General features: G+C 48.4%; 1 protein-coding gene across 2 annotated transcripts; it reads left to right on the top strand.

Moving 5' to 3' along the window:
* Positions 1 to 32,045: 32,045 nt before the first annotated feature.
* LOC142902761 (complexin-2-like) lies at positions 32,046 to 69,469 on the top strand. Of its 2 annotated transcripts, none has more exons than XM_076048179.1 (4): positions 32,046 to 32,306; positions 33,525 to 33,634; positions 66,821 to 66,996; positions 69,162 to 69,469. In XM_076048179.1, the coding sequence occupies exons 2-4, from the start codon at positions 33,604 to 33,606 to the stop codon at positions 69,354 to 69,356; spliced, it is 402 nt and encodes a 133-aa protein (XP_075904294.1). In that variant the 5' UTR covers positions 32,046 to 32,306; positions 33,525 to 33,603; the 3' UTR covers positions 69,357 to 69,469. The 2 variants fall into 2 exon arrangements, with proteins under 2 accessions (XP_075904294.1, XP_075904296.1); XM_076048181.1 differs by lacking the exon at positions 32,046 to 32,306 and adding an exon at positions 32,455 to 32,696.
* Positions 69,470 to 71,428: the final 1,959 nt, after the last annotated feature.

Here is a 71,428-nt window from a genome sequence, read left to right as displayed (position 1 = left end):
TCGCAACGCTGTCGCCATTCGTGCAAATGCCAACAGTGAGGTAGAAGCTGTGAATTATTGATCGCCACCAGTGTGGATGCAGCCACGCCATCTCGGCGTCTTCTCACTTCTTCTGTCGTGTTGCGCAGTGCAGCTTCGTGTTCGACGCCTCTGTTGCATCACGATCGCAAAAAAAAAAAAAAAAAAAACTACTAAGAAATAGATTTCGAAAATAAGCCGCTACCTCCGTGTCGCGCTCACCCGACACGCTGTGTGCAATGTTTCACAAAACCATCCCACTTTTATTGTACTACTGCACTCTAATTATGTTACTACTTTTATAATTATTATGTATCATTATTATTATTATTGTTATTATTTTAGTGATTTTATTATTGTTTTATTACTATTACGGTTCATATTTTGCATTCCATTGTTTGTAACTAATGACGTCATATTGCATTGTATAGTATTGCAGGACTTGTAGCATCTGAAACATCCTGTGCTACTGTATGTTAAAAGCCTTTGTATAGGGAAACAGGAAGAAGGTGCAGTACATTGAAATGAAGAAGTCTGCTGCGGGGCTTCTGTCCCTCAGGCGAAGCAGATGGGTCGACTTCATAGAGTTACTCCCCCTATTGCTAAGTGGGCACGCCAATATTAAGGGAGTTCCATATACTATATGATATTTTTAATATTTCCCATTCATGGGAAATATGTGAATAACTCCATTCACTCGGTGCCTCATCCACGCAAGACTTCTTCTGGAATAAACTTCCTCCTCCTTCATCATCGACACATCACTATCACCGCTGCCTGAAAAAAGCAGCGCAACTTCCGAAACGCTCGTCCCCTGGGATTTATTTCACGCGTCCGTCCGGGAGAGAGCGAGCGAGCGAGCGGAGAAACAAGAGAACAGGGGGGAGGCGTTAAAACACGGATGGGATGAAGCTGCACCGAGGTCAGTTTGTCGCGTTTCACCAAAGACTCGCAACATTCCAGCGCGAGAGGAAACAACTGCGACGCGCAAGACGGCCCGGCCCACGGGGGGACGAATAACGGCGAGGGCTTTATTGCAGAAGTGCCAGAAAACATAATTCAAACGGGATTTCATCGGCCGCCCGGAGCGGAGGAAGAAAAACGAGGAAAATGAATTCAGGAAACAGAATAATTTGAATCATATATTAGATGCAACTCTTGACACTTTAATCTGTGGATTTTCCTGATAGAGAATTGCCTCTTTTTTTTTATGATTGGACATTAATAGACAAAATTGATCCTGTCTCTCGTCCCAGTCCATCGGGGAGAGTAACGAGAAGGAACGGAAGCCCGTGTGGGTCCAACGCTGTCTGCTGATGAAGAAATAAAAGCTGTCAGACGGAGGTCAGAGTTGTCTGAGTGCGTCGTAAATTCACCGTCGCCTGATAAAACGCTGCGTGGAAGCTTATTAAAACTGTATGAGGGGATGTCGGCAGAGGAGGATATTTTTTTTATGTGTTTCAATATGAGACGGAACTTGAACTGAAAAGCTCTTGCCAGGACAGAAAGAAACATTATTTGAGGCTTTTGAAGATGATTCCTCTGGTTTTTGTTTATTTCTTTGTTCTTTACTGATCCGGCAAATTGAGCATTTTCCTGCGCCGTGCTCAGTGCGACCAACCTGGCCTGGACCAGCCTGGAAAAATGAACCCCCAGAAAAGGTCAAGTTGGGGATCGCGCTCAGGCATCATTTTCAGCTTTTCTACTGATTAACGTGGCCTCAGGAATAAAGCCGCTCACCTCTTGACCCGGCGCACAGGAAGACGGAGACGAGTTGCGATGCAGCGACAAAACACGACAAAATCTTCTCCAACCGCTCCTCCGTTTTGCCTGTTTGCTCATTCCCACTAGAAAACAAACACTTCCTGTGTGTGTGTGTGTGTGAGCGTCTGCGTGTGAGGACAAACAAGGCTTTTTAACAACAATTTGTCGGCATGCTGTCTCCCCGCCGCCGACCTAGCAGCGTCTCACCCGGAGTCTTAATTAGGCTTCATTATTGAGCCGACGAGTGGACTGGCGAGCCGCGATGACGAGCTCTGACATGAAAAGCTCGCCCGCCGAGTTCTGAAGCTCGTTACGCTTCCCTCAGACGCCTCCTCGCCCGGCGGAGGCTTTGAATTAAAAACAGTCTGGCTGTTTGTTGGGGGATCCTCGTCAGCCTCCAGGCAGCCGAAGGTCCGTCATCATCACGCCGTCCGCCGAGGCGTGGAGGCCGCGTGTTTGTGACTGGACCTCGTACGGTGAGCCGGGCGAGGAGGAGGAGGAGGAGGAGGAGGATGAAGAAGCAGCACGCTGCTTGAAAGCAGAGCGCCTGCTGAGGTCCGGTGCCTGATGGCTCCTCCGACTGTGGAGCCGCTGTCAAAAAATACTGCTTTTTTTTCTGTTCCTTCAGTCGAGCTCAACGGGAAAGTGCGTGTGTGCAATGGGGGAAGAAAATGCGATACACAAGCTTCCGAAAGGGACACAACTCAGCAACCAGCCAAAAGTTTCCACCCCAAACTTCTTCTCGAGTGCACGACGCTGAAGTTTTGGTGCAGATTGTGCTTTTTTTCCCCCTACGTTGAGAAGAAGAAACTCAACGTGCCGGCGTGTCGGCTGAGGTCTTTTGATTTTGCTTCTAAATGTCCTTCCAGCGCTTTTTAATTGATGCTTGGACAGGACTTCTTTTTTTTTTTGCAGCCGCAGCCGAGACGCCGACGATTGCGACGTGTCCCAGCGGGACAGTTGACGCACAGCCAGACTGTCGACTCCCGCTAAATATCACCCATCTCCCTAAAAAGGACACACCAATTATTTCTAATGTCTCCCTCACAAACAAAGCGTGACTCAAATGTCAGGGCGCAAGGCTCAAATTAAAACGTGATGCCGTTTTTCCGTGCAGATGCCACAGCGCGTCACAGGGTGTATGCGGTAAAGAAATGTGACGGTAAAAGAGTAAAAAAAAAAAAAAGACAACTTCCTTTAAAAAAACCCACATTGCCTCTAACACAGCAGGTAACTGTCAGTGTAACACAGTGAGGAGCGAAGATGAGCTTGCGTCGGATGTCCTGTTGCTTTTGGAGGCCGCCGTGTGCGTGTGTGAGTGCATGTGTGTGTGTGTGTGTGTGTGTGTGTGTGTGCATTTAATGGTCCCACATTGGGTGACCTTTCAGTATCCGCAGGACTCCGGCGTGTCTGCGCCGAGCAGGGGAAATGAGGGAGAAAATGAGAGGAGACAAGAAAAAGGGCAAAGGATGGGAGAGGAGGGAGCGATGATGGAAAAAGGAGAAGAGACTCGGTGGGCAGGGGGAGGGAAAAAAAGCAAAGAGAGGAAGCAGGACGAGAGACAGGAAGAGGAAATGAAGACGAGACGAGGAGGAAGAGGAAATGGATTCTGTAAAAGGGAGGGATGACAGGACTCCAGGTCGACGTGACTCGCATCAGATCTGTGAGCCAATGCGTCCTCCCATGCATGAAAAATGACTAAAATGTTGCAGATTTTTTTTTCCTTGCAGGAAATGAAGGCAAGGCAGTGATTTCCAGTCCCATAATATGTCAGTACCCCACAATAAAGTGCACAGCAATTTGCCCTGTATTGCACTTAACAATGTTCTGACCCCATTTCAAAGCAACAGGCCAAGAAGTGCTAGAACCCATTCACCCAAATAGTCAAAGGCAGGTAGGAGTCATCTTGGTCCCCCTGCTAGCAGTTCCCTTGCACTCGCTACTGGAGCTTGGATGGCTGGAGTTTGTTGGAGGTGACCGCCTGAAGACGCTCCACCCTGGTCACCAAAGGACAGATCTGCTCAGCAGCAACACTCTAGGAGGCCACAGAGTCCAAACGGCACTATGTTGTTGGTGGTGAGGAGCAGCCTCCCTCAAGGCGGAGTTCAACTCAGCCGACCTCCTATTAGTCGAAACGTGTCACCAAATGATGGAGATTACCGGTTGATTCAGTCCCAAGTCAATCCTCTCATTCCCTGCTGGTGCTCAGTCCCCTGCTGCTAACCAACCCAGTTTAAAGAGCTCCAGTTGTGGCCCCCGCGTGTCTGCTGACCCGCTGATGACTCTGGCCAATTAGCACCAGTTAATGTTGTGACAGGAGGCGGGTAGGTGTTCCCAGCGCACACCACAGCGAGGGGTAAAGGCGAACATATGATTCTTCACTCCCGCCCAGTCGATGACCTTTCAGACGACTGGCCCTGATTAGGCGGCGCATTAGCCGCGAACGCACGGGAGAGCAGCTCAGTCAGTCGGTCGGTCGGCCGTGAAATCGGCCCTGAAGGAGCAAAATGCTGAAAGAAACGACAGGTTTTATTCTTCAGAGTGTTTCTGCGGGTTCCATCCCAAATGTTGCCAATAAATTCAAATTTATTGGCAACATTAAATTTGAGCATGGAGGAAATTTACCACCATGCTCGTGGTGGTGAGCATGGAGGAGTGGATGGGGGGTGGGAGGGTGTTTGGGGTGTCGCCAATGGGGAGGAGGGGTTAACGAGAGGTTGACTGTTAAATGTTCATGTTCATGTGTTATCCTACCATAAGCACCTGAGAATGTAACTGCGAAGTCAATTTGACCTTGTGGGGGAGTGTGAAAAAGAGTGGAAAATATCGTATATTGAGCTCACAAATGTTGTTTTGTCTGTTTTGAAATAAAAAATTGATAAAAAAAAAAAAGCAATGACGTCGACTCAGGCTTCCATCAAATAAAAGGTAAAATTTTTTTCCTGAAACTTATAATGATCTTTATCTTGGGGCTGAAGGATTCTGAACACTCGACGTGTTCCAGCCTGCATTCCTCCATCCAAGGTCTGCGGAAAGACACTGAACGAATCCAATGCAAAATAAACCGGATCGTCTTCTTCACCGCGGAGCGTGTGGCCACCCAGGAAATATTCAAGCTGTGAATATTCTTTGGCGCCTGCGTCCACTTCAGGTAATTGTGGCGTCGCAGCGAGGGAGTTGCAGTTGGAGAGCGGCTCGGCCCCCCCGGTGAGTCTCCAGCACCTTTTCCACTCCAGTTCCCTTTTCCCCACCTCTCTGCTGGATCCCAAAAAGAGGCTCCTGCCCCCCCCCCCCCCGCGGCGCCCTTGCGTTATTCGCAGCGGCCTTTGAAGTGGTTAAAATTAAAACGACAGGATCACAGGCGCGCGGCTGCGGGGAAAAAAAAAAAAAAGACCCAGGGACATTTTGTCCGGAGGCGCCGGCGCCGATTTGGGAGCCCAAGAGTCGTGAATTATCTTCAAGACAGACGCTTTCGAAGACGCTCTGCGGAGACACGGGGGTGACATCACGGGGAAAGTTTCCGACAATGTTCTCAGCGCACAGCTGTCCTGTCGGCTGTAATTACAGCATCCTTCACGCCGAGCGGAGGCGGCGGAAACGCGGTGGTTTCAACCAGCGCGTTAATTAGCTGCTGCCAGTCTCCGCAGACACCCCGTGCCGACCTCACACGCACACACACACACACACACACACACACGCAAACAAACACACACATTGTTTTGCAGGTGCAAAATCGCTCTGGTTGTACCAAACCTCTGCAAAAAGTCCAGTCAACTGTCTGTAACCGGCGTTTCTATTACAGTTAAAAGCAATATTTCTAAAATTCCAGCAAAGCACCATTGCGATTTGCCGGTGTTTCCATTGAATGGTGTGAAGCCGTAATTCTCGTCAAATCTTGTCCCACGAGACCCCACTGTGAGGAGGATGTAGGTACAAAATTGAACTGACATTACAGGGAGTGAAGTGAAAAAAGACTGATGAGGAACTCATACAAAGTCCTGGAGTTTGGAGTTAGACGTTGGGGTGGAGGTGGAGCGGAAAAAACAGGTGCAGTGCTGATGGAGGGCAACATGAACAGGAAGGGGGGGGAGGGAGTCGCGGGATCGGGCAGTTTGAATCCGCCACCAAATTAAGAGGCAGCATTTGATAGGGTGGTTGTGGAGAGTGGAGTCATGTCACGTGACTTTGAAAAACAATCAAACAAACTGTAAAAAAAATGCACTTTGTCTTGTTTCTGCTTCTGCCAAAAGCTCACAAATCCACTTCCGTCACGCGCATTTAAACGCCACGGGTACAATAAAAAAAAAACACAATAAAAAAGAACATCACAGACCCTCCGCGTCTCTCGTCTCCCGTGCCAGATTAGTCTCGGGCGACTTCTCCGCTCTTTGTTCCTCTCATAATCTCCCTGTGATGTGTTGCGGATAAATCAGAAAAATCCTCCTCCGCTTGTTGTCCCCACCGCAGACTGAACAGCGCTAAGCCGGCGAGGCTCGCACAAAGGCGTCCGTTGCTGGCGCTGGAGAGCTGCCGCAGCCGAGCGCTGGAGAGGCCCCACTCTGTGCTCACTGGGAATTTCAAAGACCTCTCGGCGGCAGTTGGTTCTGAGAAGCGTCCTTGTCTCAGGGCTTCTCCTCAAAGGAAGGACGGCTTTTTCTCCAACCAATTACCTCCTGTGTGGAGAGGTGAAAGTAATGAAAAGGGAAAGATATTTATCTATATATTTATACTGCTGAACCAAAGTTTGGGGTCACTGACTCAGTTATTAGTTATAGAGTTTGTTCTTTAAAACAGCATGTTTAGTGTGTTCACACAGACGTTTGCACACTTTTAAATTGTCTCATTTACTTTTAATTAGACCACGGAAATGGTTTTCATTATACACTAAGATGTTGCCAGACTTGTTAAACACATCTTGACTGATTTCCTCATAATGACCGTAAAGCATTCAAGATCACTATTTCATGAAACTCATTAGAATGGAGTTCAGTGCAGAAATGAGTCAGTGACCCCAAACTCTTCGACGGTAGCGAATATACAGTATATCTAGACACTGTTGTCGGGTCGCAACCACTAAACTGGAGCTTGACAAAATGGAACGTGGTGGAAAAAAAGAGTTTCATTGGGGTTTTATGAGTTTACTTTAGGGAGGACCTCAAATTCACGGCTCTAAAATGTATGTGGCTCCTTGTTTTGTTGCAGCCCAATTCACACAAAGGCTACACTGGCCTTCCTCTGAGTCTTCCTGGAGAAGAGCAAGCGTGGAAACTCATTCTGCAGCATTAAATGATAAGTGAAAGGCTTCTAGGCATCTGTAACACCTTGTAAATTTTCTCTCTTTTTTTTTTTTCCAAAGGCAGCCGACCAGATCGCAGCGACTCAGGTGCGGAGACGAGATGGGAAGGAAACGTGTCGACCGCAAATCTCTGAAGATTTGCGCTTCCTGTTGTAGTCGGTCTTACTGGGCTTGAAAAAAAAAAAAGAAAGAAAGAAAAGGAAATCCTTTTAAATCGTCCCCAATGTGCAAATCGCGTGCGTGCGTGTGCTAAACTGGCCGTAACCATGGAAACAACGGAAGCGCCGCACAAACTCCTGGTGCAACAGCTTTAGTTTGGGACGCCACAGGACAAACTGACCCTCTGATGGTCGGCTTGACTCTGGCTTCGCTCTCAGTCTTCAGGTCAGACACACACGCTCACGAACACACACACGCTCGCGCACACACACACACAAGCCGATTTGTCTCGTTCACATTCACATTTATTTTTAGCCGCCGTCATTAAAAATGAAAGAGATCAAAAAGTGGTGTAGGGGTGTGGAGCTGGGGATGAGAGCCCATCACCAGCAACCCAGACGGTGGAGCCATTTATAAAAAGGCTCATTTTACATTTTGTGTCAGCGCAGGAGGTGATTCATTAGCAAGAGCGGCTCAGGAATCAATACTTCATCATCATCATCATCATCATCATCATCATCAGCAGCAGCAGCGAGTCGCTGGTTCGTGCCAACCTGGTGCGTCTGATCACCTCCAAACAGCAGAGGCATCCACCGACGACCCATTTTAATTAAAGTCACGCTTAAAATAAAACTGGAAGTAAAATTGTGCTTCTTCTGCTCCCTCACCGCCCCCCAGAGCTCGATTCTCTGCCGCAATATCCAACAATAAAAACGTTTGAAGTCGGAGAAACACGGCAAGCATGAACTCGGAGAACATGGGGAATAATATGGGGAACATGGGCAAGCTTTGATTGCTTTATTTTGGAAACCGACGAGCGTCTGTGTTAGGTAGAGTGGAGCTCTACTGGAGCCTCACACCACCAGGAACTGGTATATTTGGTATATGGTATATTTTCCCAAAGTTGAATTTGCCATTGATATAGACAAGAACAGAAATATCTTTTAGTATCGTCAACGATTGAAAATATTAAATTTCAAGTCAACTAAAGTCACATCAGAACAATGAGAAACTCCTGGATCAAATAAATCAGCACATCAGCACATTGTAGCTTGTGACTGACACTGATGTGGTTTCAACAGACACATGGCAAGGCATTTGTTTGGAACCAAGGCAAATTTGGGCCGCCCTTTTTTAAGAGGCGTTCCAGGAAGTGGGCGTTGTCCCACTGAGACTGGTGCTGTGGATTTGAAGGAGCAGTGTCCCCTTCTGGAAAGGAGGGGATGTGCAGGGAATGAAGGGATTTCTAACAGTCTATTCGGGGAAAAAAAAAAACTGTCTTCATGTCTTCATTCAGACACCATGGAGGCAACAAACGAGGTGGCTTCCTGTCAGTCGGGGAGAAGTTGCTCTTCAAAAGGCTTCAGTGTCTTGAGAACTTCTGAATATTCCCTCTCACCGAGTGCAGTGTTTGCCGCCTGAGCCGACGACTCTGCCGGATTGTGTTTACCTTTGATGTGAAAGTGATGCAACTGTTGCCAGAGTTCATCTGCTACGCACAAAGTTAGAGAACCTCGGGTGCCTGAAGGTTGCGAGTCACAGAACCACCGTGCCAGGCGACGAGCATTGCGACACTCGTGCATCTTCAGCTGGGGGTCCCAAAAAACAGATTTTTATTTTTCTTGTTGCCAACATTTTAATGAGGGTACTGAGCTTCTGCCAGAAATAAATAAATAAATAAATAAATAAAAGTAAATGCATAAACAATCTGCATCATGCGGCAAACGCATGTGTGGTTGTATAACAGGTTGAAGCTGCGAAACAGCAGGACATGGTGAAGAAAATCTAAAAATAAAATAATTTAAAATTAGATTTCCTTTTTTAAAAAGGAAATCTAATTTTTTTCTGTGTCATACATGGTTAAACAAACAAAAACCAACATGAATTGTCCAAAAACAAACAATCTTATTGATTGTTTTGGTTTCCAATATAAAGCCAGAATCAGGATCGTGTTGACCTCTCACAGGGAGGCGGCAAGGCAGACAAAATCTGACAGATCAAGCTGATGACCTGACAAAACCAAAGCGAGACAAGGACTATTTATACTAGAGGGCAGAGGAACACAGGTGAAAGCAATCAAGAGCAGCAGGACGGACAACGAGACGCAGGTGAAACTCAGGGGACAAAAAAAAAAAAAAGAGAGAAAAGGGGCGGGGAAAACATGAAGAGGACGTGAATGACAGGAAATACGAGAGTAGATAGCCAAAGTAAATAGTCATGAAAATGAAAGAAAAAGCATCAAATCAAAAGTATGTGACTGTTACTGCACAGACACATTCCAAATTCTGAAAAATCCTCAACACTCAACGGCACCGATGTCAGTCGACTCCCCACCGAGGACGTCACAAGACAAACGTGTGAGTTTGCTCCGACCTTTCCGACCGTGCCGGGGATTATGACGAATGATCGGTCAATACATCGACCCGCCGCGGCCCCGAACGGCAGGGGAGTCGCTGCTGAACAAGCGCCGCCATTCAATACAGATTATGCCGACGCGTCCCTGAAGGCATCGCGCCGCGCCGTGCCGGCTGTATTGTTACCCTGCCGATAGTTTTCCCATTATCGGCCCCGACCTGACGGGTTTCTCGCTCATTGTTCCGGCCTCTTACACCGGCAGCTCTAATTACGCGAGAATATTACCGCTTCTTTAACAGAGCGGCTGTCAGACTTAATGTTTTCTTCTTCGCCGCGGATGACGGACGGCCGCGCTGTGCTGCAACGTGGCAAATGGTTGTTTTTTTTTTTTACCCACCTGAACACCGGATTGGACCGGATTCTCACAGAGGAAGAGCAGCACCCGAAGCACCTTTTCCGCTTGGCCTCCTGAGATTTGTGTCAGTGGGACTGAAAGAGATGAAGAAATTGAGCCCTTTTCCAACTGTGAAGATTCCTCCAGAGCGATCGAACGCTCAGGCTCCAGTAGTTTCATGGAATAGATTTTACACTCGCGAGAAAAAAAAAAAAAGTGCGTTTACAGGAAGACGTCTTCAAAAATGTTCCCGTTTACACTGAGACACCGGAAACGACTAAAAACGATGTAGTACCTATGCCAGGCCTGGTGTGGCGCCGCGAGTTTACTCCCTGAAGGCAGAAGAAGGAGAAGAAGAGCTGAAGCAGGAGCTCGCTAACGACATTAGCGCCACAGAGGAAAGAAAGAAAGGTCGCTGGTGAAAAGACGGTGTGGATGAACGACAGAGTTGAACTTCCGCTTCCAGTTACTTTAGAACACAAAGCCTTGAAATCTCCATGTGAAGGTGATTCATTAAAGTGTTTTTTACCGCCGGGATGAAATTGAATTCAAACCACACAGCGACATTCCCCCTCTCATTGTTTTGTAATCTACATATGTAAAGGGACATTCTCCATGAATGTCGGCTAAGTCATTTGGGGGAAAAAACAGTCTGAAGCCGCTCACCTGCAACAAGAAAATTTGCCCTCGAAGAAAATAAAAAGTGATTGGAATTTTTTTTTCAAAATGTATTTTGACCTTTTGAGTGAGCGCGACTCAATTATCGGCTGCTGGCTGCAAATGAATGCTAATGAGGAGGTCTCAGAGTGACGAGACACACACAAAGCCAGTAAAACGATGGATAAAGGGACATGACAGCATTTCTGCAACAGTCTTTGGAGAGGGTGGAAAACTGATCACCTGGAAACAGCTCAAATAAACACAAAGCGTCTCCACGATGATGTTGCCGAATGCACTGTAATCCATTGCAGTCAGAAGACTGGGTGACATAAATCCCGTCCGCTGTTATCGCCATGACAACGGGGCTTTAAGCGCTGAGAAACGTCTCATCTCGTTTTCCTCCCTGCTGCAGGACGACCGAAACTAAAAAGAGACAATGGTCAACGAATCCTGTTAATGTTTGGGGGGAAGAACATGAACATATGTAAGTTTTTCGGTTAAAAAACAAAAAAAAACAAAAAAAAAAAGAAAATTGGGAGGACAAGTAAAGACGAGAACGAGAGAAACTGAAGCCAGTATTTCACCGAAAACTTCTTTCAAGTCCAGATGAGACAAATGTTTGCCTCTCCGTTCGACTGCGAAGAAGTGTCTGAACTCTTGTTCACCTTTGCTTTTTGAATGAGATCACAGAAGATGGCAAAACCGTGCACGATAAAGATCAGGAGGCAAAAGGATGGAACTATTTCCATCTTTTTTGTGCGTGTCGCTGCCGCTGTCGGGCTGCGACAGTGTTTCGCTCCCCGCACGCCAGCGAGCTCCGACCCTTTGAAAGTTCTCGGTCGACTGCGGTTGTTGAACAAAGCGTTGAACCGGGAGCCAGAAGGCAGCGAGCGTTTCCATTCAGTCGACTGAGAGGAAACCATGCGACGGCGGCGACCTTGTGGGGAAAGCGGCGATTCACTCGGCACTTAGAAATACATTGCATTTAAAAAAATAATAAAAAATCCCATATGAACAGAGCTCAAGGTGAGGGGGAAGTGCGTCCGATGCAGGAAATTAGAACGTTAGCGTCGAGCTTTCCGCAGCGTAGCGGCTTTTCTCGGCTCAGAGGATGTAAACCCTTTTGAAATCCACTTTTAAAGAAGTCAAGAACAAAGGTAGAGTTGCTGAAACGCCCCCCTGGGTACTGGGTAGGTTAAAAAAAAAAAAAAAAGCTTAAGAAAAAAAATAAAGAAAGTTAAAAAAAAAAAAAAAAACTACAAAATTCCAGAGCTTCACACGTGGTTGGATGTATTTCAGGGGTTTGCATCAGTTTCAACAAGCTGAGGGACCCACAAGCCTTATTTTACATTTATATTTGTCTTAATCTCACATCAAAATAATGAAAATACAAATGCAGTTCAAACTGGTAACTATTGAATCACCACTGACAGATTCTATTCTATTAGCTGAAGGATTTTATAGGGACGGTGGACAAGTGCTGCCATGAAGCTGCGGCTGACACAGGAAGCAGCGAGACAGACTGGCTCGCCAGGAGTGGTGAATTATAACTCAAAGTTGGGTTTCAAAAAAGTATATGGTCTGAACTGCTTCGTTACCAATAGACAGAATTGTATTGAAATCTTTTTTTTTTTTCAAACAATCAACAATCAATAAAGTGCAGGATGGATGTTTTTTTTTTGTTTTTTTTTTACAAAAAGGAATTAAATAAATAAAGCTGAAAAGAACAAGCGATCCTGCAGCACGCAGCTGTTGTGAATGGGTTACGCAATGACATTGCCTACAGCTCGGTAGAATATGGTTCTGGTCATGTGTTCATTCAGCTCCCTCTCTGCCTTTATTTCTAAGCTGCTGAATCAGTGAAGGGGAATCTCACTGAGAAAACGCTCTGCGGCTCCCTGCTGGCTCGGTCATCGCTCCAAACAGCAGCAGCCCCGGCAGGAGATTTTAGTATTCCGTCTGCGCTCCCCCGACTGAAGCTGCTTTCCGCCCCGTGTGCGAGCGCAATATTTAGTTATGTATTGATGCCGGGAATGCAGGATGCAACGACTTGAAACAGCTGCATTACAGGGAGGGCCATGAATGAAGCCGTACGGAGGGAATTTGAATGAGGCCACAGCAGACAACAAGCGGGACGAATTTCAAAAAAAGGAAAACAGGTTGTGATGAGATTCGGTTGAGAGACAGATCCTGACAGGATCCTGTTTGACATCCACCCCCTCCTCCTCCACCGCCTCCCTCAAACCCCCCCACTCCTCCTCCACCGCCGTCTCCCCAGATCCCAGCCGGAGATCAGGCTCAGGCCGGGTTCAGGGAGCCTCTGACACTCGGATCAAGACGCCGGGGATCGTGGAAGTGACAGGCGGCGACTTTGGCTCGCTGCCTGCAGACATCGCAGGGACGGCGCTTTGCTTTGCCAGCAGCCGTGCGGAGATTTTAAAACAGGCTGGAGCTGTTGCCCCTCAGGTTTGTAGTTGGAACCTCATCGAACGTTGTGCATTCTGCCCAGGTTTTCTCGCGTTGAAGTTGTTGCTGTGGGACGCTCGGAAAGTTTGTAATGCTTTATTCTTCTCAACGGGCACGATATTTATATTCCGTGTGAAATCCCATCCAGTTCCCCGCCTGGAGGCTCGTCCACCTGTGGTTTTTATTCGCTGTAACTTCATCACAAGCACACCGCAGTTGAAAGAGTCAGAAAAATAAAGGTGATTTGCGCCCGGCTGCGCGTTTGGTCCGCCGAGAGCGCAGCAACGGGTCTGTAACAAACAATCAGACTTCCTCTGCAAGAGCAGCTCCGACTGCTGGAGGAATATTTCAAGAGCCGAGTGAGTTCCACAGTTTGGAGATTGCTTCAAAAAGCAAGACGGAAATAACTTCTGTTTTTTGCAGAAATTTTTGATCTTTACTTTTAATTTGGAGGAAAATATATTTCCTCCAGTTTTACGAGTTCAAAAGCAATCACAATGTGTTGCAAAAATGAAAAGACCAGCTGAGCCCATAAGCAAAGGGCCGGAGGAAACGACCATCAATCAAGTGGCCGTCGTTCACTGCATCATCTGCATGCAAAGCACGCAGCCCGCGGGGGAAACGCTGCAGCCGTCGTCATTTCCCGTGACACCGGCTTTCTAATGGATTCTTCCGTCTTTGTGTGCGCACTCGTGTGATGTGTTTCCATCGGCGCCACACGGGGCTGATGGGCCGGCCGCTGCTGTGCAAACATCACGTTATTTCCTGCCGGCAACAATCACACTGCCTCTCTCTCTCTCTCTCTCTCTCTCTCTCTCTCTCTCTCTCTCTCTCTCTCTCTCTCTCTCTCTCTCTCTCTCTCTCTCTCTCTCTCTCTCTCTCTCTCTCTCTCTCTCTCTCTCTCTCTCTCTCTCTCTCTCTCTCTCTCTCTCTCTCTGCTTCCACTTCCTGCTGGTGGCACTCTGCTGGCCAGAGGGTTGAATATACGTTCGAGGTTATTTTTTTTCTACAGCAGTGTGAACGAATGTGCATCACTTCATGGCTAATGCCAAAGGTAAAAAAAAAAAAAAAAACAGTTGAAAAGACCTGATCTTATCTGCTGCAGCGGATGCACAGATTGAGAATACTCTCAAATTCTCATCTGTACTGTTTATTGCTACATTAACTACACTGACGCCAAATGCATCAGCGTATCAAATGCAGACGCCTCACAATTTCCATTTGGATCTCCCTCGGATCGGTTCTGAAAAGCTCCAACCGGAACCAGTTTCTTTCTAAAGGCACCGAAGGAGCTCCACAGGTGAACAAGTCCATGTGAAATATTCAGCCCCGGCGTGTCAGGTTAAATGAATCCTGTCCCGGCAGTGTGTGGACCGATGTGTCAGATCTTGAAAGCGGCGACCGCTTCAAACACAAAGTCCAGAAGATTAAAAAGGGAATTTCCCGAGAGTTCCTGTTCCTTTGGCAGACGAGCCTCCGTCCAAAACGCCATCTCTGACGAGCGTCGCTCTCCAGAAACTCCTTCCAGCACGGGAGGCGGTCAAATATTCTGCTTCATCGCCTGGCACTTTATGCATTTTTAATGGTGAAAAAATGTCAGTGAACAGTTTGTTTGCTCTTTCAGTCTGGATGGAAAATGTCTGAAATGTCACAGTAAAGCAAATGTAGAGCGACATACAGATAAAACATGAAGTTGCCTATAATACACACACACACACAGACATTCAGACAAACTCTAAATAATGCATTTAAAGGAAGATCATACAATTTTTCATTCTATTTATGTGATGGTTCCAATCATGGGGAAAAGAAAAAAAGAAATCCAACTAGAACTTATTTTTTGAATAGATATGGAATAACAGAAGTAAAACAATAATAATAAACATCAAAAAAACAAAAGAGATCTCCGACTAAGAGCTCTGCGAGCTGCGATATAAGGCCTTTCAACCACTGGCTGCTATTCACCTCCTGCTCTGAGAGCTGCCGGTCGATCTGATCTCTGCCGAAGCCGCATTCACGGGCTCTAAAGTCAGTTTCTTCCAGGCGGGGGGAAGGCGCTCGGGGCCAAAGGGAGATAAGGAGGAACACATTCTGATTCGCCCGCTCTGATGAAAGCATAATTGAGGCCGTCGGAGGCTTTTAGGGCACTCCGATACGACCACAATGGCTGCAGACGACTGTAATATTACATTAGCCGCAGTGCTGGGAGAGCAGCCGCCGCTTGGGCCGCGGGCCAGGTGAAGCACTATTAGCATACTAATAACACTCGGCTTTTGTTGACCTGCGCTGAGGACTGAAGTGTGTGCAGCTTTTTTCCTTCCCTTGACTCAAGCTCCGGTTCGTAGAATTGCAAATAGCCGGCTGTGCGCTAAAATGTTTCCTGCGGTTATTTGATCACTCGACAATCTTTTTTGGTGGGAAATTACAGTATGTTTTTTATTTTATTTTCTGAAGCCAGATACCAGCGTATGTTGGATTTTAAAACTACAAGAAAATAACATTAAAGCGGTAAACTGCAACTGGCAAAATAAAATAAAATAAAATAAAAAAAAAAAAAAAAAAAAAGCCTTCTTCACCACCATTTCATCTTTCCACTAGGAGGAGCTGTGGTGAGAAGTCAGCGTAGTTGAAGTGAGCGAGGTCACTCGGAACGACCACATACATCAGTGGCAAAGCTTCATCCTCAAGCATGAATCTACAGTAAGACCTGGATACCAGATGTCCAATATAGCGGCGTTGCAATTTCTTCCAGTGGCCGCTCAAGGTACTGCAACCAAAACTCCCATGCAAAGCATTAAAAAGTCCAAATTAATAATGAAAAAAAAAAAAGAAACTTATTACAGCAATATTACATCTTTTTGTTTAGCCCACTTCCTGTCTGAGGAAAACACACTTCCTGTTTCCACTGCATGTGGGCCGTAGGCAGGAACTCGAGTCAATATTCATTTTATGAATAGAAATTACAGCGGGGTCACCAACAACTGGTCTAAAAATAGCACAACTTGGTGAGCTGCGTCTAAACTGTAATTACAACCAACCTTGTGAAGTCGCCATTGATAATTATTGTGAGAACTCATTAACATGATAACTGAAGGCTAACTGAGAAAATGTGTTATGTTCTGTGAATATGTTATTTCAGAAGGGTGCAGCAAACTAGTTGCCCTTCGTATGACTCAGTAGCCATGAAGTAGCTCTCACATTCAAAAAGGTTGGCGAACCCAAGGAGTGAAGACTCGACACTGCACTGGCAACGTCAGCTTTACATTATAATGTTGGCATAAAAGCTGTTGCTATGGCAACATTTTAAACATGGATACGGAAAATGGAAATGTGCGTTAAACGGATTTAAAATTGAAATGAGTTTGACAGCATTCACTGTCGCTCATGTTTTATCAACAGAACTCATTGTTCACTGATTTGTCTTATTTTTGTAGCAAATTTGCCCCCATTTTCAGCCTTAACTTGCATCCAAGGACACCGTCTCTGTGGTTCTCTTGCGTAACTTTATTTTTTCACAGTAAAGGTGAAAATCCATTTCAGCTCCTCTCTGTATGCGTAGCCCTCTGTCCTGTTTCCCAGGATCCATTTTTTAATGTTTCATCTCTCCGTCTTTGTTTCAACACTAATGGCATACATTAAGCACCCCGGCACAGCCGGGCTCTTCACCGCTCTCTGATCTGAGTGGACATTTAAAAGCTGTTCAGAAAGCCTGCTCACCACTCAGAGTGCATCAGTGGAAGATGGGGAAAAAAATACTTCAAGGTTGCAAGAAAATAGCTTGGGAATAAATCAATTCCACCCGAAAAAATGACTGAAACCGAGGCTGCTGTGGTGCAGCGGGGCCTACGACGGAATATTAAAGGATCCACGTTCTGCAAAATTCACTTTACAAATGTTTTCTGCTGTTAATCTGCATCCATCGATTTCTTCTTATTGCTCCCTTCTTAGAAGATGCTTCCTTAAACACACAAGCTTCTGGTGGTTGGCTCTCCGTGACGTCACAAAGGGTGGCAGGTGCAGCGAACCACTAGTTTTAACTGGAGGCTGCAAACAGAGGGCTAAATGTGCTGCGTTTCCATGACCAGCTAGAATTGTGCTAAACCTAAATATCGCAATAAAAATAAACTGATCATGGAGACACCTGAACTTGGAAAAACCTCTGGAATATCACTAAAAGGTTTCTACGCTGTCATGAGGTATCGAGGTATATCGCAAGTGTCACGGAAAGGCTTTTTTTACATTCACACATCACCGGACCTGACATACGTGGGTCACACGACCAGTTCACTTCAAGTAAAAATGGCGCGTTATGTTTGGACGGAGGAGGAGATGGAATATTTTTTTTTACAAGTAAACAAAGAGAAAAACACAACAGCCCTTCAGCAAACAAAATTGAAAGGCAGATTTTTACAAGAGATGAGAAAGGCAAATGAGGGCGAAGGCCTTCGAAAAGTCGCGGCTTTCATAGTTTTGAAGAATCGGAGGTGAAATTCTAACCTTTTTCTGTCACACCTGCTTTAAAGAAGACGGATGCTGCTAATTCCAGCACGACGGCGCGTCCTGCTCACTCACACTGACAACCCATTCCTCTTACTTAGTTGCCTGCGCGCTCCGGCAACAGCGGCGGCCTTCACGACGCTTTGCCGCCTTGGTTCGTCCTCATTGGCCGGGCCGGCCGGCCCGCCGATCACACACTGGGCCGGAAAAGCGTCCTCGCCTTCCCTCAACTCGGCCCTGCGCCTCCGAAGACTCTGGGACGGCGGGGGAAACAAAATGTCAGCGGGCGCCAGGCGCCAGACAGAGGCTCCGAGCGGTGGGCGCAGTCTTCTGATGGTTAGGAGCTGTAACAAGGTTTCACCCTTCCGCCCGCATCACCGCATCAAGCGGGGGGGCGGGGGGGCGGCGTGACGATCAGCCGGGTGACCTCCGGGCTGCTAATGAATCCGTCAGGACAGGATGGGCCGCACGGCTCGCACCACGCTGACAGTCGGGAGGAGGAAGCACCACCGCCGTCTTATTATTCTGCTCTGTACGACACACACACACACCTACACACACACCTACACACACACATACACCTACACACAGCCGTGTAGATTGACCTAAACTCGTCACACTGACCTTGCAAGGCCACCTGTCAACACTGATAGATAATCAATGGAAGTCCACATTTTTGTCAGACCTGATTCACACCACCGATCAAAAGTTTGGAGTTACTGCCTCCTTTCTGCATTGACTTAATTTTATTCTTCATTTTCGGAGCAACTTCAGGGTGAATGGGAAATACAAACGAGACAGCGACAGAGCGGCGGAGGAATATATGCAATCATCTATCAAGTTGTGGTTGTATCTATATTGACTACTGCAGTTGTAATTCATCTAAATTCCAGACTCCTCATCACACTGAGGGCTTGCAGCAGCTCTCCTCCCATTTGGAAACACAACTGGATCGTCTTTGGGGATACACCCCGGGTGAATTATTTTACCGGTGGCAAGCGGCGAGGAGCTCACGTCAACAACATTTCATCCCGAGAGAGGCAGAAGCGCCTCAGTCAGCAGCGGCGGCGGCTCCAGCCGCGGCGCAGCAGAGGTGGGCGGTGCATAACTGTCTGTTGAGTCAGGTGAGCCGGTACATCATCACCTGCAGCCGTGACATTTCAGAGTTCACCGTGTGTCTGATGAAGAGGGCAACGCTCGCAGCATCACTGGGACGCTCGCTACCTTTCCTCCTCATTACGTTCGACCCGTCGAGGCGGGTTCACGGCGCCGGGCGTCCGCCTGACACAATGAAAGACTGCGACAGCAGCAGCAGCGGCGGCGGTGGAGCCAGAGCGTGCCAACAGAGTTCTGAGCGGAATCAGCGCGGCGGCGCCGAGAGAGAGGGGAAGAGCTTCTGCGCGAGGAGCCACTGAACGAGGACGGAGGGGATTTAAAAGTCTTGAGGGGAAAAAAAAACGACCTCGTCCCGGGATTGTGAGCCAGTGATCCGCCAGTTATTAAAGCTGCCGGAACGCCATGTGAGTCGCGCCGGGGCTCCGTTTAGCCCCGGTTTTAAATCGATCCAATCGCAAGAGCACAACAAGAGTACGAGGCAGAGGGAAAGACCCACTCAGTGATAAACTGTAACATTATTGTGAAACATTAAAAAGAAGCAGAATAATAGAATAATATAGCAATAGAGAGGAGACATTTGACTGGTTTTAGTCAGACAGACTAAAACCAGACTAAACCAGACAGACTCTGATTGGCCTGCTCTCAATCCGGAGCACCCGGATGGAGTGAAGCCACGCCCCCACCGAGCAATCCTTTCCAACTGCACCAAACGGTGAAGTGGAAGAAATCCTGTGATTTACGAAACTGTCCGTCTACTTTGCCCGGGTTTACCGTCACGACACATCATCTCGCAACAAACCAAGACGAAGGCAGCGCGGAGGGAGACGCTGAACACCCCCCCCACCACCACCACCACCGGCTCAGAATAAACTCTCCCACACCTGAGCGCCACACCGTCCCTCCAGGAGCCCACACAGCCTGGCGCTGAAATATTAATCATGTCGGTTAATGTCGTACGTGGGCATGGCTCGGGAGAAAAAAAAAAAAAAAAAAGATCCAGGCAGAAATAAACGGCCGCCGCCACGGTCCAGATTGATTGTCTTAATTAAAGCAGCTCGGGGACGACGGCGCATTAATGCATCATGTTGTGGCTGCTGATTGGTTAGCGCACTGAAGCACGCGGAGTTTGTGGAAAAGCCTGAGACTTAAAGTGACTCATTATCAGCGTTTCGGTTCTTTACACTCATATTGTTCACATGATTGGATTCCAAGGCGGTGAAAGGTTTTGCGACTTTTGGCCTTTTTCGCTCAGACAATCTCCGTCTCTCTCCGTCTCTCTCTGTCTCTCACTCTCTCTCTCTCGTCAGGAAAATGGTCCAAAAGGACTCAGCCCTGATCAAAAGCTCTATTTTTACCCTCAGTGGCCCCGTGTCGACAGTCGTGCCGCCACTCTGGGCCTCACGCTGGGCGGACGCGAGCGGCAGAGTGGAGAAGTTCAGTGGGAACCAGGTCCAGACAGCCTCCGCCTCGCACTCACGCTCTGATTGGCCCATTTGGCATTCTGATGCAGCTGCTGAAACCCGCAGCCTGCCCGTCCACGCCCGTCTGACCGGAGCTTTTCCGACAAATCAGCGGCGAAAAAAGCTGCTCAGGAACGGACAGTGTTTTCTTCTGAGTCTTTTAATCTTCACGAGCACAAAGAAACGGGTGAGTCATGAGTCATTACTGAAGACGCAGGTTTTTTTTTGTTGTTGTTTGTTTGTTGTTGAAAGCTCTTTGAGAGACACCGCACTGCACTGAAAAAGTGGATTTTGGACTCGGGGCCACTTTTGAAAAAAATATTTTTCTCATCTCAAAGACTCGACTCAAAGGAAATAATTGGTCTGCAAACAGAACGTTAAAGGGTCCATCATAAAGGTTATCATCACTGTGTGGAAGCTCTGCAGAGGTCTCTGTAGAGTTTTGTTTGCGTGGAGGGAATCAGCGAGGACGAGGAGAAAGAAGCACAGCAGTTTGTATTTGCTCCGTCTGCTCTGCCCGCCGACAGTTTGGGTTTCTGATGTTTTCGCCCTCCGAAGATCAGACGCCTGATCCTCGGAGCCGCAGCCTCGCCGGCGCCGTGAACCTGCTGTCTGAGACGTCGCAGTGCGCAAGATATGAAACTCTCTCTCGCCGCTAAAATATTCATGGTAACAGCGAGGGGCGTTCGTCGTCGAGCAGAAGCGCAATCTTCAGGTCATTAAAACGTTGTTAGAAACGAAGGAAGGCGATCAGCGGTCGGATTCATGTGCATTGTTTTGCACGATCGCTACCAAGCTTTCCACAGGGCCACGGTTTTATTTTAATCAACCGCACCGACGTAATGTCAGGAAACATCTTGCGAATTGAAAGATTTTGCATGGTGATACCACGCGGCACCTCCGGGGGCACCGTAGGAGCCTCGACACCGCCGACGCGCCAGCGTTTTCTCAATGTTTTATGCTAATTTATTTCTAATGATGTTGACAGGGAGCGAAATAATTCATGTCAGGAACAGAAACGTTCAGAGGCGCAACTGAACGTCAGAGAGTGTTCCCCATCACTGTGAGGTATTTAATGAATTAATGAGGCAACGCAGGAAGCGGCGGCGGAGGCGGCGCCAGCAGCAGCAGCAGCAGCAGCAGCAGCAGTGAGGGCTTGAGGGGACAAATGTCATCATTAGCTCAGAGTCAAAAGACGGAAGACGCATTATTTAGCCATTAAAATGCACTAAATGGCAAATTTGTCCCAACCTAAACCTTTAACTAGATAACAGCACGCTGAAGGCGACGGGTTCAGCTGGGCTGTCTTGAGAGAACTGAGCACTGCACTGTGTTATTATGCACTATTTGCAAAAGTCTGGCGTTTAGATCGATAGATATAGATGTATATATAGATAGATAGATAGATAGATAGATAGATAGATAGATGGTCAGTCAGTTAAGAATCGCAAGAACCAGTCCAGTTCCAACTTAACGCTTCTAATCACCATCGGTTACCCAGCTACCACGTTACCATCATTTCTGTGTCTATCTTGCTGTGTAAAGCAGCAGTTCAGGAAATCTAGCAACACAAAATATTTTGCTCCAATTAATTTGAAGTTTGTCTCCCAATGTCTCATTCCCTGCTCCGCCAGTCTTGCAGTCGGCTGGGTTTCGCTTCTTTCCCGTCGTGGCGGCCTGCGAGCTCCCAGGCGTCCCTGCTGATTCGTCCTGCTGCCCACAATAACTGATGAGTCGTCACCGCGCCAACAAAAGGGTCTATTCAAAAACTCCCACCAGAGCATTAGATTTTACCCAACCCTCTCCTTCAGTCGGCGACAAGGAGCCAATTACGCTTCTCATGAACATCAGCCGGGACTCCAGCAGCCGGCCAAGAACGCCTTGTTTACCCAATGCCTCTCCAGCGTTCTGATGTTTTGAGGCTGCGGGAGAGGAGGAGGAGGAGGAGGAAGAAGAGGAGGGGGAGGGAGAGAAGGAAGAGAAGGGGGAGGAGGTAGGGGAGTAGGACGACAACAAGGAAGAGTAGGAGGAGTATAAGAGGAAGAGGAGGGCGAAGTGGAAGAAGAGGAATGAAGGAGGAAAGGAAGAGTAGGAGGAAGTTGAGGAAGAAGGGAGGAAGAGAAGGATGGAGAGGAGGGTGATGATGAGGAGGGCAAAGAGGAGGAAGAGGAGTGAAGGAAGAGTAGGAGGAAAGTGAGCAAGAAGGGAGGAGGTGAAGGAGAAGGAAAGGAAGAGGAACCTGATGGAGAGGTGGAGGAGGTAGTGGAGGAGGAAGAGTCTAGTATTGGAAGAGGGGAGGAAGAGGAGTTTCCTCCACGTCCTTCGTGTCTTCTTGTCTTTGACTTGAATTTCTGGGAGGAAAGTTTGTGAATATGAGCACAATGGCTTAAAAATAACTGTGAGGCAGAAACCATTAATAAAAAGCGGCTGGGGAGGAAAAGTGCGGACTGGATTTAAAAAAAGAAAGGCAAAGCGTGACAGCAGTGTGAAAAGCACATTTTTGGGACGTAATGACTGCAGGCTGCACGGGGGATTAGCGCTGAAACGGCAGCGATGCTGTTTTTAACCTCCGAAAACGCTCCACAAGAAATTAATATGCATAAATATATATATATGTATATATATATATATTTCTTCTCCATCTCACAGTGTCTAATGTCACCAAATGTGCGAGGCTAAATTTAGGGGGATCCTCAGAGCTGCGAAACAACACAGAGTGTTTGGAGAAGGAGCCAGAGAGAGACACAGAGCAGCGTTGGAGTGATGGAGAGGAGCGACTTCCTTCTTCCTGCTTAAAACCACCTCGAAGAGAAAAAGGCTGATTCTGCTTCTCAAGAATGTTCTGTACTAAATATCTTGCCATCAATCATTCAATTCCACCCCGGTTGATTTTTTATCCAAATGGATTAATGAATTAGAGATGAATAACAGTCATTTACCTGAAATAGTTCAACAAAGGGTGTCAGTCCTACAAAATAAGGGCGGCGGAGATGCTGTCGGACGGGTGGTTCTTTCGGAGTAACTGACAAACCGGCAGCGGCTGGGTGGTCAGACCAGGTTTCAACACAGGTGTAGGTGAGCGGAAGGCAATCAGGTGGCTCAGTGAGCAGGTGAGTGGTGGAAGCAGGTGTCGCCGGTGATGCTGGTGATGCCTCCCATGGCCAGCTGCCAGACAGGGGAGACAGAGGACAGCAAACAGGAAGTGAGATGGGGGAATCAGAGGAAAACTCAACTGCAGATCCCAACAAGCAGCAAAGCCACCGAAGCGTCTTATGAATTTCTGTGTTGCATCTCTTTTCTTTACTAAAAATCAAGATCTCACTATGAAAGTTCTGGCAGCAAACTCTGTCTTGTTAGTTCCCCCCCCCCACACACGCAGCTTCAAGGACCATTACATCGTTTCCCTCCCGAGGACTTCATTATCTTCTGCCTGCCATCTCCTCATCAGCAGCAATAGAAAGGTGATATAAATCTAATAAATATGCGACTAATCTGACAGATGAATGAGACTCAAGTCTGCCCACATATCCTGCCGCTGTGCGTCTGCGGTGTGGCTGTGCGGCTTCTCCGGTGTCACCCAGCAGCAGCAGCAGTCATGTGCGAACTTCACTGTGCGGCGCCATAACCACGATTCATTAGAGCGGCCTGTCGTTCAGCACGCGTCATTAGGATCGTCCAATGATCCTTTTCCTCATCATCAGCAGCCGAAGCTGCTGCAGGGGGAAAAAAAAAAAAAATGTGACTTCAATGGGAAACTAAGTGTCATGAAGATCAGGGTGTGTGTTTTTTCTGACTCGGGACTCCAAAACCTGGCTTCTACCAACACCTTGCGCTGTGCTGAGCTCAGGTGAGCCGAAATGAGCCGTGTTACATGTTACATGTCTCAGTACGAGATCCCGTAAGTTTGCTTTTATGTCCGCTGTTGAAACAGGAATAACTGCTTGAGACACAAACAACTGATTTTCTCCCTTCAAGCCTCCTCAGCGGAATTATTATTCCATAAATGTACATTTTGATGCCGCATTTGTTTTCCTTTCTTACTTTCTTTTCAATCAACATTTCACACAAACAAACTTCCGGTCACATATATCTCCTCGTTACAGTAAAACACACTTTCATACTTATAGTTTGTCCAACTCTGTGTTATACAGACAAATTAATTGGCTACTGGCTCAATATGTGTACAAAATACAGACTGGGGGGGGCAAAACTATTTTCCCTGTGCAGATCGCTTAACAAGGGTTCTGTAAAAAGCAAAAAAAAGAAAGTAACATTCTTCAACAACACCTTATAATTATTCCCTTTACACCCACAGGATAAATTATCTGGAGCCTAAGAGGTACGTTTCTTTCTTTTTGTTCCGTGAGCAACACCAACAGGACGAGTTCGCCATTTTACAAAACACAGGAAAAACCCGGAAATGTTTTTTTTTTTTTTTAAATGGTCACAAACCCTATAAATGCCTAGCTAGCATCTCGGAGCTAAATCGTAGTTATACAGAAAAGAATGAATCATCGGTACATGTCGTTTGTTACACTTACCACACAGCTGTTGAAAGATGAACAACCGCTGGTTTCCTCTCTCCGAGCCTCCTCAGCGGAATGAGGAAGTGGCTTCAGTCCGTCAGTCAGTTGACCGAGAGATATCGCTGCACTGCCGCCTAGTGACCATCCAAGGGATGTTCCACTAATTATTATACGAGAGGTTAAACACAAAACAAATGTTTTACATGAATTGGAGTTTCCTGAAAAAATAAATAAATAAATAAATGGCATTCCAAAATTCCGTGAAAAAAAAAAAAAAAAAAATCACAAATGTGACAGAAAATTTCATTCCAGGCTGCGTCCGTGTTGAACAAAACGTGTTTTATGTGCTTCCTTTCTCCTCGTGTCTTCCTGATACTATTTGTGCCACTTACTCACACGATTCGAAGCTCCTGATCCTCCCACCCTGGACCCCTCAGAGGAAGTGGACCTACGAGTCCACTGACGTAAGAAGACCCGGCTGAGCCGTTGGACTTTATTATGAAGGTTTAGCAAATACTGATAATAATAATAAAGGAATCCTCTCACGGCCGGCGCACCATTAAATAAAGACGACTCAGCCACTGTGAGAGCGTATTAATAAACTTCAGCTCCAGCAGGTTTGGACACAGTAAAAGAAAAATAATAAAAAAGCAAACAACAACAACAGCACCAAAGGGAGCGACACAGTGGGTGTTGTTTGTCGGTAATTATCTTTGTGCTAAAGTGTCCACTCCTGCGTGCTGACCACCAACGGACCAACAAAGCTGCAGCTAAGCCTCACTGATGAGCGAGCAAAGCTGCGGGTCGAAATGATCACCGCCATCATTTCACGAATCCATTTTGCGAAGCCTACAAAGTGAAAGGGAATCCTGCTGCGAAGACAATCAAGACCACAGACTCACAACCGTCTAACGGATGAAAACACCGGACACGTCTTTGCCTCTCAACATTAGCCATTAGCTAGACATTAGCTGGAGTAACGCCAAACCCGTCCACTGTCGTGTAAATGCGAATAAAGTTTTTTCATGACACTTTTGCGATGTACCTCTATATGGATACGTCTGAAAACACCACCTCATGAGAGAGTCACGTCTTTTAGCCATATTTGGGAGGTTTGCATAACCATGTTTTTTATTGCGACAGTTAGGTGTTGTGCAAGCTACTGGCAGCCGTTGATGTTTTTCCGCAAAAGACGGTTTACACTGCGAAGGCTTGACTGTACTCTGACGGTTGCTTCCTCCTGTCGCTCTCTGTTTCTGCCGCTCTTTGTTGAGTCAAAAATAAAACGCGGGGCTGGACAACAAAGGCGAGCAGCCCAATGTTTTTTTTTTTGTCTTTTACAGAAATTTGGAAACAGCACCAGATATGATTGGGATTGGTCGGCGTTCCGCCTTATGCGGCAGTTTCGAAAAAAGAAACGGTCTGGTTAAAAAAAGAAACAGGAAGTCTTGAGCTGGAGCAGAAACAGTTTGGCCTCCAACTGCTTGTATTGACTCTTCGCCAGATGGGCGCCAGAGATGAATGCAAAAAGTTTAGGGAGCTTCCCATCTTGCTTGCCAGACTTAGTACTTCAAAATGTTTTATTTCTTTGTCGTAAATAAAGAGACAGAAAAGAAAACTAACTCACCTTTTCACACAGATACCATCATGTATCTGCGTAAAAAATTATCTCATTTCCGGGTTATTTTTCTCCGTGGTCGTCCAGCAGCCTCGGGCCAGAGGTCTCCTCTGGAGGGAAGAAGGAGAAGAAGGAGAAGAAGAAAAAGAAGTAGAAGGGAAGGAAGAAGAAAATGTGGGCGGAGCCCAGATCAGGAGTGGGCGGGAAGGGACTCAAACACCAGCGCAGCCTCGTGATTTACAGACCACCTCGACCGTTAAAAGGCGCAGCTCAGCTGTGGCAAGTCGCCGGGGACTCTGTCGTCAGTCAGCCGGTCGCTGCAGGGCTGCTGCTGCTGCTGCCGCTGCCGCTGCTGCCGCTGCCGCCGCTGCTGCCACCGCTGCTGCTGCCGCTGCCGCTGCCACCGCTGCTGGTGCTGCTGGTGCTGCCGCTGCCGCTGCTGCTGGTGCTGCTGCTGCTGCTGCCGCTGCTGCTAGCGACACAACGTGTGTGTGTGTGTAAGCAGAGCACACACAGAGACACACACACTGAAGTGAGGAGAATATAGTACATTAAAGTGGACTTGAGCTGCATTAACAAGATATCAGGGGAGTAGCCAATGTGTGTGTGTGTGTGTGTGTGTGTGTGTGTGTGTGTGTGATGGGAGGGCAGTGTCTGACGGTGTTTGTGCGAGGGTGTTTTCTCTGCCCCTGGAGGAGGAGACGTTTTCATTTTGGCGGCTCCAACCTTCCGGGGAGCGTTGCGTCAGACTCGTCAGGTCAAACTGAGGTCAAAGGTCGGCCGCAACGGTTCGGGAGCGAGCGAGCAAGTCTCGCCGAGCTGCTGAATTGGCCTCGGGCAGATTGTTCCTTTCAGCTGCTCTGGGATGTGACATCCGAGCCCGTTTGACCCGTCGCACCATCAACATTCTGCTCTGCTCTGCCAACCCATGACGTTATTTGCCTCCTGGGGGCCCATCAACATGTATACAAGCATATTAGGCCGCATGAATAACTGATGAAGTTTGACGACGCAAAGTTTTTCTGTGTTTTTGTTTTTTCCTGTTTGCTGTAAAACAGCAGCCAGCAGAGTTTGAGTGACACTGAAAAGGCTGACAAGGTTCGGCCGGCAAACAGGACCACAGGGAAACATAGAGGCAAGGCCAGAAATTTCCCATTAAAAGTTCAATAAAGGTTTAAATTCCTCCTGCCGGAATCTCTCAGCTCTCCCAGCGACCTGTGTCTCCACCCGAACCTCTCAAAAGTCCATCACTCCACTTTTCATGTGTCTGAGTCCGAGCCAGACTAGTTCCTGTTGCTGCTGGAACATCGTCACCCTTTTTCTCTTGCCGTCTCTTGACAAATGTTATTCCTCAGCTGAAGTACCCTCCGTTTCCTCTTTTCACTTTCTTTTTCCACTAAAATCCAAATTGCTTATCGGCCAAGTAAGCTAGCGCCGCTAATTGCTAGTGAGTGAGCGTCACCTGTCAGGCGCAACGACTTCTGATTCAGTGGCAGCATCTCCGACGTCCAGTTTAACCACTCGTGGCCGGTTGATGGGAACTGGCTGGACTAGTCGATTCTCTCTTCGCTCGTCGACGACTGGGAGTTGCCAGACTGCCGCCGACATTCTTCCTGAATCGTTTCCTAACTGGGTCTCTCCATTAAAAACACTGTTTTCTTTTTGAGTTTAAACTCAGCAGGCTCCTCTGCTGCCACCCTCCCGGGGGCCTTGATGGGTCGCTGATCAATGCCATTGATCAGTTGCGCAAATCAAACCGGTCCAGCCTGTGATCGACGGCCCTTTACTGCTTTGACAGTAATAGCGTAAAAAAAAAATCACTTGATGTGAGTTACGATTGATCACTGGCCGACTTGATCAATAGTCATCTGAGAGGCTGATGGAGGGGACGTGGAGGGCCCTGTGGGCGGGCTCCACTGACCTCTGCTAAGGCCAGTGGGCAGGCTGGAGCTGACAGCTTAGGATAATGGAAATGAATGGAAGGCGTCCCCCACCTCCACCCCTGAACCCAACCCCCACCTGTTTTTCTAAAGACGTTTACTCCAAACCTCCGTGGACGTCGTCTGCTTTGGCCAAAAACTCTCTTCTCAGCATCCGCTTTTATTTCCCAGGTCCCCCAGTTTTCAAGTATATTTATTGTCTGTTCTTGTGTTTGTAAGTGCAACGGCCCTGGGGAGGGCGTCTACCCCTGCCAAGGACCAGCAGCAGCAGCAGCCGCCTGCCAGCCATGTGTTCTTCTGGCGCTGCGGGAAGGGAAGTGGTACCTCTGAGTCCAACAATTTGATTATAAACACAGTAAGAAATGTTTCACTGAGCCGTTTGCTGGCACAAGGACACTGTTGGTTTAGTCAGGTAGATGCAGTTTGTTTTTGTTCTTTCACTGCATGCATGCTCACATTGCTTTTATACTTTTACTTGTGCTGGCGGGGGGTTAGTGCTCCGCTTTTAAATGCCTCATAGTTGTTGGTGGTGGTGGTGGTGGGGGGGGACCACACGCACCCCATGTTGGGAGAATTTGAAGAAGACTAATTACCCGAGTTTGACAAGCTGCTTAACCTCTTCGCAGCTCGGCCGCCTCAGCCGAAGCGAACAGGTGCGATAAAGTGAGAGAGCGGATTAAAATCCTCGACGTGCAGCCGAAATCACGAGAACGCATCGAGAACCAGCGAAAACAGGGTTTTTTTCCCCTTTCTTTTTCATTTTTTTTCTTTTTCCCTGCATACAAATCATGCAAATTGAAGAGCAGGGCTGCGATCGAGTGGAACCAAGGCTAAATGCCGCTCGATGAGAAATTACAGTGTCACAGCTTTACATAAATTTTGCAGTGTACGTCATCTGTCGGGATGGAACTCGGCACGAGGGATGTTGCATTGGAGCGGAGAAGATCCAACTGGAAGTCTGAAAGCAGTGGCGGAGCCAGAAATTAGGATGAGATATTAAAACAGGATGAGCTCACGACTCACACAGGGATTGCAATAAGTGGACACCTGGAATGACGACATGACTTCACCAATGTCAACATCATTACTAAACCAATCACAGCTTGTGCCTACTGTCCTTGGGTCAGGGTTAGTGTTGCATTAAGTTTCGTCTTCCAATCATCAAGTCAGAAATACAGTACATGAAACAGATTAAATACAGACATACATTAATACATATTAAAAAGATACAGTACATCAATCAATAAAGATATGATTTGAGATTGAGTATTGTGGAAGTGGAAGCGACCTCCCCGCTGTGCTGGTGCTCGTGGTCATGAAGTTCCGTCACAGACCCCCCGATAGATATTGTTGAAAAAAAAATAAAATGAAAATGGAACAAGCCAAACTGGCAAGAAAACTGCAGCACTTCAGACAAGGCGCCGTGTTTTGCACCCCATGTTGCGATCGCAGCGACGTTTGAGCGGGTGCGAGTTGCAGCGCTACCGGCAACCAGGGCGGAGAGATGAAGGAGACGAGGAGGTGCAGCGTGTAGTACTTACAGTATTTATGAATCTGGTCTGAGCGTGAGCTCTCGTAGGAGGGCCGCATGCCATCCGGGGGAGTCTGGGCTCATTCCAGCTCAGTTCGAGGAAGACGCTTTAAATCTTTTAAATCAGCGCCGTTAGTGGAGACAAAATCTTTCTGCCTCCCCCAAGGCCACTGGGAAAGTTTAGTCTGCGGGAACTACTGTTGTAGTACTCGAGGTCGCGGCCTCAAGACCGCTTCCGTCTTTCGACCGTCGTCTTGAACCCCAAAGGTCTTGGTCTTGTCTTGGTCTTGATGCTCTCTAGTCTTTAGGTCTTGGTCTTGGTTGGTGGTGCGGTCTTGACTACAACACTAGCAGAAACTGATGCAACTGCAGCCGAGATGCCTTAGTGTCTAGGTGAGCCGGCTGTTTTGTCTAGTTGATTAGTATTGATAATTAATTATTGATACATAGCACTTTGCGACCCTCCTAATTAAGACGCCTCCACATTTTTCCTTCATCAAGCCCTTTTTTGTGCCCATTTCTACGTAAAGGAACAATGGAACTCCAATCCAATGGAATGTCATATGAAGCCACATGATTTGGATGTTTAAAATATTGAAGATTCTCAGTAAACATGCCACAGTCAGACTGCAGATGCTCACACTGCATGACCGAATGCGTTGCTGTGCTGCGTGTTGACCGTCAAATAAATGCAGCGAGATTCTTCTCGAGGGTGAGATTTGTTGAGATCTTTGCTCCCTCGCTGCTCCACACGGGGACATCTGCTCATCCCTGCAAAACACTTCTTGCACGATGACCTTTGGAACTGCTTATAAATGTTTTGCTATTTCGCAGTAGTTATTCAGTGCGCCTGTTTCCACATTTCAATTTTTATGGTCCAATGTCTACGTTTTGCTGTCGTATGTGTCTATATGAGAAGTGTATGGATGCAAGAAAAACGTCAGACCTGTTTAATAATAAAGGAATATCCATCAATCATTCAATCAATAAATCACTGAGGAGAATCTCTTTGCAATTTGAGCTAAAAATGTTCCTTATGTTCCCACAGCCCAAACTCACTGAAAAGGCAGTGGGATGCGTTAATAGTTTTGAACGGATACTAAATACGTAAAACCATGTATTTTATGCTATTCAGCCACTAAACAATCTCTACTATCATGGCCAATTTTTGCTGTAATAGGAAAAGAAAGAGAGGCCATGTATAAATGATGAGCAGCCTGATTTGTATTTCACCCCCTTTATGCTCTCTTCACACCACTGATGTATCTGTGATGCAATGAACAATTTTTTTTTTTCAGTTTAGAACGTCAGAATTCTCCATTGACGATCCTCACATGAAGATCCATCCGTGCATCCATCTACATCTTATTCACTCAGAAACTCGACGGTGTTGCTGTGCCAAGACCTACAGCACACAGTGCACAGAAGACTGGGAGGGGGGATGGAACAGCAAGCCACCATCAGCAATCACTTATTTCTCACAATAACACTAAAAAGTAACACATTTTACGATTAAAAATCGACATGTTTATTAATACCTTGCACAGTTGAGTGCTACAGTGCTGCAGATTAGCACACCCCCCAAATTAGGAATTTCCTGCCGTAACCAACCTCCCCCTAGCACCCCCCCCCCCCCATTAAAAAAAAGACTGTTTAAATGCTCTTTTCTGTTGCTTCAGAGGATGAAGCGATGAAGGTCGGTGTACACGGGATGAGCTGGTCTCACTTTGCCCCCAGCATCTTCACACCTCTAATGTGGCCAATGTACACCGCCAGCCTGATGCACTGATGCACACACAATACACCAAAAAATTCTGGGGTTGCAAAAAAAGAAGAAAAAAAAAAAAGAAAAATCGGGATTCCCCTCGGGAAGAAGCTTCACAGGATCATCATGGACCCGTGATTCATCCATCTACATCTTATTTACCTCCGAACCTCCCTCGCAATGCTGCCTTCTCCCCCCTCGGTGAAGGGAATTTTGCGGGCGGTAGGACGGAGCAGCAGCCACCGCCATGCAAGAGCTCAATTATTGATCCGCTCTCCGTCGGTCAGGAGGACGTTAGCGGGACGTTTCTCCTCCCTCCATCCCTCCCTCCCTCCCGTCCTATCGCTGCTTCACCCTCCTCCTCCTTTCTCTCTCTCTGGCTCTCCCTCTCTCTCTCTCTCTCTCTCTCTCTCTCTCTCTCTCTCTCTCTCTCTGTGTACGTGTGTAAAAGAGCGTGCGTGTGTACGTTTGTGTGTGCGTGCGTGTGTGTGTGCATGTGTGTGTGAGGGAAGACGAGGCAGGCAGGCAGGCAGGCAGGCAGGCAGGAGGAGGCACCAAGGACGTCCTTCTTTCGCAGCCGTAGGGATCCGGAGATGCGAGGGACGAGCACTTAGATCAGCCCGCGCTGCCCGCCTGCTGCTGCACAGGGAACTTGGCTCCGGAGGTTCGGAACGCTGCTCCACTCACACTCTGATCCGGAACGAGGATTTATTTCTTTTCCCACCGCCAGCCGGTTTGCAGGTAAACATTAAAACACAAACCGACGATCGACGCCGCCGAGAATGAAAGAGAGAGATAGAAATAGGAAGAAATTATAACGTGAGCCACCCCCGATTTTTTTTTTTTTTTTTTTTTTGGGGGGGGGGGGGGGGGGGGGGGGAGCTGTCCGCGGAGCGGTGGTGCTGAAATCAGGCTCCGATCAGCAACAAGGAAGCGCATGCGGGTCCCCACGGCTTTTGTTATATTTTCCTGCGTTTTGTCTTTTACACACAACCTTCCTTCCCTCCTCCGTGCAGTCGTGTTGCTCGTTCCAACGCATTTCGGCGGAACACAAACACGCACGGATCCGTCCGCGTTCCAGGGCGATCGTTTCTCCTTCTTCTCCTTTTTCTTCTTCTTCCGTTTAAACGTGTGAGTAGGAAGCCCGCGCTCCACCAATGGAAGGATGGAAAGTTTTACCACATGATCAACGGGGGGTTAATATATATATATATTTATATATATAAAAACAAAAAAAAAATCCTGCCTGCACGGCCACTTTTCGACAAACTCGCGCGGCTTCTCGGGGCGCGTGGAGGTGACCGGCGCACGCCCTCAACGTGCAGCGTTCAGTGATTCCGGAGAAAAGCGATTCCGGTTTGTATTGTTTTAACGCGATTCGCGGCAATTGGGTGTGTTTAACGAGCTGTGCGCGTGAAGCGCCCTGACCCTGTCGTCCTTCAGTCGCGGTGCGCAGATGCAGACGTGCTTCGAGACACGTATTCGCCGCCGAGGCGAGGGTCCCGTCCCATCCAAACTTCGTCCCATCCGTATCTCGAGATTCCCATCCTTCAACTTCCCGTTGCCTGCTTCCACTTTCCAGAAAGTGCAGGCAAAATAAGAAAATCAGTCCTTTGTGACGTCGCAAAGGGTTCTCATACCCCCCCCCCCCCCAACACACAGGTTGGTGCCAAGACGCCCTGCCAGGCGTTGGCTCCGCCCTCTTGCTTTTGTCCCTTTCAAGAATCCAACGGCCAGGAAGGCTGTAAACACGGGGCTAAATAGACTGTTTTCATGAAATATCTTTTTTTGTCATAAGAAACAACGCTGTTGTACTTGCGTCTGGTGGTGGGGGAAAAACAAACAAAACATCTGGAGCATGATATAGCATCTTTGAAGTCACTGTTAAAAACCCTCTTGTTGTTGCCCAGGCGAGGATTTTTAAAGTAACATTGAGTTGTTTTTTTGTTGCGCCCCCAGGCCGGACTTCTACTCTTCACCCACAAGTGAATGTAACATTGCTTGGATAAAGAAGGCGGGGAGATAAAAAGCCATCACCATGAATTTCGTCATGAAACAAGCGTTGGGAGGTAAGATCAGTTTTTCTTTCATCCACCCCGCCCTCACACACACAGGCGCCACTTGTCTTCCCTATCGGATTGTAATGTGTCACTTATTCACTTGATTTTATTTGGACAGAATCGCTTTATTCTGTCAGCCCCCTTTTCATTCCTCTCCACCTTTTCCTGCTTTTACTCCGGCTTCCTCCCTTCACTCGCTGCTGCTCCGTCGCGCACTCTTGCCCTCGGGGAGGCAAAGCGAGCGCTGTTGACTCTGAGCAGTCGGCCGTTTGTGCCGTTTGTGCCGTACAGTCAGCCGGTGTGGGTCCCGAAAGGGCAAATTTATGTTCCGGTGAGTGCTGTTTGCTTACCAGCAGCTGTTGGGGCAGGTCTTTCTGCTGCGCATTAATCAGCCTGAGCTGCTGCCTTCTTATCTTGACATGCTGAGTGCACATTTTCCCACCCCGAGGGGGACAGAAGGCGTAAAAAAAGAAAAAAAAAACAACACACACACACACACAAAAAAAAAAGAGAAAAACTGAGCAATCAAGGCAAAAATCTAATCTGTGAAAATTTCATTTTTCACAAGCGTGTGGGTGATTTTGTAATTGCGCACGTTGCAGCGACGTCTCCCTGAACATGAAATTATCATAGCGGCCTGATGAATTTCGAAGGAAGGTGACCTCATTATCATGTGTGCATATGCAACGAGTGTGGAGGGAGGTGAGAGAGCACGGCTGAGACGTTGCGTGTGTGTGTGTGTGTGTGTGTGTGTGTGTGTGTGTGTGTGTGTGCATGTCCCCGGCAGGAGGTGATCAGACTCTGACTGTGATCCTCAAACAATCCCCCAGTGGTGCATTATTGATGCTCAACTCAAATTTAGTGGCACCTAGTGGTGAGGTTGCAGACCAACCCCCCCCCTACACACCCCCGTACAGTCAAAGTTGCTAACGACAAATAAGAAAGAAACACAGTTTCACTTCCTGTCCCATCTTGTAGAATTCCCAGCTGCTTTCTTGTTTTTCCAGTTGCCTAAATATCGATGTTGTAATCAATTAAGGAGCAAATGTACGCAGGATATGTACACACGCTGCGTAATCGTAGCCTTCGCACATTTTGAACAGCATGTATTGCTGCTATTGCTGTTATTGTTTGTGGGCCACAGTTCAGTCACGACGCTTGGTCAGAACACAAGACCAGGAGCTCTCGGCCCCGGTGACGTAATTAGCTTTTGACTCCAGCTGAGGACGTCTCCGTGTTTCGGCTGGTGGGGGAAACAGTGGAGTGGGTGGTGCCTGCTGGAGGAGGCTGAAAGTGCGTCAGTGACGGGAAGAGCAAATATAAAGGCCGGGCCTGTAGGACCTGCGGCGACAGAGCCTTCTTTATAGCTGCTCCCAACCTCTGGAACTCCCTGCACAAACACATTAGTGAGTGCACTGACCGACCCACCTTCAAATCCCATCACAAAACCCCCCCATAATTGTCTTTTGTTACCTGCCCTGCCATGTTTTACACTTCACCATCTTCAATTTCTTTTCAATTTATTTGATTTCTTGTAATTTTATACGTACCTCCACCTTTTGCTTTGTATGGTGCTAATTTATTTATTTTAACACTATTGATGTAAAATGTATTGTTATTATTATCATTAGAAAATGAAGGAATGTTGGACAAACAGGTCGGGAACTGAAGTGGTCCATTGTTGAGAAATTCATGCAGTGAATCACTGCGGTCGCTGTGTGTGTCTGTGCCAGTCTGTGTGTGTGCGTGGTTGACTGTCGGCTGTGTGTTAGCGGCAGACCCCAAACAGCCGGAGCGCCTCGTCAATGAAGACGAGTAAATCCGCCGAGCCGTGCGTGGAAAGAGATTTCACACACGAGGGTGAGGTCTTCACCTGAGGCAGAATAATTCCTTCCGCCCGGGGGGAGCGACATTTTCCCTCTCCCTCCCACTTTTTTTCCGCCCTTGTTCATTTTCTTCTTAAGGAGTAATGAGTTTTCAGTGCGCAGTGGATTAGCCCTGGGCCATTATCTCACTCCTCTCGCCGTGCGCTCCGAGGAGAAAGTCACACTCCATCTGCTCCCGTCGACGACGTGATTTGTATTCTGTCTGTTTTTGTTCGGCGGGGAACAAGGTCGCCCCGCCCGCCGCCGAGGGAGCCACTCGCCTCCCCCTCCTCCCCGCTGACCGACCGCCCTCTGGGGATTTTCAAAATTCAGGTCGGGTGTCTGTCGAAGTTTGGGCTTCGTGAGAGGGAGTCGCAGCGAGCAGGACGCGTCGTCGGTCCTGCAGAAGGAACGATTCACAAATGATCAAATCCTGCTCAAGCCAAGTTCCATATTTCAGACAACTGGCTCATATTAAACCTTACAAATACTTACAGGTATCAGCATTTCGTCGTTTATCGTATTTCCTAGGAGGTCTTGGACAACAGTGGCAGGTCGTGGGCTGCATACCACTGAAATAAAACCAGGAAGTCAGCGTGGAAACAGTACAATCTCATTTTTGGCTCATGTTTTTAGGGATTAATTTAGATCCTTCTTGGAGCTGCTGTCTAATGATGAGACACTGTCCTCAAGCAAGGAATGACTTCCTTTAAGATGTTGATTCCTGCTATTTCTTAATTGTCTGGCAATTAACGGCAATGGACAAGCAGAAAAGAAAAACAAACACACGAAACCTGTTTGCTTCTTTTGCTGGAACAATTAGCGGGACAGCCTAAGTCCCTGAACCACAGCTTGAGAACCGCTGGCTGGGCCTGTGTATCAGTGGGTGAGGAGGAAAACAGATGCGCAAACAATTTGGCCTGCCAACTGTGTGTGTGTGTGTGTGTGTGTGTGTGTGTGGTGCAGCAGAGGTCTGGCTGGCTGGCTGGCTGGCTGGCTGGGTGGGTGGGCTGAGCAGAGGGAGGATTCAAAGTGTGTGACGTCATCAAAGGTCCTGGCAAACAGAAGGTTCCCGACCTCGTCGGCTCTGCGGAGCCGCTGCTCCCTCTCGCTACCTCTGCGGCACAGGGAAGAACAACGTGTGGAGGACGAGGAGGAGACAAAACACAGCAAACTGATCTTTCACATTTCAAGTTACATCATCAGCAACTGGGTGGTGTAGGTCGCAAAGTTTTGGCTGCTCTGTTGTGTCCTCAGATCTCACTTCTCAGCTCTCTGGTTGCAACGTCTGCAGAACAGACGAAGGCAAGGAAACCCCATCCTCCCCATCCTCTGTGTGTGTGTGTTTGTGTATGTGTGTGTGTGTGTGTGCGTGTTTGTGGGTGTGTTCACCCACGTCAGACGGACAGACAGGTGATGCTGACACAACAAAAAGGAGCCAACACATCAGCACCAACAAACACCCTCCGGCCAAAAAAAACACCAAACCTACCTGATTGACAAACAGCATCCTGGAAACACACACACACACACACACACACACACACACACACACACACACACACACACGCACACACACACACACCTATTCTCTGTTATTTAGTGCTTTTTGTCACCGTTATTCTCTTTATTGTTTTAATTATTAGTATATTATAATTATTTAATTATACCATCCGGTTTTTAACACAAGTTTGTCGTCACTGACTCGCTGGAGCGACTGGCTGCTGCTAAACGTCGGGTGGGAAGCGGGTGGAAAGCGCTCATCATTATTAGACTATTAGGTCCGCTGCTTGTTTTAATTAAACCAATGAGCTGATGGCTCTCTGAACCTCTTGCGCTGCTTCAAAATTAATCCCCGTGACGCAGTGGAAGCGGTGGGCGCACAACTCTGTCGCTCTACAAAACCCATCAAAGCAAGACGCACAGCGGCTTGTTCGTCCTAACGGATAAACAGCGTCACCTGACAGAGTGAGAGAGAGAGAGAGAGAGAGAGAGGGAGAGAGAGAGAGAGAGAGAGAGAGAGAGAGAAGTTGCGTTTCCATCACAGATTTTCACAAAATAAAAGAGATATTTCTAAAATTTTGACAAAGTATAATTGCGATTTGCAGGTGTTTCCATTGATTGCTTTTGTTTGGTCCAATCATAATGCGGCAGTTTCTCCTGAAGTGAACCCATATGTCACGTCCAGTGACGTGTAAAAGGGGGGGGGGGGTGTTTCCATGACACTTTTGCGATACTGAAAAACCACCTCATGAGAGAGTCACAACCTTTTAGCCATATTTGAGAGGTTTTTCCAAGTTCATCTGTTTCCATGACCAGTTTTTTATTGCGATATTTAGGTTTTGTGCAATTCTAGGGGACATGGAAAAGCAGCTAGAGAGAGTGAGAGAGAGAGAGAGAGAGAGAGAGAGAGAGAGAGAGAGAGAGAGAGACCACTGGGTCCTGACGCAGACATGTCAGGACAGGAAAAAAGACAAAAAAAGAGAGATGCACCACTCTAGTGTGCAGGCAGTTGGCTGAGGTTGCTGCAGGACATGTGAGATAAAACACAATTATCCTGAAGGATTAATTAGGATCAGCTGAAGAACCCTGGAGGATATAAAAGCAGCACTCCTTGGGGGGGGTGGTTATCCCCCAGGAGTGATGCCTGTTTCTTGTTTACTAGTGTGGAGGGTGAGAGGGAGAGAGAGGGAGAGAGACAGAGAGAGAGAGGGAGAGAGACAGAGAGAGAGAGGGAGAGAGTCCCCGTGCACACTCTGCACTCTGCAAGCTTTATTACATTTTCATTTTTTTCTTTGCCTCCTTGCCACTTAGTCCTCCCCTTGTGTCAACTCCCTGCTCACCTTCGAACAATAGCCCTGAGTCCCAAGTCCATTACGTTAGTGGCAAAGGACCAAGAGAAACACGTGCAAAGCTGACCAATCAGCAGTCGCTTCAGCCCGTTGATGACAGATCTTGGCCTCCTATTGGTGGGAGCTTTGTAAGATGGATGTGCAACATTCCAGACCTGGGCCCCCAGTGACCCAGTGGCTGCAGTGCCTGGTTGCCTGAAACAAAACCAGTGATGATGATTCATAGAGCTTGTCTCACCAAAATCATTGTGGGCTAAAAAAACAACTTCTTCATTATTTTTTTTCCCCCCCTAAATCACACATCCGGCTTTGAATTTGAACAAAAGGGAACTCGGCCGTCCTGAATGCCGCAGTGTGATTTTTTTTTTTTGGGGGGGCAGCTGCAGCCCTTGTCAGTGTTGCCTCGTCGGTATTACTGCATGTTACTGACGCCTTTCAGTCCGGCCCACACACATCTGAATGTTTTCAGATAATAGTCTGCACCATCCGATTCTGTCAGGCTACTAAAACACACTCGGCAACTGCCGCGCAACAGTCGGCCTATTTAAGCTGCGGCTTAGATAACCTGACATGTAATTTCTACAACACAGCTCCCTCCTGCCCGATTCCATATAGCAGCTTTTTGCGCATGGGTGGGCATATTTCTGGGAGCAATTCAAATGAGTTTCTTCACACTTAACTGGCTTTCGGCTGACTTGGCGCGCAAGAATAATGTTTGACGGCGGGCCTCGGCCTATTTTAGCCAATTTGCAGAAATGAGCCAGGAAGGGAGGCAGCGAGCGTAATCCTGACAAATTGATGCGCGGTAATGATATCTGCCCTCTTTAGACACAGCACAGGAGCCGGGTTTTTATAGCATTTATAGGCCCGGAGCCTCTCGTTGCTCTGTTATGATTCACCGCCAGACACCGGATGCACTTAAGTGATTGACAGTGAATCCATCGCAAACAGATTTTTTTTTTTTTTTTCAAGCGGGGATGTTTTTATTTCAGCTGCCGCATTAAAAAGGTCCCGTACTGTAGCTATTTTCAGATGTTTTATTGTCCATCCTCCGACCCCCTGCAGCTCAAGCACACGGCAACTTTTTGTGAAAACCTCACTGCATGTCCGGAAAACAGCGTATTTAGCCCTCTGTTTACTGCAGCCTGTTAAAACTGATGCTTTGTTGGACCCTCCACGTGTTTGGAAGGGGACATCGGTCTCGGAGGTCTGAACCAACGACTTGGCTAGGGGTGTGGCCACACAACTGAGAGATCAGTGCCCCTTGTGACATCACAAGGAGAGAAGTAAAGGACAGGGGCACAGGACAGGGGCACAGAAATATTGGAAAGTCTCGACGTGCTGAGCCAAATAATTGCGCTAAAGAGATTAGCCGCCCTGCTAACGGTATCACTGGCAGTGAAACCATTGTATATTATTTCCTGTTAGTGCACTACCGCTGATGCCATGAGACGATACGGCTAGAATTCTTTCAGAAATTCTTTTTTTTCCCCCACAAACACAAGGCCACAGGTCACCTCCTCGCTCCGCAGATGATTGATGTATTGATTTTTTTATTTGTCATTGCAGTCCAACAACTTCCCCTCAAGGTCTCTGTGTCACTTAGAGTGTGCCGTTTGTCTTGTAATAAAGGCGACATGGAGGTAACCTGTGGGCATTTTCTTCCTTCTCCCCTGAACCTTAAGATACAGATGGCTGTCTTCAGAGGGCAGAGTCTCCACCAGATACAGTCGGGCAGTTTACTGGAGCGCCCCGAGGATTTGACAGTCTGACCGGCGTTAAAGAGGGAAAGAGATTTTGTTGTTGACGTTTTCCCCTCTGGTGAAAAGCTCGGGAAAACATTAAAAGTGGACCGACCAGATTTCGTCCGTGCCAGTGGAGCCACTTGGTAAACTGCTCAAGGCTTCCTATTGGTGCCCTTAGTCCACGCCTGAGGTCCAGAGTTAAACCATCCACTCTCACAAACTTTCTGTTGCTGCTTTTTGTTCTTTCTTTCTTTTATCATTGTTGTCTTCCTCTGTGGAATCAAAAAGAGCAAACTCACCAAACCGTCTTACATCAGATCTGAAAGGAAGTGGAATTGCAATAGCAATCGGATGTAGTTTCTCTAGATGGACTGGCAACACACCAGTCGTAAGGTCTGTTGAAGAAAATTCATACAGAATCCCGGCAAGTTCCTTTTTGTTTTTGCACGCTCTGTCCTCTTGCCGCACGGCTGCAGTAAATTTCCCCTGCATACAATAATGGCAGTTGACTGACACGGCGCCGTCTGCAGGGTTTTGAGAAATGGCGCGACAGCCTGGGGCCAGAAAGGCAGGCGGCTCCGACCGCTGCGGAGGGAATCCCCCCGTGGCTGCTGTCGCTGTCACTCAAATTCTTTGATTTTTTTTTCCAACATGAAAACTCACATGCTGCGTGTGTGTTTGTGTGTGTCTCAGGCGGGGAGATGGGTGACACAGTTAAGTTAAATAGCTGAAGGCACCTGCAGTGAAACACATGAAAAAGCCCCACAACCCACAATTCCTGCACTGACATTTTATTTAGAATGTGGTTTTATTTCCTTCTTTCCCCTTGGAACCAAATCTCTTCTACTGCACACTGAAAATTATCACCAGCGAACCTGGTTTGCATTTAGTTGTAGGGTCTATTGATTCTTCAACTAGCTCAGTGGTGGAGTGTCATCTGCATAACCATGGCCAGATATTTCATTACTTTCCATTGTCTGAGCCAGTGGCAGCATCTAAATGGTAAAAAGGAATAGGGCCCAAAACTGGGCCTTGCGGAACGCCACATGATATTTTTGTGCCGATAGACACAAAATGGTCCCTGTTGTCATGGATTTGGAACTGGTGGGGGTGATCAGGGACCTCAACCTCAACCACAACATTGGGTTTTAGTTGAAGTGTTAGTCTTGTTAGTTTTAGCTCCAAGAAGGATCTAAATTAATAAGCAATAACATGAGCCAAAAATGGGATTGTGCTGTTTCCACGTTAGTCGAGTCACCACTCGACTCCCGCCAAGATAACAAGCAGACGCTCACCAAATCCAAACAGGCTCAGCCCTGCTTGCAGACAAAAAGACTTTTTTCCCCCTGAACTCAAGCACACAGACAAATGAGTTCTCTTGCTTTAAGGCGCTGATTGTGTTTGCGTGTTTCTTTGTGTCTTTTTCTCTCTCCCTCCCGCTCCACCAGAGCGCCTTGCCTTGCTTTAATCACGATGCAGCGTTCAGGGAATCAAAACAGTCCACCTGCGGCGCCGGGGGAGGCTCAGCGACGTGGCGCCGCCTCTGGAGTCGCCGATGCTTATTACTGGTTCCCGCTCTGACCTAGAAAGCCGCTAATAGCCAGCGCTGATGCTGCGCGACACTTAACGACACCCGTGGTGAGAGGGATGACTGGCATACATTAGCGCCGTGAAGCAGCCTCTCTGCCGTGTCTGTGTGTATGTGTGTTTGTGCGCAGTGGTGGGGGCACGGTGCGTGCCCACGGCGTCGAGTGTGTCATCATTATTCCGCGGGAAAAGGTAGCAGCTCATATTTGCCTCCCCCCCCCCGGTCGCTGCGATGTGCAGCTGATTCTCTCAGGAGTGATTACTTCACTCGCTTGCGGCTCTCCAATGGACATTTTGAAACGTTATGCAAAAAAGCCGCGGCTATAACGCTCAGAGACCAGCTGTTGACTTCATCTCCATAGCCGAGTGTTAAGTGTAGTTGACCTTTAAACGTTTCTTTCCTTTTTTACATTTTTTTTACGTTGGAATAAAACGGGAGCCGTTGGAAAGTCTAAATCTGGAGGACAGTGAAGGTTGCTGCAGCCCGCTGGTTCTCTGGCACCCAACATCCGCTGCGCCTGATCAGAGCCAGGAACCTCTGACGACAGCAGCTGGCTCTGCTCCAGGGTGGGGGGAGGGAGGAGGGAAGGAAGGAGGGAGTGGCACATTTGAAGACACAACCCAAGATGCATAGATGTGTTTTTGGGTCTGAACCGAACCGTCTGCTACGAGGCAGTGTTGGTCTGTAACGAGTTAGATGGAACGTCGTCAGTCGTTTAGTTACAAAATAAAGGTAATTGTGATCTCTTACGTCACTGGAAAAAAAAAAGTTTTGTTAAATTGCAGTTAATTGTGGAATTGTTCATGACTACAATTTTAATTACACCTGACAGACCAAAGTTTGATTCTATTCTGACGCTTCTGATTGGTTCCTCTGTCAAGTTCAGAACTGCAGCGCCCCCTACCACTCGCCTGCCAGTGGATTTGCCTCTCTCTGTTTTGAGTACTGCTGATAGCTGAACACTGTCAGGTCTAAACAGTCGAGAACATCTACTCAAAATTCAGAAAAGTAATCAAAATGTAATCTATTGTAATTAGCTACTTTACTCAGATGAAGTGATTTAAATCGTTACACTAACTTGTAATTGTAACCGATTGCATTTGCAAAGTAATCTTCCCAACACTGGACAGAGGAATGTAGGAACCCTGTCAGCCACGTTGGTCCAGTCACATTCTAACAAGCTGCAATCGGTTCGGATTGGATCTTTCTATGTCGGCTCAACAGCAAAGCTCAAAATCCCACCAATTGGGCTGCATTACGAGCTGAAAATGAGGATATTAATGCGGTGCATTTTTCTGCTTTGCATTTATTTGAAAAATGCCGTCTTTCATGTGACTTTGCACAACCCCAACGAGAGCCAAAAGACAGCGGGTCCATCAGCCCAGCGGCATCTGGAACTTTCTGCAGGTGTCAGCAAATGCCCTAGCACACACACACACACAGACACACACACATACGCGCACACACACAGGCACTGCCTGGCTGTCGGAGCTCGGGCCAGAAGGAAGCGGTGATGTGTCGCGGCCTGTTGAGCCACCTCGGGGTGGGATCCTGATCCGAGGAGACGCCGCCTGCTGCTGCGACACGAACAGAAGAGGCGTGAAGTTATCGACGGCCTCGGCAGGGCTCGTCAAGACCGCCGGGGCTTGGTTTCAATCCCAGAAAGGCGTTCGAGCGGACATGCGAGTTTTCGCGAGCAGGCGGCGGCGGCGGCCAAGAATCCGCTGAGTCACCGCCGTCGCTCCTCAAACTTCGGCAGGACGCGACGGGAGCAGTCGAAGGCGACTCTGGCAGCAGGATGCAGCCTCCTGGTGGTCGGGACAGAAAGTCCAAAGCATATGTGCGGCCGCCACTAATGTCATGCGAGCTCGTAAACAAGGCTGAGGCGCGTTCGCGGGGGGGGAAAAAAAAAAAGGAAAACCTTCCCAACACACACTGAGGGCCGACGCGGCGAGCCGCACCGCTTCCACACACATGGACCTCTGCAGCGATGGTGCGCCGAGGAAAATGACTCATCTGTTTGGCCTGAATATTAGCACCTGCATTATGCAACGCCGCGCAGCGCCGCCGATCTCCACCGAGCGTTTGTGGCCGTTTAACATCAAACAGCAGCGTTTAGCCGAGTCCGAGGGGTAAAAACAGGGAGGCAGCGGTGAAATAACTCCCGAGGACGAATGAAAATGGAGCCTTGTCTCTTTTTTAAAAAAGAAAAAATGATATATACACATTTACACATACATATATATATATATATACATACACACACACATGTATATATATACATATATATATTTAAATTAGTATTTAAAAATAAAACTCAACATAGTGGATTACAAGAGTGACTGAAGGACTCTGTTCCTCACAGTTTTGAGGAATCAGATCTGTATGCAGCTCTGATGGTGTTTTAATCGGCAGTTTGTCCTCTCACAAACCTCCAGAAGCGCGATGGAGTCGAGATACATTTATAAACATTTATACAGAACACAAAAAACAAAAACTTCCAAATTTCTGCAAAAAAAAAAAATCTACTGTACCAATGAAATTTACAGAAACTGTGCAAAAAAACACCTTGAACTGTTTCAAAGTCAAGACTGATTTGCAGATTCAGGTGAAAGAGGCGGAGCGACCGCGCCGACAGAAACAGGAAGCTGAAAGCCTTCACTGGAAATTCCATTGGAAACACACGGCTAAATAATATTTCCACGTCAAATCTTGTTGTTGCCGCTCCCAGGGCGGAACCACCGCAGCCCGAAATAACCTCCGTGACGTCTTCGCCGCCTCCCGATCTTTTTTCCCTTGGCTTGACCGCGCCTGCGAGGACATCGCCCGTCGTTCTCTGGCTCGGATGAAAGAGCAGCAGCTGATCTTCACAGCGGCACCTTCGCCGACCGCCGCCCGAGATGGCCGCTGCTCTCCTGCTCGCCAATATGTCGCCTTGGAGGCCGAGCGGATCGCCGCAGTCCACCGTGACTCCTGGAGAGTTTAGCTGTGCAAACACACCCGAGCACTTGCACACACACACACACACACAAACACACACACACACACACACACCCTGGAAAACAAAGCCAAGGCCCATCAGTTATGTCTGCTGCAGGCTGAGCTGCTGTAGGTCCATTACACCCCGTCGCTCCTCAGGATCATTAATCAGAAGAGCTGGACTTGCGCACCAACTGCATTCAGAGTGTGTGTGTGTGTGTGTGTGTGTGTGTGTGTGTGTGTGTGTGTCTCAGGTCAGAGAGGCAGAACAGCGGTCTGCTTCTGTTCATAAATCACGCGAGGTGACGTCAGGGTGTGCAGCATCAGAAGTCACTTCCAAAAAGGGTCATCAGACGCGTTATTAACACGGAGCCGGGAGTGAAATGAAATGGTTGTTTTCCAGGGGAGACTCTCAAATGATCACGATGCAATAAATTCTGCCGAGAATTACTGATGGAGGTGTTTGCAGGTCAGTCCCCGATTGGCTGAAGCCAGCAGGACTCAACATTCCTAAAGTCTCACCACCTGAATTATTCTCCGTCACAAAGTTATGAGGCCATCAATCCATCCATCCATTATCCATCTGTCCATCCATCCATCCATCCATCCACCCATCCATCCATCGGTCCGACCAGCTCCTGTTCACTCCCAGCCAATCAGAGTGGTGAGCTTGTGAAGCAGCTCCTCGGTTCTCCGTGTTCCTCCCCATCAGCGGTGCCACTTTGCAGGCCAAACTGGGGGTCCCTGCTGCTCGTCATCTGCCGCCCTTAAAAAAAACAACCCAGAAACGGCCAAGTCCTCCACTGTGCCGCTCCTCCTGGGACAAGCCAGGCAGAAACGCACTCACACACACACACACGCAGGGCTCACGACGTGGCCGGTCCGGATCAAAGAGCTCAAACTAATTAGCCATGCGGAACGGGAACACGGCCGTCTGCTCCTGGGCTTGGGTCCGTCAGCGGCCATCTGTCTCGGGGAAACTCCTCAGGACGCGGAGGGGACGGGCGAGAGGCACGACGGCGTTCAAAGGTTGCAAACAAGGTAAAGACCTCGAACACGAAAACCTTGCATTGAAAAGCTCGAGATCAGCTGCTGGATTAGATGAGTTGAGGCAGCTTCATCTTCATGGCAAAGTCGAAACTCATTGGAATCGGAGTCGAAGGGAGAAACGTTGCTGCTGTTTCTGATTGGCCTTAGTCGGCCGGCACCAAAAGAAAAGAGGCATCACGTCACAAGTGTGAGGAACCTCTGGTATCCTCTCGCAGAGCTGCCGAGCTACAGGCTGCAGGCATTCCTCAACCCGGTGGAAAACGCTCTGTGGGAGTTGAAGCACAGTTTAAGGTGGAAATCCCCCCAGGACTGTAGTTGTTGTTTTTCAGGGGACTGCAGCTGCAGGTTTTGTGTAAATCCCTCCAGCTGGGGCACATTTTTATTGTTTCCGTCAGTGTTTTTACTCCCCTCAACAACACCACCACCACCACCACCATCGCCATCGCTACTACACCACCACCGCTACTAGATCATCACCGCCACTGCTACACCAACACCGCCACCGCCACCACTACACCACCGCTGCTACATCACCCCTACGACACCACCACCACTATGAGACCACCGCCGCTACCACTACACCACCGCTGCTACACCACCACCACCACTACTATACCACTACCAACACTACTACACCACCACCACCACTACTATACCACTACCAACACTACTACACCACACCCCTTCCCAGCAAACTGCTGAACTCTGTCCTGATTTAAACCACTGCTGCCCACACCAGCATCCAGTCTGTAGCACCAGTGTGGTGTGGTGACGCACACAAGCCATGTGTGGACATCTGCACACACACACACACACACACACACACACACACAAAGTGTGCAGTTTTGCAAAGAGAAAGTGGAATTTCACAAAGACGTGCGTCCGATAGAAAAGTACAAATGAGTATTAAAAAGTCTCAGATTTCACACATTTTCATATTTTTATCTTCATCCTGGCCTCCCACCATTTGTTGTTTTTGTGTATTATCCTTAATTAGACATTAACTGAGAAAGAGCTCCAGAAAACAGCCTAATTAGCCCGCTGTTCCCAGCCTCCTGCTAAAAATAAAGCCGCTTTGCCGGAGCCTCCACATGTTTGGTGGGAGGCAGAAGAGAGGATGCGGTCTCAGAGGGCAGAGCCAACAAATGGTGCGTCGCTGAATTCTGTGACATAACGAAGGGCTGATTTACGGAACCGTGTGTCGAAGTGAATACTTTGTGAAAAGTAGAGAAATCAATCACAGGGTTTCGCTAACTGGCTAACAGCTGTTTTCAGGAGCTCTTTTCGGTTTGTGTGTAATTGTGGATAATTACCTAAAAAAACAGCACGACAGGACGTTAGTTTCAGACTAGATCAGTGTTATTACAGCCTGGCATTAAAAAGCCCTTCATTTGTATTGCATCTCCTTTCGTCGCTCGTTCATATATACATTTTTTTTTTACATTCTACATTTTCAAGTAAAGCGCTGAGAAATAAAACACATCTCCTCCACAACCAAAGCAGCGTTTTTTTTGTTTGTTTTTTTAGATTTATGTCGCCGCAGCGGCGGATTAATGCTTCAGAGGCTGAAGACTGCGACGGTTTTAAGGATTTATTCCGAGCTGTTTAACGCGGGAACCTCGCAGGAGATCACAAGCGGTACAAACCCCCCCCCCAACCGTCATCCGCAGCATCAGACGGCATGAATGGTGGTTTGGACGCTGCGGCTGTGCAGCCGAGGGCTAGCGATCGCTCTCAACCTCCGCGGAGGTATAAAGCACGACGCAGTGATGTCGGCGAGGCGTGGGCGCTGCTGCAAACAGGCTGCCAGGCGGCCGTCGTGTGGGAGTGTGAACTTCTGCCGACCGCCGAGAAGCTCGGCCCAGCTGGAGGACAGCGGCAGGCACCGGAGGGGGGCGGCAGGTAGGGGGCGCCGGCGGCGGCGCTCAAGGGTCGGATTTCTTCGCACCCGCGAAAACCGAAACCCAATTCCCCACAAATTGACTTTCCGTCAGTTTTGAAAAGGGGGCAGGGGAAAAGGTCGCCTTCACGGCTTCTTGGCAAATAGCGTTTTTTTTGTTGTTTTTTTTAAGTGCGGAAGCGTTTAACGTGAGCGGGGAAGCGTCTCTTTGATGGCCCCGGTTTATGGAAGTGAGCAAATATATCGTGGGCGAGGCAGGGAGGCTCCGAGGAGGGAGCAACTCTCGAGTAAACAAAAAAACGAGAGACAAGAAAATAAAGGTAACGCAGCCGCCGCCACGACGCAGCGCTAATTAGCTGCGAGCACAGAGGGCGAGTGGCTGCGATTGTTTAGAGGGGGTTGAGGTGTGTGTGTGTGTTTGTGTCGCGGGGGGGGGGGGGGCTGGGCAGCACAGTGGGGGGGACGGCAAGTGAAGAGGGAAAAACACTGAGGAAACGTTCACGCACAGTGAAAAAGTAAAACAAACAAATCAGGCTGTTTACAGCTCGAACGGCGACGTCCTCCGAAGTCTTGTTTGCTCAATTATAACAAAAAAATATCTATTTTGTTTTGCTTTCTTCTTCGCTTCTGGGACCAAACGCAGAGAGGAACAGTTCTTTTACTCTACATGGATCCCATCCATGGCGTCCCCATCAACCCGTCACTGTCATCGCCTTCCTCTCCAACCAGGTGGAGGTCGTTGAACGCATCCTGCCCTGACTTGAAGGTTCCTCACTGCAATCCACTGGCATTTTTCTAGACTCTTAAAAAACAGCACCGACAGCACAGCAGGCTGCTGTCGGAGGAGAGACGGTGCGAAGGTGGCTCCGCCTCGGTCAGAGAGAAAGTGATGGAACAGATTACAGCCGAGGGTGGGTCATGGCCCCCAGAGGGGAGCCGCTCCTCCTGCCGCCTCCGCCATTTACAGGAGCCAATTTGGCGACTTTGTTATCGGGGGGGGCGGCACGCGGCGCCAACCATCAATGCTTTTTTTTCCCATTTTCTTTTTTTTTTTTTTTTTTTTTTTTACTCCCGGACATCCGTGTCCGCGGAGCTACAAAAGGCAGAGGCGCAGCCCCCCCGAGGGCTGGCGAGCAGGATTAGCCGTGGCTGGGAGCCGCGCACAGGAGGACAGTTTGCACGTTAGCGCCAAGACTTTGAATCTCACATTTTTGGAGTGGCGAGATTTTTTTTTCCCCCCAGGAGGAAATAGTAATAACCACAGCCAAAACTCACCCCCAACTCATTTGATTGGTCGCTGCAAAGTCTCTCAGACTGATGAGACTTAGGGCTTATGCGCGTCACACTGCAAATCGCAATTCACTTTGTGGAAATTTTAGGCGAAACGCAGCTACAGTCACACAACTTTGGCAAAACGTCGAAAGATGGAAGTCCATCAAACGATGACACAATTGAAGGTTCTGATGGGACGTTGACTTCCGGCCGAGTCCGGCTGCTGCAAGAAAAAAACAGGCCGGTGAGAGCAGGAGCGGGAGCGGGAGAGGGAGAGGGGGAGGGGACAGGAATGCTAATGAGATGGAGGCTCATTTATAATGCACCGGCAGCAGCGTTGGACAGCGAAAGCGGCTAATTAGTGATGATTTCAGCCGGGATGCGGGGACGGTTATGGATGGAGCGGCGAGGACGTGAAGAGCCTTGATTAACGCGCCTCCTCTCGCTCCCGCGCTCAAGGAGGGGGAGGCACTCAAGCAGCTGCTGCCTCGCTCCCGAAGACGCTCGACTCCGGGACGGCGAGCGAGCGGAGTCGCCCTGGAGTGTGCAGCTGCGGCAGCATTCACCCGGACCGTTCCGGGCGCTGTGGAAGGGAAGCTGCTTCTCAGGTTTTCCATTCACGACTTTGAGCATTCGGACTCGGAACCGGATGTCTCACGTCAGAGGGGGGGAAAACAAATCACTGATTTGTTAAAAATAGAGAAACGCTTATTGGAAGCGGTTCCACCGAAACTCTGAGCGGCATGGAGAGCTTTTTTCCCCAGTGGCCACTCGAGGTACTGCAGCCAAAAATCTCATAAGGCCCAGCCAGCATTTTCCACACAGGCAAAATACAAAATGGTCATAGGAAGAGCCAGAAAACACAGTTTTCAGTTATTCTATTTTATGTCATGGATGTAATTTTCTTTCTAAAAAGATTTCTAACAGCCAGAACATCCCCAGGAAAGACTTTATTCCTAGCGGGACAAAGGAGCCTTACGTCTTGTGTCTCAGCTCGATCTGATTGGCTGATGCTTCCTGACACTACTACCCATGCTCTATGGGAAGTTACCCAGAAACCCCTTTGGCATATGCGCTAGCATATGTTAGCATATTGTGCATGCACGCAAGCGCATGGTTCTCTACCGTCTACTACTCCGGTTCAGTGCGACTCTGCTCTGCTGAGTGCCGTGAGGTGGTTTGGCTCCACGTGGAGGGTTTGCCATGTTAAGTGGGAGCGACCACTTCCTGTCGGCTATTTTCCCGGTTTAATCAGTGAAATAAATGCGGTTGATTTAGTTCCGTCTGGCATGTCAGACTGGTACACAGCGACTTTATCGCCAGTCATCTGACCGAAGCTCCTCTGACTCACTTCACTTCCCATCAGATCCTGTACACACACACACATACACACACACACACGCGGCGTTGTCGCCGCGTGCTGCCCCCCGACCAGCATCATCCCCTCGCAGGTATTAAAGGTTAATTTTCCGAGTGAGCTGCTCCCGCCGCTCGCATTAGCGCGCTGATTCATTCAGCCAAGCGGCAGCCGTGTGTCTCTGTGTGTGTGTGTGTGTGTGTGTGTGTGTGTGTGTGTGAGTGCGTTGGTGACTCACACACAGCCGTTGCCACCCCTCCTCCCGAGACACTGAACCCGGCAGCCTGAGCGCCCGCCGCAAAGTGTGATGATGAGTTCTGACGAGAAACACAAGCGATTGTGCGACGGCTGGACGGTTGTCATGTCACACACTCGCAGAGCACAGAGTTTCACCACAGCCAGAGAAACATTTCTTCGAGCGCCCGTCAGACACAGAGACACGAACGAACGAAAGATCGAAATGCAGATTTATGGCAGAATGTTTTGTACCCCCTCACAGTGGGGTGTCGGGAGCCAAGATACTACGAGTATTACGGCTTCTGCGCTTTACACCATTCAATGGAGGCACCAGCACATCGTAATTGTACTTTACCAAATTTTTTTAGAAATATCGCTTTTATTTTGCGAAAAACTGTAATGGAAAAGCAGCTTTGTCGCAGTAGCATATTGCTATTACTGTAATTAATAAAGCCTTCCAGTCTGCAGCCGGCAGCTGCACGACGTCTAAAGTCTACAACGGCTTCCACACGTCGAGCACCTGAAGTGCGCGGCGCCCATCAGCAGCTGCGGCCGCCCACGGCCCGAGCAACTGAAGCCCAATGTCCTTTTTTTTCCCCCACATTTTCGGATGGAGGCGGTTGGCAAACAATTTGCGTAATGAACCCCCTCCCCAACCGAACCGGAGCCATACTGGAGGCGCCCGCCAAAACAACAGCTGCTCACAGGTGATTGACTCTCCTGCAAAAAGAAAACTGCGTCTCCGAAGGAGGCGGCAAACTGGGTTAAAAGCCCGGCCGTTGCTCATTTCAATATAAAGTCCATTAAAGGGCTGCGTGAGTGATGTAATTGAAGCGGGATGATGAATCCAGCCGGGGATCGACTGTGACAGTCGCCGTTGCGTCGTTAGGAGGCGTCGCTTTCGTGGCCCGCCGCTGGTAATTTGATTTATGCTGCCTTTCACACGTCACATCATTAACCAGTGTTTATTAGCCGCTGATGAAGTATCTATAACCACCCACGGTAATAGGGGTGAGTTGGGGTGGGGCGGGATGGGGGGGACTCTTCCCTCCCTCAAGTGAGAAAAAGGTCAACTTGTTCAACGAGTTGACCTTTTTTTTTTTTTCCTCCACCCCCTCAAACGACCGTCTGAGCGCCTATCACACACCTGCAACTTGCAGCTTCGTGGCTAATTGACTCCGCATGATGCGGAGCGACAGGGCAGATCAGACCGCGGGAGAGAGTCACATGACCGGCAGCTCGGATCAGCGGACGTCTGGGTAATTTATCGGTTGTCTCCTCGCCTTTCGGTCGGTTGGCCAACGTGAAGGAAGTCGGGCTCAAAGCGTAAACATTCCTTCAAAGTCAAAGCGTCTTTATTTGTCTCCTGGGAAATCACAACCACACGTTTAACTAACCAACATGAGAAATACATCGGAATGCTAGACATACATGAGCAGCTGCATCACAAACGGAAAACACTAAAGTACTCAACAGAGTTGCATATCTGCTGCATTTCCACTGTGCAAATTCAGCATCACGTAGCTCCTGATCATTTCCATCCACCCTGCACAAACTGCTCATTGATGAGTTTGACTGAGGTTTGGATGGACGAGTGCTTCTGTCTACTGCGCCGACATCCATCGACTCCACACTGTAGCTTCTCCTGAGTTCAGTATAAGACACTGGCTACTGGCTTTGAGCAGAAGCCACAAACCTTCCATTTCCCAAGTCCAGACCCGAGAGGAGGATCTCGCGTTTCCCCCTGCGAGACATAATGTGGTTCACTCTGCTGCACCGTATCTGCAGGCTGCTGCTGCTGCTGCTGCAGCCTCCTCCACGGGTCTTTAGTGTTTCAGCACTGACTGAGTGCCTGGTCGCCTTCTGTCCAACACGGTTAGGAGCGTGTGTGAAGCGCGGCCCGTCTCTCTCATCTCCTCCGCCGAGGAAGGAAAGCGCTGATATTCCGCGGCGCCGATCCCCACCCCACCCCCCCACCCCCCCCACCCCACCCGCTGCTCAGCCAGCCAAGGCCGCGCCGCCACGGATGAGTCAGCTCGCCAAAGCCACCGCCGTCACACTCTACTTCCTCTTTTCTCCTCCCCCTTCCGACGATCGTCTCCGCCGCCGTCCAATTCCCATTCTCACCATCCGTCCGTTTGGCTCCCGCCTCAACTTCAGCTCTGTCCATCGCTGCAGGATTATCTACCGCTTTTTTCCCTTCTTTTTCTGGCTTTGCAGGGAGGGGAGAGCCTCGCCGTCGTGAAGGGAAAAAAGGAGAAAATAAAAAGTTGTGGAGAATCCAGCGCTGACCTGGATTCTCCGCTCACCTCTTGCACTCCTCCTGGAGCCCGAGGAGAGCTTCAAAGAGCCATGGGAGAGGTGGGGGGGTCGGGGGGGGGGGGTCGCCTGGTGGAACATCAGAGAGGCCTCAGCCAAGGCATGATGGGATTTTCTCCTCCCCCCGCCCCCGGCTGGTCACCCGGTGGCAGCGGCTGCAGAGGTCAGGGACAGTTTGTTTCATTTTGAAAAAGGGGGAAACACAGCAACTTTGACTGGATGTTGCGGCATCAACAAGGTGGCAGCGTCGAGGCTCTGTCGCGGGTTTAATCAGGCCTGCGAGGCGCAATCAGCAGCAGCAGCAGCAGCAGCAGCAGCAGCAGCAGCAGCAACGTGCTGAGAAAAGTTCACATCCCCGCTCGCAGTTGGCTTCCTCTCAGCTGCTCTCACCTGCCTCTCACACAGGGTGACAAGTAGGAGGTGTGTATAAGTGTGTAAGTGCGCGCGTGTGTGTGTGTGTGTGTGTGTTTTCTGCGCGGTTATTTTGGTCGGGAAATTTTGCTGAAGTCTAAGCGACTCCCCAGGAACAGGCGGCACTCTGACTGTTTGACACCTCCTCTGTTGATTGCAAAGGATTTCTGCAGCTCGTCTCACAGCGGCTCCACTGTTTATCGCTTGATCAAGGACGGTAGCAGAACAAATCTTAAGGTTCCTTCCCGCAACCTTAAGGTTTCACTGGAGGGCTTGAAACTCAGAGGACAGAAACGCATTTATCTGCAAAAACCTCAAGTGGAATCACACTTTGGGCCCGTCTGCAATGATTTGCTGCGACGTTGACGACAGAAAAGTCACTGACCTTTGACGACGTTGAAGTTCAATGACACTGAACAGCATTTGACTGCGTTGGAGAACTCAATCTGTTCGATTTGTTTCTCCGACCTGAAGTTACAGCAGCTTTCACCTTAATAGATACACGGCAGCTACATCCTGAACGTAATGTTTTTTTTTTTTTGCTTTCAAGGCCACTACTACAATTTACTGCATTGTCTCCGGATGGAGTCGCTCCACTGCCTCAGTGCGATTCAAGGAAATGTTGTTTCTCCTCCAGATCTCTAATTATGATGCATCAGGCTCGTCACAGAAACCGAGGCAAATCTGTGGGAGGGGGAGATAATGTGCAAAAATCTCATTTGGCAAAAATGAATACAGCTCGTGTCCCCGACGCCGTTGCGAGTGCACTCTCGTTACCGCAGCCATCAAACAGCATTGAAGAGCCTCGTACGCCGCTTGTTTGTTCAAATCAAATGGATCTAAGATTGAAGAAAGGATGAAATGGAGAGGTGACAGAGAGAGAGAGAGAGAGAGAGAGATCTGAGGTCCATTATGAAGCTTCACGTGGCTCTCAGTTAGCTGATAAAACTAATAACTGCAGCAACAAGCTGCAGTCGCAGGCTCAACGATTGTCCTCCAAACCGCCTCCCGGCTGAAAGGACTTGTTTTATTCCAATCACACTTCGTCTCAGAGCTTTGATGGAGTCGACGGAGGAGCTGGGATTATTCATCGTGTTCGCACCATCATGAATCAGCTCGACTCGGCCGCATTTTCCTTTTTATTCTCGTTTTTTTTGTTGCTGTTTTTTATCAGCAGCCGCGGTTCCAGAAGGGCCGATGGTCACGAGCGCAACTTCCTGTCAGAGTTTTCTCGCTTCGTGACCAGACTACAGCAGGAATAATATTTAGATGCCTCCGTCGGGGTTGCAGGATTAGCGCTCGCTGCTGCTGCTTTGAAGAGGAACCCTTCAAAAGTTATTTTTTTCTCCTGTGATAACACAGTCTGACTGTATAAAATATGAGGAACCCTTCGTCACTTCATAGAAAGCCTTCGCCGTATGAAAGGAAAGTTGGGGGGGAAATAAAACACCAACAGATTCTGAATATCTGCCTCCTCTTCTGACGAGACGCAGACTTCAAGGCCAAAAACTTTCAGACTGCTTGTTAATGAGGACAGTTGCAGTTTTGAGAGCGGAGTTTTTACGAATTGTATTGGATTGAAAACATTTGGGTTGAAGAAGCGAAAAATCCCACTTTTTTTTGGTTTAAAGTTTAAACCAAGTTCCAAATTTCAAATCTGGACATTCTTCTGACGACGGCGTAAAAATCTAATCAACCTTTCAGATCACACCAAGAGCTTTTAAAGTCCAGCATTATTCAAGATGCGTGAAATCCTGCACTGCTCCTGCGGCACCAGGTTCCCCGAGCTTGTTGCCTTTCCAGCCGCTTCCACACAGGCATTTGGTTGGGCAGCTGTTTTCTCAATCAGACTCGCAAAATTCACTTTGTCTTCATCAATCAGCGCAATTAGGTTTCCCACGCGCACAACTGGCCAGTTGGCAACAGCCTCAAACACTTCCAGAAGGCGCTTTCTGAGTTTTTTTGCTGCTACGCTTTTAGCACAATGCAGCTAAAAATGAATAAAGACTGGAGAGTGTCGAGGCCGAGACCAGACCAGGACTTTATGTATCGAAGAAAAAGAACAACAAAACAGAAAAAAAAGACCAGAATCTTTTTTAAATTCAAGTTTGCTTCTAAATGGAAGAGGAACATCTCTTTTCAGAGAGGCATCTTTCAATCATTTTCTTGAACATTTTGCTGCTTGGCCAACTATTTTGAACCATTTTCAAATAAGCAACTTTGCTTGATGAAATGAAAAAATAAATGAACCAGGAATAACGTCACTCTGAGCGTCACCAACAGACCGGAAAACAGCAGCAGCTGGATTCTATTCCATTATTATCGTGTCGTTACAGTGTTGGCTGCGTCTCGACCAGTCTTACTAAAAATCCCCAGTCCGTCCAGTCCGACACCGGGACAAGACCCAGTAAAACATGCCTCCGAGTCCGAGACGAGACGGAGACCCCTAAAGAGTGGTCTGGAGACCGACACCAATCTCCAGACCTACAACACTAGCGACGGCTGAGCTTGGGAAGGCTGTCGGCGGCACGATACTGGAGCTCTAAGCGTCGGTGTGAAGCTGGCCGTCACACAGCAGCTGCTGTGGAAACTTATTTAAACACTGCCACACGTGAGAGTTTTTCACACTTTTTGTATATTTCACACTTGTGTACGCACACAAACACACACGCAGAGTGAGCGCCTCCCCGATGTGCACCAGGCACTCGTTCCTCTCCGTGCACACGCCGCCGCCTCCTCCCTCCCTCCCCGCCCCCCCCCTGCTGTGAAGACGGATTGCAGTGAATTGCATTTCCGTCCAGGACACACTGCTCAAAGAAGCTCCAGACAAATCCCGGGCCAGCCGAGGTCGGCGCCCGTCTCACGTTTGAGTAACGCCGCCGGTTACTGTAGCAATCAGACAGCGGCCCCCGAGTCATCAAGGTCGAGCAGGGTCGATTATGCGCGGCGGGAGGAAGACGCAGCTTTGCGGAAGCGCGGTTTTCGAAGCTAAAAGGCCCCGGCTGGGTGACTGGAAGGAGGCGATGGAGCCCTCGGTCGGAGGGATCAGCGTTCATGCATAATGGCGGGAACGCATCCACCCAGTGGATCTCAGGCAGCTTAACTCTGCCGGCGCTTCACAGTAATGCCTCATTCAGACGGTGACAGAAAAATAAATGAATAAATAAAAATCCCTGTGGAGCTTTGAAGAGAGCGACTTTCCTCAAAAGTAGTCATATTTTTTTTTTATTTATGGTCGCGGAGGGAATTTGATTCAAAGTTTGTTTCGGTTGGAAACGTGACCCAGTAAATCTTTCCGGGTTAAACTCGGAAGGAAGTTACTGGAAAAAGACGAAGCGAAGCGGCAAAGTTTTCCTCAGCGGTGTTTGGAGGCCTCTAGCAGGCAGGTTCACACGGACCAAATTAACCGCACTGGCAGGCAGCGATTTTCTTTCATACTCTGACTGCTGACAGTGCAGTTTATGCAGTTATCTAATGTGTTTTTCTTTGCTGCATAATTACATCTTACAGCTTGCTCATATATTTGATGTCTTCAGGATCTATCTGCACTGTAGAAATTTGTAATATTGCATGAGAGGGTGTGTCCAAACTTTTGACTGGCAGGGTGTCAAACACACAGATGCAGTCGTTCACCGACGCAGGATGCGAGGTTTGGCGTGTGTTGAGTAACAGAAAAAGTTTGGAAATAATGTCGAGGGTGGAAGAAGGCTCCTGCAGCTGCCTCCTCCATCCCCACGGGGCCAAATTACCTGCAGAGAGGAACAGAAGCGAACAGTCAGATATGACACCAAGCAGCGTGCGATTATGCAGGAGGAAGACTTTTAATCTCGAAAACGAGTTGGGTTTCTTTGAGGGATGTTAGAGATCTCGCCAACAGGCACTCGTGTAAATTGGCTGCAAAGGGAAAAGGCGGCGCTCCCGCGACCGCACTCACTCCGCGGGCCCGAGAGGAAGGGATCTGCTAATTGGTGAAGCTGCTGATCGACCCCGGTGAGTCAGAGGCGACAACTCAGGTATGTTGGGAGCGAGAACAGGAGCGAAGGCTCACAGGAAGAGCGCGTGCGTGTGTGTGTGTGTGTGTGTGTGTGTGTGTGCGTGTGCGCGCGTGTGTGTGTGGTATCGTCACCCTCCTGGTTCACACACCGAGAGGTGTTGTCGACGTGACTTCCGGAGGTTCTTTTAAAATAGCTCCGCGTTTGCTGCCGAAGCTCGGATTTAATTCCACACGACCATCTGGGAAAAGACTCAGCGAGACCTTCATCACGTCGCACTCAGCAATCAAGTCACTCCAGTGAGGCGGTGATATTTATGTGCATTCTAAACATATTTTGTCAGAAGTTTACATTTGCAAACTTTCGACGTCTGCCTTCAGCAGTTTTTTTTTGTTTTGTTTTGTTCCTGCTGAGATACGTAGAAATTGTTCCCCCTCCCCCCCCAACGCCTTCAGCCAAAGACAGAGAAATTCATCGCCTCAGCATGAAATCCATCCTGGGCTTCCCCCTGCTTCTTACACTTCTGATGTGATTATTTCGAGCGCAGTGTTTTCAGAGACGTTTCTGCTTCCGCTCCACAAAACTAATCTCTGTCGCGTGAAAGGCAGACGGAATTGATCCCAGCGAAGGAACCTGCCGCATACGAGCCCGACCGGATAAATATATTCACAGCCACAATCACCAGAACAAGCTTTTGATGGATTGAGATTTATTGTTATGACAAAAAAGCAATTACTCAGGCACTTTGGAGGCGCACAATCCCGACAACTTTAACCGTCCATCTGGAAAAGAAGGTGAACGGCCCATAAAAGTCATTCTACCATTTTTTTCCCCCCGCTCAGGCACTGATGAGCTTCTTCCTTTCTGGGTTTGCTTTGTTTCTTTACTGTCGCATTAAAGCACTTTTGCAGAGCTAATTGTTCGGTAAAACCTTATGGGAGCTTTAGCGCTTCGCAGGCGGCGGCTAAATTGGGGTTTAAATTTCAATAACAGATGCTGTGTGAGACCCTGTTTATCTCAGAGTGCGGCTACGGATGACGCAGACGTTCACTCTTTGGCGAGAGAAATCCTGGGCGGAGGGGTGGGAGGGATCTCGTCCCGAGATCCGGCGGTTTTCGTTGGGAGTCGAATCTTGGCGAGTCTGTCTGGGTGGAACATCTGCTGCCGTTTGACACGCGGAGAACAAGCAAAAGGCCCAACGTTTGGACGGGCGTCAGCCGTTCAATCAGTTCGGGCCAAATGAGGACACCTGCGGGACGCCGCCCCCTGCTGTCTACCTCCGGTACTTCTTCGGCAAGGCCAGTTTTCCGAGGCGGCAATACATCACCTCAGTGAACGCACGTTTGATTTCGGCTGCACAGATGGCCAACGACACTTCCGAGCACGCTGAACGGCTGCTCCGGATAATGAATATTCAAATGAACCCCAAAAAGGACGACTAGCGTTCAAACGCCTGACCTTGAATGCGAAGGTCTGTGGAGCTGTTTTTAAAAATAGATCTTTTCACATCACGGCCAGAGAACCTGCCGCCACAGCGTGACGGGAATAAGGGAGAAAAAAACACATTGGATTGAACATTAGGCTTTCAAAGGGCCATCTGATACCGAGTTCATCCCTGCAGGTGGCTGAAAAAAAAATGAAAGGATCTCTTCTTCTTCTTCAGAGCCGGATCTTCGGCCTTGGAGCCGTCAGACGGTTGGTTAATCTCCTGGAGGGCGACTCCAGCCGTGCCGGTCGATGGTGTGACCTCGCGGCGGCCGAACAGCCGCGTGCCACCCGCGCTTTTCACTTCAATTTGTGTGGATCAATTTCCAATATCAGCCTCTTAAAAAGAAACCATCAGACGCGGCAGCGGCGTGGCAGCGTTCGTTGCTTCCTCCTGTGAGGGAAGCCCAGTGGGGCGTGAAGGGCAAAGAAAAACAAGCCGCCAAACACAGAGAGGAGAAAAATACAGCAGTATGTTGGCGATGTCATTGTGTATCTTGTAATATTGTTGTTCTTTTTTCGGGGAAAAGATGGCCAATCAAATTTCTTGCTGAACTTGATAGGTGGTCTAAACAACAATTAGGTGAGAGCGTGTTTTAAACCTCCTCCACGTCGCTGGTGAAGGGAGAAATGTTGAAACAATTCAATTGAAACGGTCGGTTTGATCTTCCTTTATTTCCTTCCTTATTTCCTTTATTTCTCCCTTTATTTTTCTTTAAGCGAAAAACATTCACGATCTCTGCTTGATTACAACCCTGTGCTGTTTGCCGCCACCGCTGCCGACGCACACTCAGAACTTTAACCAGCCCATCTCACATTATCAGCTAATTGGCTTTTTGTCGACCATTTGCGGCCCACCAGAGTTTTCTGTGTTTCGGTTTGACATTTGTTTCGTGCTGAGAGAATGATTGACAACAAACCAGTGTGGGGGGGACAAGAACTTTCTTAAAAAAGAGGCTGGAGAGACGCCGCCACCTTTTCATGTCGCTTCCTGAGCGTCGGCAATTGTGCTGACTGATATCCTGGTGGTCTCTGGGCCCCTGGTGGTGTCTGGGCAGCCCGTCCTGGTAGCCTGGGGGGAGAGGGGGGGGCTTGAAGCTGATAGAGTTGCCGTGACGGTCAACGTGAACGAACCCAGACTGGCTCTCTCCTAGTTAGCCAAGCCGTCGAGGGCTAAAGGGACTCTGTGTCCTCCAAAAGCACTTTGACTTGGCACCATTAGTGGTAAAATAATCTCATCCCAGTTGCACTGTCACTCTTGGCCACAAAATAAGCACTTCTCTTCACTCAGCAGGGGGATTTACTCTCTTCTTTCACCCAACCAAAGTGTTTTTCAGGCTCTCCAAGGATGAACGTGTCCCCAAAAAACCATGGCCCTTAGTGGAACGGGGAAAAAAAGGAAAAGAAAAGTCAATAGCTGTCAAAGGCCGCCGCAGACAGCTCACTGTGACTCAGTGCGGTTTGAACAATGGAGGATTTTCTTTTCCCAATTTTTCCCCCCCACTTTATGTCATCTTTTCCGAGGTCTGACATTGACACAACTCTGTGTGGGAGTTTGGAGAAGCGGCCGCGCTTCTTTAAAAGCCTTGACACGCAGCCGTGATTGGTGCGAGTCCTTGGTTGGTTGGCGAGATGTGGCTGTTTGAACGCAGCCCACGCCGCCACCTGAACGGCTCCTCTGGCTTGTGTGCAGCGGCAGGTATTGCGGTGAGTTGTGGTGCATTTTCCAACCTGCAGACATGGTCTGAATGAAGAAGTGCAAAGTAGTTTGATGTGGGAAAGACCAACATTTTTCTGCAGCATTTTTTCTTTGTTTTAACCATGTTTTTTTTTTGACAGTGAATTTTTTTTTTTTTTACTTATGCAGCCTCCTCAAGCAATGAGACAATGAATTACTAATACTTAAAAACATCTCATCTGAAAACCGCCCAGTGGTTCTGGACCAGTAACTCCTTGGATTGAGGATCAAGTTGTAACCAGAAGAAAAACTTGACTCTCTGACTCACTTATAGAAGAATTTCAAGTCCCAGAGATGAATTACTAGCTACTCGTTGTCAGCATGGAACAGTAAGATTGTGCTTTTTACCTCTCACAAATAGTACCTTTGCTGTCTTTGCCGGGCTTCCAGAGAGCCAAAGCCTTCCATTTTCTTCTGGTGAAAAACTTCCTGCGTCGTGAAAACGCCTTGACTTTTCTCTCTGTTCTGCTCACCACTGCAGTTGCACTTAAAACTCGCAACTCACATTATTTCCATCAGCTAATTGGCTTTTTGTGGACCGTTTGGGGCCCAGCAGGGTTTGCTGTGATGCAGTTTAATGCAGCTTGTTTTGTGCTGGAGAGAATGGTGAAAACAAACCAGTCGGGCGAGAACAAGAATTTTCTGTTTTTTGTTTTTTTTTAAAAAAAAGGAGGCTTGAGAGACTCGACCCCTCCCACAGCGTTTTTATTTTGTTCCACTGGGACCCAGTGAGGACCAGGGTGAATATTTCCTCTTAGCTGCTGAAGCCCCAGGTGGTCTCTGGATGGCTGGGCAGTGGTGTAGTGCAGGGTATAAGCAAGTATATTGAGTATATCAAGTGGTCTGATTTGCGTTCATAGGATGGTGAGGGCATGACCCACTCTACACCGCCTCTAATTGGCGAGTACTCATTGCCTTTGTTGCTTAGATTGGTTCAATTTAGGTGTTTGTCTGATGAGCCAATCAGAGGCAGAGTAAGGCAAGTGGTGCCTGGGAAGATTAGGATTAGGGGGTTAGGGTGAGGGTTGACAAAAAATGACTGGCCTATGTGGAATACTAGTAAAGTGAGAGAGTCGTTGTCCAATGTTCAAGGCTGGATGGATCATGAACTAAGGAATAGTTCACTCAAAATATAGAACTATCTGTCTGTGGGGCAGTATTGAGTCGTATTTACATCATTTCATAATCGCGGAGGGAAACTAGCAGAAATTATGTGACAATGTGCAAATACTACTGGCCCATTTTGGGGTAAACTGAATAGATTAGTCTTACATGTGACTGTTTATAAGTCAGGGCATTTTTATCCTGCTTAACTAAGGGCCATCAATTAAGAGTCGACCAAGGAACCACGACCCCACTGGCCCTGGTGGTCCCTGGTCCCCTGGTGGTCTCTGGCCCACTTGTCCTGGTGGCCCCTGGTGGTCTCTGGGCTTCTGGTGGTCTCTGGCCCACCCGTCCTGGTGGCCCCTGGTGGTCCCTGGGCCCCTGGTGGTCTCTGGCCCACTAGTCCTGGTGGCCCCTGGTGGTCTCTGGGCTTCTGGTGGTCTCTGGCCCACTTGTCCTGGTGGCCCCTGGTGGTCTCTGGGCTTCTGGTGGTCTCTGGCCCACCCGTCCTGGTGGCCCCTGGTGGTCTCTGGGCTTCTGGTGGTCTCTGGCCCACCCGTCCTGGTGGCCCCTGGTGGTCTCTGGGCTTCTGGTGGTCTCTGGCCCACCCGTCCTGGTGGGCCCGGACTGATGGATTCTGTCAGTCACAGTGAAGCAGTCGGGGGAATGAAGACAATCGAAGGGAAAACTACGACCGAGTCCTCCATGCGCCGAGCCGTCGGCTTCACAAAAGCTCTTTTATTATGTCTCTGCAAATGTGTTTGGTCTTGTCGTCGCTCGCATTTTCCCCTTACACGGCTCCCTGTGTATCAGCCACTATTCAATCACAGGCCGGCTCTTCTCTCTATCGCTGCTGGAACTGGTGTGAATCACTCTCGGCTCGCTCTCATCTCGCCGTGTCTCTCTGCCCAGTCTTTGATTTCTGACTCAGTCTTTGTTTCTCCCTCTGATCACGCCGCTCTTTAATCTGCTGCGTCGAGCTGGAAACGATCTTCTTATGCACTCTCCGTCTACTTAACCTTTTTTTCACCCTCTGTCCTCGATTGTTTTTTCTTTTCATTTTCAGCTCACTTGTCCTTTGTTTTTTTTTTCTTCCTCATCCTCTTTGTCCTTCTCTGAGTGCCTTTGGGCTCCGCGGGGAATCTCCCTCGTTTGGCTTCGGCCTTCCTGCGGCACGAAGCTGGTAGTTTCTGCTCTGATGGGCCTGCGATGAAAAAAAAAAAAAAAAAAACGCTCTTGGAGCCTGAAGGACGTTGGCTCATTTAACTTCGGCTGTCAGGGTCCAGAGCGACTCGTCCTCATTCCAGTGTCCCACACTTTCAGTCCAGAGCCGGAGCTTTATTTTTTTTTTAAATTCCAGCATTTAAGTAGAGCAGCTTCACATGGTCAGGATGACTAGAAAACCGCACAATTAGCCCGCTGTTTAGTGATTTCCAGAACGGAGTGACTTAGCATATTCGTTTAAAAGGATTGCAGAGAGAATAAAGGATTAAAAGCGGAACTTTTCTTATGTCCCAGGATTCACTGGCTGGATGTGGACACAGATCAGTGTGAGCAAACCTTGGTTCAGTGGCTTTTGACTAACTGGGCACATAAAGCCCATCCACATCTAAAACCATTATATAATCTTTTGCGTGACTCGTGTTGCCCCGGCGTCCAAACTCCTTCATCTCCTCCTTCATCCTTTTATTTCCGTTTCATCCTGTTGAGGAGTCAAATACGTCGTTCTCCCCCAGCCCCGGGGCTTCAGCCGACCTAAAAAAAAAAAAATCCCATCAAGGCCGAGGTGAGTCGGCTTGGTGGACCGAAGCTCCACACTGTTGAGGGTTATGAGGATGGAAATAAGTGTCAGCTGGAATCGGAGTCGGCCGTGAGCGCTCGTTCACGGTCCGGACGGATGATTTGAAGATGAATGTGCGGCCGATTAGCCGGACTGCACGAAGTCGACGCTTAACCTCCCCCCATTGAAATGCCTCGACATCTGAAATCGCTGGTTTTCACGGTTTGCAGAGCAGCAGTCGCCGTCATGTATGTAATCCTGCTCTGATTTCCACAACTGTGTGGTTGAGCTCTTTCTTTCTGCAGACAAATTTCCCGTCGCGTGACGAGTGATGAGTTGTTCCTCGCGGTTCCTCATTAAGATCTTCAGACCAGATTCATGGTGCTTCTCCGACCGTAGTCGGTTCTCTCTCTGGAGCCTTCCGTCCTCCTTTTACGCTCGAGCGCTCAACAGCTGTTAGCGTGCGAGGACGCCGATGGAAAAAAAAAAAAAAGTAAACCAAAAAAAAAACAAAGCAGCGCAGGGGCTTCTGGGAAAGGAGACGTCTCGCGTAGCTACGCGGAGACTTTGTCGCAATCAGACGAGCTAATTAGCCCTGAGCATCCTGATCAGTCAGGTGGAAATTTCAGGGAAGAGGAAATGAAACAAAAGATAAAGATAAAGCGTCACTTGCAAGGCAGCAGGACGCGCTGACAGAAAAGCTAAAGGTGTCTGAGTTTCACGAGAAAAGAAGCAAAATGTTGAGACAAGACAGATTAAAGGATGTTAAACAATATTAACTGTCTGGGATTTTCTGTTATGTTCACATTCAGATTCGGCTCCAAAATATCTCAATGTCGTGGCCCAAATCCATGTCTTTTTTATCTTTTCACAGCCAGAATCAATCATTTAGAGTTCGGTCCAGTGCTAATGAGAAGGGAATAGTGGGGTTTTTTGGCCTTAAAGTAGGGCGTAATATCTAAAAGTGAATACGCGAAGCGCGGCTCTCTAATTTTAGTTTCAGTCCGTCGGCTTCAAAGTTGAGCTTGAACTGCTTTGAAAACTTTCTTTGGCCATGGAGGAATTTATTGTCTCAGATGAGCTGGAGACATGCGATTAAGAGAATTTCCAATTCTTCAGAGAGATGAAGTACCCAGTGGGCCTCTTTTGAGAGCGCTTAAAGAGTGAAATCTCAAAATGAGCGAAATCTCCTTGAGCAACAAGCAACAAAGTTGGAAAAGAAAAGTTCAGCGGCTGAGCCGAATCACCGCCTGCGCAACTCTTACTGCAAGACGCCGCTAAATACAAGCAAACATGGAATTTATAACAATCCCCAGTGTTTTGTTGTGCCAAAAATTACAGGAAAAAAAAAAACATCCTGGAGCTTTATTAGTCTTCATTCATGATGAAACCAAATTAAAACTTTGAAACTAATCAGGGTTGAAACCAGGCCACCACTTTTGATTAAAGTAGAGATGAAGATATTCCGCACCTAGAGGCGAAAACACAGTTTATATTTAGACTCTTGCCATTACTTATTCACAGCAGATACTCCAACTTTAATAAATTATTTATGAGAGACATTCAGATAGGATGCAATGTGCAGCTGCTGCAACAACATGATACCTCCCAGACCAATTTTTTTCTTAATTATTTTTAAGGGGAAGGAGTGGGCGGCTGCAGGAGGAGGCGCGTTATTGGATGATAAAAATTGACTCGGTGGGAGGCGAAACATCACTGCGGCAACTCAACTTGGAAGAAGAGTAAAAGAAGATCCCAGTATTGTGTTCTACCGATGTTCGGGTTTAGTTTTCATCACGGACTCAGCTTTTCATCATTATTCATGCTCCAAAAAACAAGCAGACAAACAAAAACTGTCTAGATTTTTTTTACACAGCAGCAGGAGCGTTTCCAAGGGGACGACTATCAGTGACGGACCTGATTGCGACACTGAATTCTGCATTTATCCAAAGTCACTTCAAATAAAAAGAGAAACAAAAACCAAAACCACTTAGATATGGTATCAGAATTCTGAGTGTGTGTGTGTGGATGCAGGTCCGTCACTGATCGACGTCCCCTTGGAAACGCTCCTGTTGTCGTTTGTTCTTCTCTGTGGCGTTTGCAGTACATTAAAAAGTCATTCGCGTCACTGGTTTATGTATGCGTTGCCGTTGTTAGTGGTACAGTGAACACTCTCGGCCACCGCACGACTCTTCCTACCTCAGTTAACAAAGGCGGTTAAATATTTCATCACAGTCTGAAACACGAACGTCAACCAGCCAAAGATTCTTGGTGTTGACAGAAACCCTCCGGACCTCTGACCCTACCGGGCCCCAACATGTGTTGGCATTCAGAGTGTTGCCAACACATCACTCTGTGGGAAAAAAAATTATTAAATAACACCATCGAGCCTGTTTATTAATTACTACTGCCCCCCTCCTCCCCCCTGACTGACAGACCAGAGTTTATCCTGGCCTGTTGACGCGGCCGCTTCGGCCCGCCGCCAAGAGCCCCGGAGGTCGCCGCCGTCTTGTCGTCTTTCACAGCCGAGGCAGATGGCCGTGTCTCGGAGACGTCCCTCCGGAGAGACGACGAGCGCACACGGAGGCGCTAATGGTGGGAGGAGGCGTCGGGGAGACGGAGCGTGAGATGTTCTTCGGAGTCTGTACCGAGAAGTGGAAAGTGTCTGGCGGCGGCGGTGGCGTTTGAATTACCCCCTGAACAGGGGAAAATAAATCACTTTGAAACAAGACGCGACAATTACCTAAAGCAGGGGTGGGCAACCTCGTTGACTGGTGGGCCACAAAGGGCAGATAAATGAATGTTTTGGTGAGCCACCTCATAGGGGAAAACAAAAAAAGTTTAGCGGACTGCATACGGTCCCCAGGCCGTAGTTTGCCTACGCCTGATCTAAAGGGAGAGTTCTCACAAAATTAATATTTTGTGCTTTGGTTACTCATCACGGTGTCAGCGGGAGGGTCTTAGGTTCTCCCCAATGCCCGGACTCTGAAAGTCGTACAGAAGACAATTTGCGTGAAAACATGCGGCTGTGCAAACGTCATATTTTTCCTTTCCTTCAACCATCAAACACCAGCATGTCAACGCAGACTGGAAAATAAGACACAGAGTCCACAGTCACGGTGCCGAATCTTTGATTCCGAGCGAGTTATCCCTTTAAATGTGACCCCAAAGCATCTCGGCTAAGTCTTTGACAACGCACGGTTCTCACCCTTAAAGTCTCTCGATGTGAGAAGACGAGAGGTGAGACGGAAGAGTCGTTTCATTCTGGGGTCGTGGCCTGGAGCAGCGAAGCAGGTTGGAGCTCCACCACGGCCGTCAAGAGAACGGCCGGATGATTCGCGGCTCCTGCGGGTGATCGTTTCTCTCCGTCTCATTCGAGGCCACAGCGAGCTGCTCTCTGATTGGCCCGCGAGAGGACGGGACGACGTGTCCAAAATGCTTGACGCAATTGTAAAAAGCTTTGAAGCAGCCGTCAATATGAAGGTGTAAGACGCGTTTTGTTTTGGTTTTTTTGCCAACAGGGGCCACCAAAGACATGGGCAAGATGCTCGGCGGGGAGGAGGAGAAGGACCCCGACGCTCAGAAGAAGGAGGAGGAGAGGCAAGAGGCGCTGAGGCAACAGGAGGAGGAGAGGAAGGCCAAGTACGCCAAGATGGAGTCGGAGAGAGAAAACATCCGGCAGGGCATCAGAGACAAGGTAACGGCAGCGAGCACCAGCGCTTGCCAGACGGTTCCCCGCTGTGTCGGTTCCCCGGAGAGCAGGAAGGCTGCGCTGTCTGCCGCGCTGACAAGGTCAACGGGATTGTTTTGATAGGAGCGGCACGCATCTCATTATTGAAATAAATAAATAAACAAACATCCACGAACTAACATCTGTGTACACGCTGTCAGGCAGGACGCTGACACAAGAACAACAAGAAGTTTTAGAGCCGCTGTTTTTAGACAGAATTGATTTTTAGGAACTTTCGAAAATATGAAATCTCAATCTCACTGCACCGACCTCGGTCAGACTCCGCCCACCGTCGTCACCTTCCTCTTCGTGCTCGGTAGCGCATCAGGTCTTCTCATCCACGCTGCCCTTCTTAGGCACCTGGCAGCTAAGCAGATCTGATGAACTCTGATTGGCTCATTCTCAATGGAAAGATTTCGCTTGAAAGTGTGTTTTTAGAACATCCTTGTTGATGCATTACTTACTACCCTACTCCAAATAACACACGCTTGTGTTTTTCATACATTTTCGACATCGGTCGTCTTCGTGTGTCTGGAAGACTCCCTGATATTCCACGTTTAGGTGCCACAGAAGGACCTAATTAAAGCAAAAGCAAGCGTAGCTCGACAGCAAATAGGATCCTTGTTGCTGTGTCAAGTATTTCATTCATTGGTAATAAAATTGTCATTTCCAGGGTCCCACTTGATAAATTGGACTCAATATTTGACCACTAGAAAGTGGAGGGGGAGCAAAAGAAGCCCTCCCATTGGCCCGTTTGCAAGTATCTCCGGGGGCTTTGACGAGCCAGCAGCCGCTCGCAGCCGAACACCGGGCTGTTATCTCAGAAGAGCGTTTGATTGCGGCAGTAAACAGAGTGGCCGACGCAGCCCTTCATTGGTAGCGGTGCGGGTCTGAGGGCGAGCAAGACAAAGAGGGAGAGATTTGTGCAGAGGCGACGGCGGCGAGCAAACAAAAGCGCCAGAAGGAGACGCAGCGAGGATTCCTACCCGACTATCAAGGGCCATTTTCTCCGTTTCTGCCCGTCCGTCAGCGATACGCCATCATAGCAGCAAAATAACGAGATCCAATCGTAGAGAGAAGCCGCTTTTGTTTTTTTTCCCGCCTCTAGTCTGATGTCGAATTGGCCGCAAATGGGCTTTACGTAACGGCCAGAGAGGGGTCTGGCGCCACGGCGTCTACACACACACACTATTGATTGAGCCGTTCCCAAACGAAATGGACGCCGGCCGTTTTCTTCTCCAGTTATTTACTGCTGCGGAATCACATCAGCGGGCGCGGCAGGCGGAGCCGGAGCCAGATGTCACGGAGGAGAGCGGCTCGTTCTCCGCAGCGCTGCTCGCTCCACCGGCCTCGCCGAGCTCGCCAAGCTTCTCCCCCAACCCCCACCCCCCGGCTGCTTTGGGTTTTTGCTCTTTTGGCAAATATGGAGGCATCATGGCAGGATCCTGTTCACCCACTGGTTTGAAGTCCTTCTAGGCAAAGCTTACTGCTCGCAACGCCAACAAAATGCTCAATGAGACCAAACGAGTTCATCGTACCCTCGGCTCTGACGTGATCAGCAGTGAAATTTCAATCAAACTCAATCCAGAAACACATCATCTCTCCTGCAGAAACGTGATCAGTTACGTTCTATGCGTTACTCTCATTATCTGTTCGGTAGGTAAAGATGATACACAACCTAAGGCGTTGGCTCGCCAGCTCATTGATGTTCTGTTATGTAGCAAAGATTTACCTTGAGGTGGTGAAACAACATGATTGGATGATTCGGCAGTGGGCAGTGAAAGGAACTTTGAAAAGCGCTGCGTCTCGACAATATTGAACGTCTTCGACGTCTTGGCTGTGGCCGTCCACTCCCTCCTGGTTGAGATGAATCAGCACCATTTGCGCTACAATTGTTCAGTTTTGCGTTTGCGTCCACGTCCCTCCACAGCTGGACAAAGCGGCCACATTCTGCTCCTCTGGTGCGCAGTAGCCAGCACCCGAGCACAAATCAGGTTTCAGTGGATTAGCGGTGCGGCCGGTGGTTTCCCGGTGATGAATATCTCGGGCCTTTCCTAATCTCGTTCCAAAGCCATATTTACCGAGCGAGACCTCTTATTTTTTTTTATGTCTGCTTTGTCTCCCCGCTCCAGTACGGCATCAAGAAGAAGGAGGAGAAGGAGGCGGAGGCGGCGGCCGCCATGGAGCAAGCCTCCGAGGGCAGCCTGACCCGCCCCAAGAAGGCGGTGCCCACCGGCTGCGGCGACGAGGAGGAGGAGGAGAGCATCGTGGACACGGTCATGAAATTCATCCCCACCCCGCTGATGGATATGTTCAATAAAAAGTAACTGGCGTCGCCCGGGTGAAACGCAGTCGTCTGCGGCTCCTTTGCGAAGCGTCCATCCAGACCCAGATTAGCCCCCTTTTGGTCCCCCACACCCCCCCGCCCGCCGCCGCCACCCCCCCCAAGCCTCCCCCGCCCCACCTCATCCTCGCCTCTCGGTGTCCTCGGCTTGGGCTTGCGTGTCGCGAGTTTCCACCTTCAGCGGCGACTCTCGCCACACGTTTTTCTTTCAAGCCGTCGCTCGCTCAGACCGAGTCCCGACTCCGCCCATCATCCACACTTTTTGTTTGTAAATAGCCTCGGGTTATATATAAATATAAATATATATATATATACATTATATATAAAAAATAAAGAGAATTATTGTTATTATTAAGAAGTGAAATGTGACGCGTAACAAGATATATAACAAGACTATAAGCCATATTTTTAACGTTTAACGAAAATTATTCAAATCATATCAAAATCTGATTGAACTTTTCCTGTTTGGTTCTCGCTGATATTTGATACGTGATGTATATAAATATTGCATTTTTATCGGTTCCCCCAACAACGAGGGTTCACCCCATTAACAGTCCCGAACGTTGTCCTCGTGGATGTGACGCTTGCCAGTCGGAAACCCGAAGGTCGTGGACCTCCTGTGTGACGAGATGTTTCAAATTTTTTTGTTGTTGTGTTTTGTTTCGTTTTTTCGCTTTTTTTTTTTTCTTTGTTTGTTTTTTTCAAGCATGCGAGTAAAGTTTTGTGAAGTGAAGTTTCTTACGCGGACACCAATTCATTTGTAACGACGAGCAAAATATATTGATATTTGAGGCAATAACTGGTTTTTCCTTTGATTAAATTAATTTCATTTTTGACCGACGCCCCGCCCACCGTGTACAGTTGCAGATTAAAGTCTAAAATGTTCTTCCAGTGGGGGAAAAAAAAAACCAAACACGGATGTAAAGTTGTGACGCCATTCTTAAGATAAATTCAGTTGCCGTCTGTTAACTACACAACGCTCGACTTGTAATTCAGTTGCCATCATTTTTACTTTTTTTGCGTTTATAAGAAGAAAAAAAAATAATAGAAACGTTGCAAACACAACAATGTTGTGAACACCACTATATGTGAAACAGACAGTGACAATAGTGCAATATATTGTTCGGAACATGAAGTTGTCCTGTGTCCGTTGGTTTAAACTGATGGGAGCAAAAAGTCCCAAATCGGCAATAACAGACAATCTTCATGGTTTTGTGTTCGATGTGCTACTCAGTGTTTAAGAAGAGACACAAACAGACGTGCGTCTCCATAGTGACTGTGACGCTTTTTGTCGGAGAACAAAGAGAAACGTGGGGGTGGGGGGGGGGACGATTAGTTTTGTGTCGTCTACAAACGTGTTCCGTGTTTACGATCAGGACGCAGCGGCTGTGAATCCAGCGGGACTTTGATTGAAGAGCCGAGGCTCTGAAACCTTACAACTTAAAGTTTACGTGCTGTGTAAAAAGCACACATTTAAAATGAAAAGATTTGAATCCGTTTCGCCTCATACTTTCTGATGGTTTCGGTTTTTGATTTGTTTCGTTCTTACCTTGCCTTTCTCCACTCCTCCTTCATTCCAGTCTCCTGTTAAAACATTCCAGAAATTCCAGACATTCCACCAAACTTGTGCCGGTAACGCTCAAAATGTGCAGAAGTTGGAATCCCTAAACTGGGTCGGCGTAATCGACGAGTTCCTGATAAGGGGAAAACTGACGTTAGCCTAGCTCTAATGTGCTAGTAGGAAACAAACTGAAAAACAAAAGATGATTTAGCTGCTTTTGGATGGAAAAATAGTCTTGTACAAGTTCAAGGAAAAGCAGAAGTTATTTGTTAGCAGAATCTTGTTCTACCTTCTCGTGATACACACACAGTGGACATAGGTGTAAATACATAGGCCTGTTTTAGTTAGCTGAACATCTAGCCAAGCTAATTCTGGAATTGTGCTCCTGTGTGGCATAGACAAAGGAAAGTCTGCCTTATTAGTCTGCGCATTGTGACTTCTGCAGTTTATGTCGGAATAGTATATTTAAAAGAAAATGTACCAGAGCACAGAAC

Source organism: Nelusetta ayraudi, unplaced genomic scaffold, assembly GCF_046127955.1.
Source record: "Nelusetta ayraudi isolate G7.1 ecotype Tasmania unplaced genomic scaffold, CSIRO-AGI_Nayr_v1 ptg000097l, whole genome shotgun sequence".
Taxonomy (NCBI): Eukaryota; Metazoa; Chordata; class Actinopteri; order Tetraodontiformes; family Monacanthidae; genus Nelusetta; species Nelusetta ayraudi.
Note: the sequence above shows the minus strand (reverse complement) of the source record. Positions and strands in the feature narration are given on the sequence as shown.

What these genes read in the sequence shown, in the direction of transcription:
- LOC142902761 (XM_076048179.1), top strand. Translation starts at nt 33,604, where the DNA reads ATGAATTTCGTCATGAAACAAGCGTTGGGAG. An exon ending in CATGAAACAAGCGTTGGGAG is followed by an intron (nt 33,635 to 66,820) that starts GTAAGATCAGTT and finishes TTTTGCCAACAG; the next exon opens with GGGCCACCAAAGACATGGGC. An exon ending in GGCAGGGCATCAGAGACAAG is followed by an intron (nt 66,997 to 69,161) that starts GTAACGGCAGCG and finishes TCCCCGCTCCAG; the next exon opens with TACGGCATCAAGAAGAAGGA.